This window comes from Nyctibius grandis, chromosome 3 (assembly GCF_013368605.1).
Source record: "Nyctibius grandis isolate bNycGra1 chromosome 3, bNycGra1.pri, whole genome shotgun sequence".
Taxonomy (NCBI): domain Eukaryota; kingdom Metazoa; phylum Chordata; class Aves; order Nyctibiiformes; family Nyctibiidae; genus Nyctibius; species Nyctibius grandis.
The window spans coordinates 50,064,283-50,136,371 of NC_090660.1; the positions used below are offsets into that span (position 1 = coordinate 50,064,283).

The 72,089-nt window shown below is 38.2% G+C and overlaps 1 protein-coding gene across 1 annotated transcript; it reads left to right on the forward strand.

The window, feature by feature from the left end:
* The first annotated feature begins 19,781 nt into the window (after positions 1–19,781).
* DSEL (dermatan sulfate epimerase like) lies at positions 19,782–23,432 on the forward strand. The gene has a single exon (XM_068396984.1). It carries the CDS (start codon positions 19,782–19,784, stop codon positions 23,430–23,432), a length of 3,651 nt encoding a protein of 1,216 aa, XP_068253085.1.
* Positions 23,433–72,089: the final 48,657 nt, after the last annotated feature.

Sequence of the window (72,089 nt, forward strand, 5' to 3'; positions counted from 1 at the left end):
GGAACACCACTTGTGACTGGCTGCCAAATGGATTTAACTCCATTCACCACAACTCTTTGGGCCTTGCCATCCAGCCAGTATTTTACCCACCAAAGCGTACGCCCATCCAAGCCATGAGCAGCCAGTTTCCCTAGGAGAATGCTGTGGGAAATGGTGTCAAAGGCTTTACTAAAGTCTAGGTAGAAAATATCCATAGCGTATCCCTCATCCAGTAAGTGGGTCATCATGTCATAGAAGGAGATCAGGTTAGTCACGCAGGACCTGCCTTTCATAAACCCATACTGGCTGGGCCTGATTGCCTGGTTGTCCTGTACGTGCCCCATGATAGCACTCACGATGATCTGCTCCATAATCTTCCCTGGCACCAAGGTCAGACTGACAGGCCTCTAGTTCCAAGGATCCCCCTTCCAGCCCTTTTCATAGATGGGCGTCACATTTGCTAATTTCCAGTCCCCTGGGACCTCCCCGGTTAGCCAGGACTGCTGATAAATGATGGAAAGTGGCTTGGCAAAATATGGATATGGATGACATCAAAGCAGAGTATCTGACAGCTTCCCTTATTTTGTCAGAGCATAATAGTAGCTTACAGAAACAAAGTTGTGCCTGCAAAGAGACTTGGAATCACAGCAGAGGAAGCTTGTGTGTAAAACAGAGATTAAGAAAACCTAGCAAAGGTGGAAGACTCCACAATATTTTAATATAGTGTTTGAATTTCAAGCTCCATTACTAGTACCTCTCTGAAACCAAAACAGTTCAGATCTAAGGAGATCTGAGCTCTGCTAACTCATTTTTTTAAACATTTTCAGATAGATATGAAGGAAGCTGATTTCATATTCTTGGAAAGCCTTTTGACAAACACAAAGGAAAACAAATAAAGAGAATAAGCATGTATTTGAGCACTGTCAAAGGCCCTAACACTGACCACAGTCAAGAGGCGTTGTCCACTTTCAGCTGTTGTTCACGTATTATTCTTTTAGCTGAGATTGTCTGCTAGCTGATCCATTATTGAATATGCATAAAGATAGAAAAAACATTAGTTAAACAAATATTAACTATCTGGACATTTTTGAGCCACTGTTATCAGCAGAATCTACACATAAATCTAAATATCATTGAATCTTCTTACCTCGCAGGAATGGTTATTGCTAAGTCTGCATTAGGGAACAGTACATGGTGCAGAGGTTCCCAGATTATGACCCTCACAGGGTCTGTGAAGACAGACAGCTCAGTTGTGAAAGCTGAGAAAGCTTTGTCTGCATAGTCCTATGCCTGAGCAACAAAATGCTGGCTTATAAATTCCATCATCTCGCTACTCAAAGCTTCTAGTTTTGCAGCTAGCACAGGAAGGCTCAGAAATCCCTGCTGTCATGGTATAGCCATAGCCTCAAAAACATGGCAGAAGGAGAAAAGACAGGTCCCAAGTCACATATAACTACAGAGGAAAACAATTGCATAGACTTACATCCAGAAATGAATGGGAAGTTATTACAGTCTCTGAAAAAGTGAGGTTATAAAGCTCCATGTAATTATTAGGACCATACAAGGTTAAAATTTAAAAAAAAATTAACAAGGCAGCAAAACATTATGAAATGGTGTTCCTAAGAGTCAATGTCATATTGGGTTCTATATCTGTGAAAAAATGTAGTCTCTGTACTATTATCAAAATGAAAAAAATAACCATATTGTTGTTTCCATTTATCAAGGAAACATCAAGTTTCTTGATCCTACTCACCATCAAGTAAGACCCAAAAGCTGTAAATAATTTCAATAAAAGATTGTGATGATTATAGGAATTAATGTTTATAAAAATGTTTATAAAAATTAATGTTTATAAATATGTAAAGGGCAAGTGTCATGAGGATGGAGCCAGGCTCTTCTCAGTGACATCCATTGACAGGACAAGGGGCAATGGGTGCAAGCTGGAACACAGAAGGTTACACATAAATATGAGGAAAAACTTCTTTACGGTGAGGGTAACCGAACACTGGAACAGGCTGCCCAGAGAGGTTGTGGAGTCTCCTTCTCTGGAGACATTCAAAACCCACCTGGACGCGTTCCTGTGTGATATGGTCTAGGTAATCCTGCTCCGGCAGGGGGATTGGACTAGATGATCTTTTGAGGTCCCTTCCAATCCCTAAAATTCTGTGATTCTGTGATTCTGTGAATTGAAATTTAACTTTTTACCTAAGAAAGGAGCTGAAATTGCAAACTGGCAAGATCACTAGGTGTAGGGAGTGGTCTCTTGGACATATGTTTATCAGATTGATAATTTTTAGATCATGTACACTGCTTTGCCTTCCTTTCCATTCGATATAACTTCCTGAGAGTGGACTTTGTGACCCCAGCAGCACAGAGGTCTGAGTAAAGGCTGCAGCTTGATATTCATTCATTCAATAAAGAAAACTATCATTGATTTTCATATCGCAGGATGAGTATGCAGGATAGGCAACTGGAAGAAAAAACAATTGGGAAAGATCTGTTGGTGGATTTTTGCTTGTTTGTTTTCACAGGTGACTTAATTTGTCAATCAGTCTGAATTTTAGCTTTTCAAATCATTACTATACATAAAAAGTCAAGATAGTTTATTGCAAAAAATGCAAGAGTAGATTCTGACTTTTTTCCCACTTTTTCTCAGAGTTAGCAGGAACGAGAAAGTCATGTAAACTTCTGTTTCTGACAATAAAAATGAGTGTAAAAATATATCCATGTAATCGCTTTTCTACCAGTTTAAATATTGGCTGTCACAAGAAGTAGCATGGCTTAAAGACAGAGTATATGCTCCACTTTGGAAAAATATTCCAGAATAATCAAAGCATAACAAGGTGGGGGTTGTTGTTATTACAATTTATTTTTATACAAGTGACCTATCAGTAATGACCTTGACTCAGAAACATTTCTTAGAAAATAAATAAATAGATGGAATAAATGACCTGTGGAAAAGTCTTGGGCCACCAACTCTCCCAGCTGGTCATTAATCCCCCAGAAGTGCTACAGACCCTGATCATTAAGGCTTAATTAACATGTTAATACAGTGTCTAAATGCTGAACCGAATTTTCTTTTTGTATAATTAGCCTTCTGGGAATATTTTATTAATGGAGAAAGGTAATATATATTTGCCAGGGAGATGCCATATTATTTCTTTTATTCACAGTAAACACAAATAAATTATGGGAAGCTCTTCATGTGTTTGTACATTTTACGTTTCTGAGAGCTGTTGACTATTGGAAATGAAGGGCAAGGGCACGATTAGAAAGACTCATTATGTACTGGTTCGATACTTTGGTGCTATTCTTCATGAATGTGTTTACCACTCAGATAGAGCGGTCTATGAATTCTCAGCAGGGCAGGAAAAATTGAATTTTGCTGCTTCTGCCACAGGGAAGTTAAAGGGCAGAGGATGAGGGCAGAGCTGAGATGACAGGTCTGGGAAAAGATCCTTGGAGACCCAGGCTTACTTTTCCTGTAGCTGCTTGAGAATGGATTTCTAGGGATGCTGAGTAGTGAATGCTGCTATTGATACGGTTGCCTGACTTCAGCAGATGCTCCTTATATGTTAGGACACTAGTTTCCTCAATGGCAACAGCAGGAGTGAGGCTGGATTTCCAGACCTCTTAAGGAAACTGAGATATAGAGTTAACAAGAACTGTCATAAACACTAATTTCCTGTCAGTGTTGCAAACATGATGCAGTGCCAGCGGTCATAATTTAAACTTGTCTGGAACATAAACCTGGTCTTGCAATTTCTAACAATGATTAGGGGTTGTAGACATTTGCCTTCAGTTAGGGGGTTTCTGATTCCCTTATTTGCTAGATTTTGAAGGTTTTATTTTTACATCTGACTCATAACTAATTAAGTTGTATTACTCAATGGATGGCCAAAGACACTTCATTTCTAGATGACTATTGAACCAATATTTATGTTCCATAAGGGATAAGGTAAAAGTTTGTTAGTATTTTAAAAGTATTTTTTCTATTTATGTCTAGATATTCTCATAAATTTTAGAGTAATAACTAGAATGTATTTTGAGCATCCATCTGCCTATCAAAGTATAAATATACATCTTTAAATACGAATATGATGCACTATTTCATATAGACTATTCCAACTTTAACCACTATTAAATATTAAGTAAAATCTTCCGCCTTCCTATTTAAAAATAAATAAATAAATAAATAAATCGCAGCTTGAGACATAAATTCTCAGCTATGAATTATTTTCTTCATATTCAGACAAGAACTTCCAAGCAGTTCCCAAATTATTAGAAAAAAATCTTTTTGCCATAAAAAGCACTGATTGTCAGTTTAATTTATGTTTACCATCATCTTCCTTTCATTTAGGAATACAAATTTAAACAAAAATTCTGAAATTGTTGCTTTGTCAGATATGTATTTACCTTGGAACAAGAGACAAAATATTCAGCAAGGTTAATGGAAGAGAAGAAAGCAAGCTAATTAAATGTTTACCTTTGCCTTGATCTGATATATTTGCAATTTTCTGCCTTATTATTTCTGTTTACTAAATAATATATTAAATACATTCCTGTTATTTGCACTCACAGGACAAAAATTACATAGGAACTTGATATTGCAAAACACATATACTAGAACATATGTTATTGTCACGAAGACCTATACCCTGCACAACAGGCTGAAATAATTTGCACTAATTCTTCCATTAGATGTTTAAAAGTAGAAGGAAATCACCTTAAAATGAGCAAAAGCTGATCTATAACTGGTTGGGCACAGCTTTCTGGTTTTTGTCTCTTGAAAGGAAATGGGTGTTTCTTGCAATGACTTTCCTGTAAATTTGTATTTTCCCTGTAGATGGTCAACCAGCTCTTATTGTCTTGCACACACATTTTGAAAAGCAAACAAAACCAAACAAAAATCAAACAGGTCCCAGCGTTATCCTTACAGCTATTGAAGCTGGAGGACCCTAAGCTAACATGTAATTTTATCTGTGGAGAAAGAGTAGTGGAGAAAAGTTGAAATTAATTTATTAAATTAACACAGTTACATTTCCGTTGTATTTAATTGTTATGAGGTTACGGTCTCTATAAAACTCTATCTGCAATTGTTTATAACCACCAAACTTAAACTGCAGCACTGAAAGGTGTCTGTGTCAGGTGTCTGCCTCAGGCTGAGTATTTTCGGTGAATTTTAAGATAAAATAGTATCTTTTCTTAAAAAAAACCCAAAAAGATGATGCTGAAAAAGTCCATTGCAAAACTGTAGCATTTCCTTTCTTTTGAGCAAAGAAAAGGAATTCATTGGGGCTGAGACAGTGCTATCTGTCTAGTATCAAGAAAGTGTCATTTCACATAGGAATTATAAGGTTGGACGAAGCCTACAGGGGGCAGGGGAAACACAAGAGCAAAAGAACCACTGTCAAAAAATGCATTTTTCACATATTGAGTCGAAACTGCATAGCACTTGGCTTCTGTAGTAAGCTTGTTGTAACTTGCTGTTATTGGAGAGAGAAGAGAAGGCAGAAGTTTGTAATGCCAAGTAAAAATCAGGACTATGAACAGAGAGTTTCAGTCTTCTACTTAACCTGCACTTCCCCCTGCCGATGGCCTGGTGAGGAGGCGGAAGTGGAATGGAAATAAGTAAATAGCCTGGAGAGAAAGAGGGAAAGTGCAAGGTCAAGAAACAAAAAGCAGATGTTATGATGTTGGAAAATAGGACCCTTGAGGAATAAGAGACAAGAAGGTTAGGCAAGAGCTATGAAATTGGAATAAAAACTACTTTATCTCCTCAGGAAGAGGGAAAAAAGGCGGGGGGAAAGGAAAAAAAAAGAACTTTCTATGCTAGAGGAAATCTTAAAATATGTTCTTTTTAAAATGGACATGACATTAGTTGTCAGCTTCTCATACCATTTTCCTTATGCTTGTTAATGCCATTGTTTTGCTCTTGTGTTTATTTTTGTGTGAATGCAGATCCTATCTCTTAGATTGGCAGCTCTGAGGTACCCTCTCTCAAGAGTACAGCATTATGGAGAACATTTCAGACACCTATTACCAAATATATAAACTGGATTAGGAAATTTCTAAGCAAGCACCTTAGAGTAATCCGTCTGACAGAGAAATCACAAGACAGAAAAAAAGTATGAAAATCTACCTGTGGTAGTTTAATATTTTTGTGAGGTAAGCATTGAAAAAAAAATATTGTGACCTCTTTTTTATTGTTGATGCTGTTTTCCTGGAAGAGATCATTATAGTCTCTTCATGTTGCTGTATGACTGTACCTTATCTGGGATACTTCAAATGTCAGTTTGGAACAGCAGGGCAGATTTCAGTCTAAAAGTAAAATGTAAGGGGAAAAATGCAACTTTGATTGAAAAAACAAAAGATAAACATAAAAAAATCCTAACCTTGATGTATATATTTAGACATATCCTGCAATATTCTGATTTGAATTACAGGAAAAAAGTGTGCACAAAAATAATTATAAAATTGCTGCAAATTACTTCAATATGCCTGTTGTTGGTTTTGCTGTGAAGGATAGAGAAAGACTGTCTCTCTCTCGACAGTGTCCATCTTCAGACAGAAAGAAACTTGGCTTTATGCCCTGATTTACACACAGTACAAGCCCTCTGGAAATCCACTTACATTTTCAATAACAGACTGAATTTGACTAATTTCTGTGTTAAAATAGTAAGCTTCAAAGTCCGCTATACAACTGCAGTATAGTTAGTAAGTACTGAGACAAAGTTCCTGTGATACCAAGGCCTCCACATAAGTGGAGATCGTAAGTGGAAACAAGCTCCTCTTCAGGAAAGCCGTTACAATTTAGCTTTGTAACATTACAGCAAACACTGTCTGCTTTTGCTTTTTGGTTAGAATTTCAGAATAAGAAATGGAAAAGTGAGCTGGTCTTCAGAGAGCTGATTGGAAAAGTCAATGTAATTAATAACTGTATTTTGTTGAGTATTTGAGGTTCATCTGCTTCCCACTTCAGAAGATTATGCTACCTCACTTTTCCTTCACTTGGTGGCACTCAACTTGAAAAGTAATCCTAACAGAAAAATACCTATTGAGAAGGGGTTTTTTTTGTGCTTATGCTGATAGAACTAGGATTTACCCTTGCTCCTCAATATGAGTCAAACAAAATCCACAGCTAATGCAGATTTGCCACCTACAAAATCATGAACAAAACAGTGTATTTAAAGCAATGAACTGATAAATTTAACTGCATACAGCTTTGTTGTATAAGTAATAACTGATCTTTAATGTATTCCCTCCTACAGTTCAGCATTTTTATTAATCAAAGAATCCTTTTCAACATTTTTCTCTTTCCCTCCTCTTCCTGCCTCTTCCTCATATATGTTTATAGAGTTGTCAATGAAAGGTATATAGCAAATTTCACAGTCCCAGATAAAGCTGCATTTGAAAATAATGATGGTGATAGTCATACATTACCTCATCACAATATCTACTCTCTAAATTGCAGTCTCATGTTATTGTTGAGATGAAAATAAACTACTTTTAGAGCAGGATATTTCTTTTAGTGTTCCATTTTTGTAATAAATTTGCTTCGGCATGTCAAGAAAACCTTTAAAATATTGCAGTGTATGACTGATGTACTGCATTATTTCACCAAATCTCTGATGTATCTTTTACACAGATTTTCTTAAAAGATATATTGTACATCTCAAACTGTAATATCACAAGATTGTAATAGACATTGATTTGCTTTACTGTTAATGACCAAGGGGTTAATTTAATGTGTGAGAAGTAATCAATATTCTTCTTGACTTCAGATAGTGCCGGACTGGATACTTGACATTGGATTTATCTCCATCTACACTGACATATCTAAACCAGTCACCTGTATCTCAGCTTGTTATCTGGACTTCTTTCATAGCTTGGAGGGAAAGAGGTGCTTATTGTACACTGTTTAACATATTCTAAGATACGTGACTTAGGACACATACCTAACTTTAGATGAGGAGGCCAGATGAGTGGCCTCTGAACATTCCTTGACAATGCTTGGCTTCCTATTTGCTTTTCTTTTTGCCTTTTTTTTTTTTTTTTTAGGACAGTTCCAATCTCCTTTGCAGGTCACCAGATCTGGAAGGAAATTTCAAAATATTAGGGTTTTGGTAAACTAGCCCAGTTTAAGACAAAAGCTGAATTGCTTTGAAATATTTAAATTGTTTAATGTGTAAAATACTTGAATTTGTAACTGCTGATACTTTAAACTTTCTTTTTTCTGACTGTGGTTCTATCCTTTATATTTGGAAGGCAAGTCTCTTGATTTTTAATATTCTTAAAAATAGGTGTTCTAATTATAAAGATAAAACATCTTTTTGTTTAATTTGTCCTGTTTGATGTTCTTAGGCAACCTAATGTGTTGAAGCTTTGCCTAAAGAAAAGTTTCACTCTGTGAAAGATAGAATAACTGCTTGAACAGGTTTATGTTATTTCCTACTAGATTCAAAACACCCCTGCTAATTTAGCAGCAGACTGGAAGTTCTTATTTTCTTATTCATTAGGTTGCTAAGGTCTCAGAGGTCAAGAGAAGGTTGAGCACCTTGGCCCTGACAAGTGAACTGCCAAGGGCATGAGGAATATAGAGATGTGAGTGGGTAAGACGACTAGAAATTGGCTCAGTTATTGTCATAATTTCAAGAGATTTCATGTGTTTGTCTATAATGTTTTGATCCCATCAATCAGCGATATCAATAAATAATTTACTTTTACAGAGAACTGTCGGGAGAATTCTGAATAATTCTCTGTAATTTCTTTGCAACTCTATGCAGCAGCAGTGCATGTCTGACACAATTGTAATGAGCTCTGGGCTAAAACAGCTGAAACTTGGGTATTCTTCTGGACATATTGCAAAACCGTGTGGATTTGGTAGGAAGAAGGAAGGGTACAGAGCTTATTAGGGATACTTTGCTGCCTTCCTGGCTGCCAGAGGTAATCCCACGTTTGTGGGAAAGGCATGATTCAGCACAGACAGTTGAACTCATCTTGGTTTTTGATGGGCTTTGTTTATGTATTTGTTTGCTTGCTGCTGTTGTGATTGTAAATATATTACAAAGGATCTGGAGACGGAGATAGATTTATTTTTTGTGTGTGAAAAAGCAAAGGGGAAAAATATTCAAGACCAAAAGCTCCATGTTTGTTGACAATTAGAAGAGAGATCTATCAATTGCCATGTTTTCTGGAAATGAAAAAATGTCAGAAATATGCTAACTGCTTAAGTGTTTTCTGAAGCATTTGTGATGGCAAGCATCTCATGTTAAATGGGTGAATATTTTTGTTCTTATATCTGTTGCCTTTCAGTAGTACTATCTAGAAAGCACACTTGGGTTAATTTATCTTTCTGTGAATACATCATTCCTATGAGTCAAAATAATACTGTTCACATGTGCCAAGGATATCTACTGCATATACGTGCATATGAAAAAAAATATTTATCAGTTGATATACAATACCTCTGTATAGATGTCTGTGACTTCTTAAATCCTCATAAACAAAACAACATCCTTTATACTATATATGACTTGTTGATTTAAATGTTGTACTGCAAACTATTATAGATGACCTTGCAATGGTTACTAAGGTGGGATTCTGAATGAGTCCACAATAGTTTAATGAATCACTAGTGCAATCAGGGCCAACTTCAGGCATTGGCAGAAGAGGCAGCTGCCTAGGCAGCTAACTGGAATGGATAGGAAAACATCTATAGCTTAATTATCTTCCCCTAGCTATGCTGCACGTCTGGAAAGTCACTCTGTTTGGCTAATACTGCCAGAAAGTTCAGGGTGTATGGGCTAGGAGCTACTGCTATGTGGAACCAGGGCAGCAGAAAAGAGGCAGTAAGTGTGACGTGAAATTCTGCCATCTCATTTTAGCTCTACTTCTTCTCCCTATGTCTTCTTTTACTGCTGAAGGACCAGTCTTACCTCCTCACAGTTAGAATGGCAAAATTCATTTTTGTCTATGTTGCTGAGAGGTCTTAATCTGGTTCCAAAAGCAGTTATGTTAGCAAAACAGAAAGCAATTCAATTGCCATTATAAGAAACTTATTTATATGACCTTTATAAGTGTCCATTGTATTTTTTCACTTTTCTAGATGAATGAATGCCATAAAAGAAGACTGACATGATGAAAAATTCATAGAGTTTAAGACCTTTGAATTTCTCCTGATAGTTCTTTTATTATCAAATCTGGCAATACCTTTTGAGAAGTACATCTGGTCTTAATTAAAGACTTCAAATTATAGAGAATCCATCATATTCTTTGAAAAGCTCTTCCAGTCTTAATTACAACCACTATTAATAATGTACAACTTATACATCATTAAAGTTTGAGCTTCAGGTTCCAGCTATCTGATCATTTCATACATCCTGCTGTTAATTTATGAACCCTCCAGTGTGACCTCTCCGTGCAATGACATATAGACCAGTCAACTTGCATCATAACTTTATCCTCAAAAATTTAAATAGAGTTTTCTCTTTAATATGGGTCAGCTAAGAACCATCCACTGCTCTGAAGTAATATTCAGGCTAATTTTTAATGTATCAGCTTAGATCCCAGAAGGAACAGCTTCATTAATAGAGCACATTTTCTATTCCAGTTAGCTGAGCTTGTTACAACTAGCTTGGGTACCTGTGTGCAGAGCTACACTGTGTTGTGTAGACATAACTGATCTCTCTGGCAGCATTTACAAGTTAAAAATAATGACAATAAAGGCACTTGGAATAACAGAGTACAGATGGAGAATATAATTCAAAAGAAATCTGCAGGCCAAAAATACATTAGCAGGAAAAACTGTAAAAGTAGAATCTTCCCAAAATTTAGCCTTCGAAAAAACCTGGTTAAACCCAGATTAACTGCAAGCAAACCCTGTATTCTAGGTTGTGAGAGAACACAGGTACTGTTCTGTCTATAATCCAGCCTAAATCAATCGCAAGTTACTGGTATACTGTTACGACCTTAATATTTCTGCACCACCTTCCTCACATGAATTAAAGGAGGCCAGTGGCAATCTACTTCACATTGAGCAAAGTAAATGTTAACATCGACCCATAAATGCTTGGGAATGTATTTTTTACAACACTGAAAAATATTTGCAACAATGAGCTCTTACTTGAAAAGGCTTGATAGTCTATACTTTCAACATTTTTAGATGCCTAACTCAAATTTTTACAGCTTATTTAGGTGAGTAAAAATAGTTGGCATTCTAGACCCCTTCTCCTGCAGAACAAAACATGAGAATTAGGTGTGGAAGGATTCAACCAGCTTTATAAAGGTGTTTACCTTAAAGTATTCTCCAAATAAGTGTTTTTTACTACTCCCCACCTCCAGATATATATTGTTGCCTTATGCCAGGTGAACTAAATTGAGGAAAATTATCTAGCTGGAAACTAATCTTTGTCAGGTGAGATTTTTGCAAAATCAGTCCCCTTACCTGGTTCATCACAGTTATATCACCCTTGAAAAAGAAGGAGATGGGAATAGGCAACCAGACATGACAAGAGTGGTAGATCACTCCTTTCCAAGGAGCCCTCATTAATGTTGAAGTACTTGCAGAACCACACCTTTTCATTAAGTAGTACTTCACAGTCATTTTATTAAATCTAATAGGACTGTGCAAAGTAAGATATCCCACTAAGCTGTATGAATGTGGCCTTTATTGACAGCAAATCACTTAGGATATTTAGGTAGAATGGGTTAAATATTTTGTAAATTCAGAGTACTGTGCTGCAAACTGAGATATTCCATTTTAACATGCGAACTTGCCTGTTTCCCTGTGATAATAAGTGAACTAACACATGTTACTCTGGCCTACAATCCTTTTAATGCTGTATTCTTTGTTCAAGTTAAGTACAGTGTTTGAATTCTTTGTGATGTAAATCATCTTAATAGCAGTCTTAAATAATGTTTGGTCTATAAAAAGCAAAACCAGTAGAAACTATTAATCACTGCTGCCAACCTGAGCATACCCATATGGGTTGTAATCTGTAGCTTTCCAGTTTTCTAATGCTTCTAAAGCTGCTAAATATAAATATAAAATATGCTTAGTTAAGATTTGTAGTTGTACTCTTTCACTATAATATCTAATTTAGTATCTCCTTAATCATATAATTTAGAGACAATGGTGTAGATCACAACATTTTTTATTTTCAGTCTTATGATTTAATTGCTACCTCTGTAGGTTCTACTTGTCTGGCAGGAACAATTTTCACATATATTCCTCATGGGCTGGACAATATATTTAAAAATCTCTTTAAGCTAATTCTAATTTATGGTTGGTAGCAAATAAGAATACTGTATTAATAACTGCTGGTGGAAGGTCACCAGTGATGTGGTACTGGGATTTAGGCCCAGATCCAAAGTTTACGAAGTCAATAGAAAGGCATGTACTTCATGGAAATCACAACAGTGAGCTTATATTAGGATTGAAAAGCTACAGCTGATACACCTCTCCTAAAATGAAAAACAATGGGATTTGTTATACCAAAGACAAAGGATAGGTAGGCCTCCACGCATTGATTCTTCATGTGTGATCTTTATTTGCAGTCCAAGGGTAAAACCCCATTTACAGCAATATTACATAAAGCTTATCTACCTCACAAGATTATGATGTTAAATTCTTCTCTGGACCAAAATGTAACTTATATTTGATCACTTATATGTCCAGTGAATGTATTGTATCCTGCTTTAAAACTTAACACCTGGTGAGCTTAATGTTTTCTGGGGGTGGTGGGTGAGGAGGAGTTTAATTTCAAGATTTTCTTAGACTGCCAAGATACTAGGGCAAGGAAAAGAAGACTCCAACCTCTTCCACTCTTTTGGATTTATGTTATGATTAATTTGCCAACTTACTGTATTTAATATGGCAACATCTATGGACAGGTCGCAAAATAGCCAAAATATAATCAGCAAACCTTGAATACTTACTTAAATACTCCCATAAATACAACTTTTGTAGCATTAATCTTCCTTCTACAGTTGGTATGAGTTACCATGGTGAAAAATGTGCACCGATGTAGATCTGCACAGACGTTATTCCAATGAATTTGATATCTTAAGAATTTGGTGCTGTGCTGTTCTAATCAACTGCTGAGAATCTTCCTGAGGTGCCACCGCTGTACACAGTGTCGTCCCTGATGTTTTTAAACCACTTCCACTGAAGATTGTTTGATACAAACATTACCAAAGTAAGTACAAAGAGTCCCATCTGCTTCAATTGCAGTGTCTGAGATAAGTCATGAATGGACTTAAAATTACCCCTGTATGCAGCTGGCATTTTTAAGGTGCAGTTTCATGATCTACTTATGCTGGCCTAGAACTGCACCGCCCTGTTGTGTCTGCACGAGCAATTATGTAGCAATGAGACTGCCAACTGCTCCGACACAAAGGGGCTGGCAGGAGCACGCAGCTGGGACAGAGAAAGAGAGCAGCACTGCTGCTTTTGGCAGCTGGTCCATCCTACGTCTCTCTGCTGACAGTAACACCAGTCACTTTTCAGCCTGTGAGCACTCCAGTCTTGCAGCGTTGGAGAACTCCACTAAAACGAAGAGCCTCTGTAATGTGGAAAAAAAAAATGTCACTTCTTTTCTGCTTTGCTTGTGCAGTGTGATAAATGCAATAATTTTAATTTTTAGTTTTAATTAAACCAGGATATTCTCGTGTATTTGTTTGTGTTTTGTTGTGGTTGCTTTTAATTAGTTATCATTCGTAAATAAAAAGAATCTTAAAATAAGTAAAATTAAAAATAAAAAAATAAAAATTAAAAATAAGATTAAGATTAAAATTAAGATCAGAATTAAAATTTTAAAAAGTAAGAATAGTAACACCACATGCTGTTTTGCTCTTTTCTGTGTACTCTACAATACAGTTCCCCTGTATTCTTTCAACCCCCAAAAGATAGGAATTTAGTTATCAATTGTTTATATACTTTATGTTTCACCCCCTTTATTTGTCAAATGTTTATCAGCAACATCATATTTCTCCCTCTGAAACTAGCTGACTAGCTAACAGTGTGGTTTTTGTTTGTGCTGCTGTTCCATGGGGTTACACAGAGAAGTAGTGGACTTGGATACGGCAAAAGTCAGTGTCACAGTCAGGAGCGGGAGACCTGATTTGGAGGAGTGATCCCTGCTCTGAGAATGCAGTATATGCTTCATTCCAATACCTATTTATTGTAAAGTGTGTAAACCATTTTTGGATGGCAGAGGGTCCTTCCTTCTAATACAATTCATATATGTGTGTATGTTTCTGTGTGTGATTATATTAATGAAAAGTAACATGATTTCCCAGGATGCCCCTATTTTGGAACAAAAAGATGTTGTATGCTGAAACAGACAAGAGGTTAGGTCATTTAAGAGTTGAGATATTTTGGCTAGCATCCTGTAAAGGAGAAAAGACCATTGCACCAATGTCTTCTTTGTGAAAGGTGGGTGCTTCTGACCAACAGATTATCGCATTAAAGAGGATCCTCATGACCACTGCATTGTCCTCCAATGTTTTCCTGTTGTAAAAGAAGGAGCATGAGGCATATTTCAAGAATTCACAATGAATTAGATCTACGAGTGGATTTAGATTAAGAAAAGTATATAACTGAGGCCACAGTTAGGTTTAGTCATGAAATACACACTGAGCCCTGACAATATGGAGAGATTCCTGAGTGGTCAGGAACTCTCCCCCAAACTTGTGATGCCTCTGAAATAAAACCTGTACTTTAAACTTAGGAGTTTATGTATTTTTGGTACTTGAGGAGTTAGGCAGAAGTTTCAAGGGTCCACCATTACTGGACACCTAGTTACCTCAGTCCAGATCCTACTTAAACACCTGGCTCTTTTTGTATATGTGGATCAATGTCTCATATTTGACAGCAGCACCTCATTCATTTATGAACTTTTGAATTATTATCCTCTTTGACACTGGCAAATATTTTGCTGCAGTTCAGCTGATTATCCTACTCTTCACTTCCATCTGTTAGCCCTTGGCCTGTACTCAAGCAGGATAACGCTGCTAGCATTTTCAAGATTGTTCAGATGGCTGACTTTGGTATCAATGCAGAATGCTATCCCTGAAGTGGTACACCAGAGCGTATCTCCAACAATGACCCATGACTTCTTATACTAAGAACTTGAAGTGACAGTGAGGTCACTTTCCCATGAGTCAAAACTCATTTTCTTGGTAGATATTTAGCCAGCATCTTTTTCCTGCTGATAGCTCATCAGCCTTACTTTTCAGCTATTCATAGTTATGAAGAATATTTGAAAACGTAACAATATAATTAAATTTGTTGCCAGATGGTCCGTGTTTCTACAAATAAAAATGCAAATCGTAACTTTTAATAGTCACTTTCACAATTAACAGTTGTTCTGAAAGTGACCTTGGTTTTACTGACCACAATGCATTCAAGTAAGGCAGAATGCCAATTCAGGCTCATTTTATGCAAAAGAGTTGGTTACAACCCAGGGTCCCTATTTCTAATTACCTTAATCCAACTCCTTTGAAGTTTGCTTCACTTAATTGTTTCTCCTGGATACCAGTTGAATCCATGAGCTTTTGTTTTTGTTTTTCAGTTGTAGTATAGTAACTATGGGTTTCTGATGAGTATTGAAAATTAGAGATAGAAAAACAACTGAATACTAGTTCTACCACTATTGTTATTTGGTGTTTTTTTTATGAAGCATAATGACTTGAAAATGGCAGAAAGTAAGTAGCTTATACTAGTTGAAATCATACATGGTTACGAATGTTCTTGCTTTGCAGTTGGCTTAGCAGAAAATCAGCCTTAAGTATTCTGCCAGTGCATCTTTGATAATGTGAAAAAGCTTCTGCAGAAAAAGTGAAATGCCTTACAAATGCCTTCACTGCCTTATAAATAAGACTTTGCAACCGAACACTGTATATGTAATGATCTCACCACAAGTCCCAGAGAGTGAGAAGGGCTCTTGGGAGAGCTTTACTCTTGCTTTTAACCTAACAAAAGTCCTCCACATACTCTACTCATTCAGAATTGCCTGACAATTTGTGGGAGAAGTTATTTTCTGAGACTTCACTATGTTCCAGAATGGGTCAGCCTTGGGAAAAACGTTATGGGTACAATGCAGGGTACAATGGGAGTAGAGGGAAAAAGATTTGGGAGGTTTTCATTTGTAGTATATTCCACTCAGTTTCTACCGACTTAGAGAAGAATGTGGCCTCTATTGTTACTTTACATTTCCCTTTGGTGTCCTCCTGGAATAACTTCCCCAGTAACATGAAACAGCAGAATTTTAACAGATTCAAGGTCAGGGAACTGTGTGCTGATCTTTGGTTATTATGCAAATTTCTTCTGGTGGGAAAATATGATCCAGGCAATAATCAGTATTTTTCCCTCTTAAGCCAAGTCCATAGGGCACATCTGAAAGATTAGGATGGTTCCAGATATAGTTCATCATTGATGGAAATGTGCATAATTTAATAATCTAATCCATCCAAGGTGCTCTCCATAGCACAAAGAAACAGAATCAGTATCCATAATGTATGGCCATTATGTATTCATATGTTCATTTCAAGATAGTAATACATTCAATAGCTTAAGAAACACTTAAATATGCAACTGTATTTTCTAAGATATTTGGCAAAAAAAAAAAAGAATATAGGCTACACCTGGGAAGAAGTGGTGACTTATGTTCTCAGGTTGATTAAAACCCACATCCTTTGAGGTACAGTTTATAAACATAGTAATTGGTAATACATATCAAAATTCTCACACCCTTTCTTTTCCTAGAGTTCACTTACTACCAAAGAATAGCTTGGTATCACATCAGACAGGTTACAAAATCAGGCTCGGAGATTCATCACTGGCAACCAAACTGCGATTCAAACCCGAGAATGGCGTTACACCTCCTGAATTTCGGGGCTGGACCACAGGCACCAGGCAGGCTAGCCGGCATTTTCTACTGGCCCTTCTCCGCATCGCTGACCATGAACACGTCGAGGGGCAGAAGTTTCTACACCTCATTACGGTTTTATATTTTACTTCACAAGCCTTCAGCTACAGCTGATACAGAACTATCTTAACGACCCGCATAAAACAAAGTGCCTGCGCAGGGAGGTAGTTGCAAAAAGCGGGACCGTCTCAACACGCAGGTGCTGCGCACCCCCGTGGTTTCAGAGATGTGGGCACTGTTATGTATTTATTCCGCGCTTACAAAGTTCCTACCCAGAGGAGCCTGCCCAGCCCTGCTCTCCGGCTCCTGGGCCGCCGCCGTCGTGCCGTGCCGTGCCGTGCTGTGCCGTGCTGTGCCGTGCCATTGCCGCGGCTTGCAGCCGCGGGAGCCGGCCCACGGCGGGGCGGCAGCTGGCGGCCGGCCGGCCGGCCACGGAGGCGACCCCCCGCGGCAGCTTTTCTTTCACAGAGCCCTCTCACATCTGCTTGCTGCTCCCCGCACCGAGACCTGCTCCACCCCCGCCTCCCCCGGACCCTCTTTCGCCGTCCCTCACCGCGGCCTCGCGGAGGCCGACGCGGGAGCCTCCCAGACGGCGCGGCCCCGCCTCCCCCCACCGCCTCCGCCGCTCCCAGGTGCGGCCCCCTCCGCTCCGGCTCCAGCCCCGGCCCCGGTCCCGGCCCTGCCCCCGGGCGCAGGCGCCGCGTTCCGCTCCGCGCCGCCGGCAGCCCGCTTCCGAGTCACAGGGGCGGCGGTGGCATCCCCTGCCGGGAGCAGGGCTGGGCTCGGCGCTGGGAGCGGCGCCAGCTCACGCAGTCGCAGCGAAGAGGAGCAGCCGGGAGCGCCGAAGGGCGCGAGAGCCCGCCCGCCGCCGCAGCACGGCGCGGAGGATCGGCACATCCCTGTTCCGCCGGGGGCGGCTCTGCTCAGTGCCCCGCCGCCTCCCCTCCCTCCCTCCCTCCCTCCCCGCCCCTCCGGAGCGACATCTCTGCGAGTTCGCTTCGCTGCCCGCGCCCGTGGCTGAGCGCACGCCGCGGCATCTCCCCCGCCATCAACTCTGGGAAGCCGCCGGCGGAGGGCAGGGACACGAAGTTGCGACCAGCCCGGGTGGAAAGTAGCGGCAACGCGGAAGGGGCCGGAGCCGAGCACAGCCCGGCCCAGCCGAGCGGGGCCGGCGCAGCGCGCTGCCACCCGTAGCCCCCCGGCCGCCTCCCCAGCCTCCGCCGGACCCGCTGCGGTAAGACAGGGTTACACTCGGGGACGCCGGGCCCTGAGGAGACGGAGGCTCCCGGCCGCGGCGGGGGAGCGTGCGGGGCGAAACTTGTTCAAGTTGTGTGGCCCCAGGGCGGCGGGGGCGGTGGCGGGGGGCGACGGAGGCGGAGGAGGCGGGCGCCCTCTGCTGGCCGCGAGCGGGGGCGCGGCGGGCGCTGTCAGGCTTCGTCCCGGGGCGGGGGTCGCCCCTCGGGCGGCGCGGCGGCAGCCGGCGTGTCAGCTTTCCCTCTTCACGCCTTCATTGCGCCGGCAGAACCGCGCGTGTGGTTTCTATACACATATAATTTTATTTTATTTTTAATTTGAGTTCCATTTAATTTTGGTGGCGTTTCAGATTTATTTTCTTGGGTAGCTCCTGATAGCGTAATGGAAAGATGGGCCCTGAGGCGACGTAGTCACGCAGGAAAAGGTGAAATAAAGCGAGTTTAAGTAGCCAATCTGAATTTCTGTTTTGCCAAAGAAAAATTCTGTGGAACTTTGATAATGCTCCTTTTTTAAAAAAAAATCCGTGAAAGAAAAGATGTTTTAACTCATCTTTCCTAGAAAGTTAGCAGTCCTTTGTTATCTTAAGTACTTTAAATATGTTCTGACACCTATACAGCTTCAGAGAACTTCTGTTTCTCTTTCCACAGAAGGAACCAGCATGCAAAGTGGAAGGAAACCCGAAACTGTTCTTTTAACAAAAAAATGTTGGCTTTCTGCCTCTTTCACATGTTTTCCTTTTGGTTCGTAATGGAAGGAGCAGGACTATCTGAATCACTGAGGCAAAATTTGGGCGTTGTTGGCTGAAGATAAGATGAAAGAAGATTTGGAAATATGTCGATGTTCTAGGACTATTAATTCAGATGCACCTTTCACAAGCAGAGGGGAATAGTGGTTAAAAGCACTGCAGTTTCATCAAAAGGAGCTAATGGAGGGTCCATGTTGATTTTTTTTTTTAATTAATTTTTTTCCTTCCCACTCTCCCATGAGTCCCAAAAGAGAAAGATGGAAAGAATGTGTATGGAGACTGAAATAAGGGGAAGGCTGAAGACAGTTAACTTCAGTTTTTGAGTCTGTTTCCAAGTGCTGTAAATTCCCTATTTCATCAAATATAATACAGTTTTGAATAAATTATATAATTTTGTGGTCAGTGGAATTTTTGTCAGCTCCAGAAGTGGAATTTGACCTGATTGAAAGCTTTTTAAAAAAGTAAATGTATGGCTCCGATTCCTTTTTTTCAAGTCACGTTTTTCAAGTTATCAAGAGAGTGTTTCAGTCTCTTGCTGTGTGTTGTCAATCTGTGTTTTATATGCGTATCTTAAGAGATTTTACTTTTTCCCTAATTTTGGTATTTGTGCTGTACTGCTGTGTTTGAGAAAAGTGTGAACAGACAAGGCACCTGAGATTTAAGTTTTTGAGAGCCTTGTTATTTCAGTGTTGTAGCTCAGGTTACAAGTAATCTGAGTATCTGTTAGAACACACAGTACACGCTAAGTCTTTTCTCCTAATAATATGCCTTACGATGTTCCGTTTTCTACTAACTGGATACGAGTTTGATATCTGAACGTTGTGTTTTGTTAGGAAATGCATGCCTGGGGAAGAGGAGCTGCCTAATGGATCATGGCTCTGATGTTCACGGGGCATACTTTATTTCTAGCATTAATGATGTTTGCTGTCTTCACTTTTGAAGAATCTGTAAGCAATTACTCTGATTGGGTGACTTTCATAGAAAATGTAGATCAATATGAAAAACAGCAACTTGAAGGTCTTAGTGCTGAGCAGAAGTTGAAAAAAACAGTTCTTCATCCAAGCTTGTATTTTGATGCTGAAGATGTCCAGGCACTGAGGCAGAAGGCTCATACAAGCCATTCCCATCTATTTAGAGCCATCAGGAGTGCGGTGACGGTTATGCTATCCAACCCATTATACTACCTACCTCCACCCAAGCACGTTGATTTTGCTGCAAAGTGGAATGAGATTTATGGTAACAATCTGCCACCTCTAGCATTTTATTGTTTGCTGTGCCCTGAAGATAAAGCTGCATTTGATTTTGCCCTAGAGTATATGGATAGAATGGCTGGCTACAAAAACTGGTTGGTTGAGAATGCACCTGGAGATGAAGTGCCACTCGGTCACTCCCTAACAGGATTTGCCACTGCTTTTGACTTCTTGTATAATTCACTGGAAAAAGAGAGACGGCAAAAATACCTGGAGAAGATATGGTCTGTAAGTGAGGAAATGTATGAGTACTCAAAGGTTCGTTCCTGGGGAAAGCAGCTTCTCCATAATCACCAAGCAACCAATATGCTTGCTTTGCTTATCGCGGCTTTAGTTGCAGGGGTGGACAAAGGATCTCAGGCAAATATTTGGAAACACACTGTTGTTGATGTGATGGAGAAAACAATGTTTCTGCTCGATCATATTGTAGATGGATCCCTGGATGAGGGAGTAGCTTATGGGAGTTACACAGCTAAGTCAGTAACCCAATATGTTTTCCTGGCCCAGCGCCATTTTGGTATTAACAACTTGGAGAATAACTGGCTCAAAATGCACTTTTGGTTTTACTATGCCACCCTATTACCAGGCTTTCAGAGGACTGTGGGCATAGCAGATTCTAATTACAACTGGTTTTATGGTCCTGAGAGCCAACTGGTTTTCTTGGATAAGTTTATCATGAAGAATGGAGCTGGCAACTGGCTGGCACAGCAGATTAGAAAACACAGACCCAAGGATGGGCCAATGGTGCCATCCACTGCACAGAGGTGGAGCACACTACACACTGAATTTATATGGTACGCTGCTGAAATCACTCCTCAGCCGCCTCCTGACTATGGTACTGCTAAAATGCATGTGTTTCCGAACTGGGGAGTTGTTACTTACGGGGCTGGATTGCCAAACAGTCAGACAAACACCTTTGTGTCCTTTAAGTCTGGAAAACTCGGTGGACGTGCTGTCTATGATATTGTTCACTTTCAACCGTATGCCTGGATTGATGGGTGGAGAAGTTTCAATCCGGGACATGAACATCCCGATCAGAACTCTTTCACTTTTGCTCCCAATGGACAGGTGTTTGTATCTGAGGCTCTTTACGGACCTAAACTCAGCCACCTGAACAATGTCTTGGTCTTTGCTCCATCTCCTACAAGCCAGTGCAACCAGCCTTGGGAGGGACAGCTTGGTGAATGTGCCCAGTGGCTGAAGTGGATTGGTGATGAAGTTGGAGATTCAACTGGAGAAATTATAACAGCCTCCCAGGCTGGAGACATGATGTTTGTGAGTGGTGAGGCGGTATCTGCTTACACATCAGCAATGAAATTGAGAAGTGTGTATCGTGTTTTGCTGCTCTTAAATTCTCAGACATTGTTAGTAGTAGACCATATTGAGAAGGAGGAAGACTCTCCTGTTAATTCTGTCAGTGCCTTTTTTCACAATCTCGACATTGATTTTAAATACATACCCTATAAATTTAAGAACAAATACAATGGAGCTATGATGGATGTGTGGGATGCCCACTACAAGATGTTTTGGTTTGATCATCATGGGAGTAGTCCTGTTGCTAGGATACAGGAGGCAGAACAAGCTGCTGAATTCAAAAAGCGATGGACTCAGTTTGTAAATGTTACCTTTCCAATGAAAAACACACTTAAAAGGATTGTTTACCTTTTCTATGGCCCATATGTCAATGTTTCTAACTGCAGACTCATAGATAATGCAAAATCTGGATTTCAGATTTCACTCAGCGTCAACAACACTGAAAATGCCATCTCTGTTGTGACAGAATATCAGAATTTAAAGACAAGGTTTGATTACTTGGGATTTGGTGGTTTTGCCAAAGTAGTTCATGAAAACAGAGTGACGAAGTTTGGTCTCGGTACTGAATTTGTGGAAAAACGGACAAAAAATAATAGGGTGGTTTTCCCCTTTGGATTCAAAGTGAACATAATTGCAGGGTTAATTTTGGGTGTTAGTTTGGTCATACTGGCTTTTCAGTGGCGGTTTTACATATCCTTCAGTAAAATGTTGCGTTGGATCCTGATACTGGTTGTCACACTGTGGCTTATTGAATTGGTGGATGTGTGGAGCATGTGTAGTCAGCCCATCTGTACAAAATGGAGCAGTGACATAACAAGGCTAGAACATGATAAAGGCAATAAAGCCAAACAGTTAGAAGGAGACCCTGTTGTTTTGCCAGATGTTATAATTACTTCACTTCCCGCTTCTGGGGCAGAAATTTTAAAACAGCTGTTTTACAACAGCAGTGACTTTTTATATATCAGGATACCGACACCCTATATTGAAATTCCTGAGACTGAATTTGAAATTGATTCCTTTGTAGATCCGTGTGAATGGAAGGTTTCTGATATCCAAAACGGTCATTTTCTTCTTATCCAAGGGTGGCTCCAGTCTCTAGTTCGAGGCACAAAGTTACATTTACAAAACATTCATTTATATGAAGCCAGCAGAAGTAAAATTGCTCAGCATTCTGCCATAAGCAAGGACAAAAAGAAAAGATCCAAAAAGAGAGAATCTCTGTCAGAGCAAAGAAGCAGAGCAAGAAGGAGTCAAGATAAAGATGCTGAATATATTAGGGAACTGAGAAGACAGCTTGTCTATTATCCTAATGCACGACCTGTGCTTAGTTTAAGCAGTGGGAGCTGGACATTAAAGCTTCCCTTCTTTCAGGAAATCCTAGGACCATCAATGAGAGCATTATATGTAGTAAGGGACCCACGGGCATGGATCTATTCAATGTTGTACAAAAATAAGCCAAGCCTTTACTCCTTGAAAAATATTCCACAACGCTTGGCTGCAATGTTTAAAGGGGAAAATGGTAAAGGAAAATGTAGTTTAAATGAAGGCTATGCCTTTGAATATGAGTCATTAAGAAAAGAACTTTCAAATTCTGATTCAAACGCTGTTTCCGTGTTGTCCTACTTATGGCTAGCAAACACAGCAGCAGCACTGAGAATAAACAGGGACTTGCAGCCAACCAATTATCAGTTGGTCAAGTTTGAAGATATTGTGAGCTTTCCTCAGAAGACGGCTGAAACAATTTTTGCCTTTCTTGGTATTCCTCTTCCTCCTGCTAGCTTAAACCAAATATTATTTGCCACCTCTACCAGTCTTTTCTATCTTCCTTATGAAGGGGAAATTTCACCAAGTAGCATTCAGGCCTGGAAACAAAACATGCCCAATGAAGAGATTAGACGGATTGAAGATATCTGTTGTTCTCTAATGGACCACTTAGGATACCCAAAGTTTATACAATAAATGCTGCAGGTCAGCAGAAATTTGCACTAATGATCTCTGACTCCCAATTTGTGGATAAATATTAGAGAAGTTTGTTTATTCTTGTAAAATGTGTACAGTCTACTACTTTCAGAGAGGTTATTTTAAGAAAAAGATAGTTGTTCTTGCAAGTGTGGGGTTTTGTTTTGTTTTGTTTTTAAAAAATGTTGTAACTACTTTTGCTGCCTTTCAAAAAAAGCTGTGTGAACCTTTGTAGAGCTACCAGCTGTGAACTCTGTAGCTCAGGGGATTAGTGATAGAATATGAAGCTTTTCACCTCCAGCTCACCAGTTTGACTCCAGCCCAAGTGGTTAGTTCCTGAAAGTACTTACCATCTGATGATTGTATGATGGCTTATGTGAAATTAAACTGGTTAAACTGGCCCAGTTCCCAATGGTGATAATTAGCCCCCTTGGGTAGGTTTACTGATGCATTCTGTCTGTGTCTCACTGGTCATTATAGTGGTGCAAAATAAACGTAATCTGAGATTTAAGGCTGTTCAGTGGGAGGAAACAGGACATAGTTTCTTGTTTACAGTCTCAGCAGACAGGGCCAGGACTGGAGTGGTCATGGATATTGAATATCATTATAGGATATGGTTCCTTCAGTTCAGAAATGTGGCACTTAATTTGCGTTTTGTGCTTTGGCAAAAGACAAGGCTTCACTCTTCGTGGCTGACAATGTGATCCCCTTCATGAGCCTGAAGTAGACTGTCTGGAGAAAAAGAAATGGAACAAAACCTTAAGAAACCAGTAAGATCTCCCAAAAGAGCGGTTAAATTTGGAGAAGATTGTGTGTAGTTTTGACCTGCCTCAACCTAACTTAATTTTGAAGTTTGTTAACAACTTGGCTCCTTGCACTGCTTTATCCTGTACCTCTTATCTAAGAGGTTCTGCAAGGATTTTCTCTTTTTGAGTGAGACTTTTCCATCCTTCTTTGTTGTAACACATTTCTCTGCTGATTCTTGTGCATAATTTCACTGAGACCAGTGCAAATATTTGATGTCATTGTCAATGGCTTATTGTTGATGTCTGCATAAAATGGTAATCTGAGATTTAGAAGATCTTAAATAAATCTCCAGGTCTGTGTTGCTGAGGGATGTTTTGGTTTTCTGTGTAATGAATTTCTGAAGGACAACCATTGCTAACCTCAGGTCTTATTTCAGAGAGGGGAGAAATCTGAAAATCAACTGTCCCTCAGCCACCTCACATTTGAGTGGTGTTTCCCTGCAGTAAACTATTTCCAAAGTTGCCTGATTTTTGTCATTATTGGTGTTTCTTTAACATGGTGCTGTAATATGATATTGGTTTGGAAATAGATAGGGTTGGTAGGATAGATGTGTCTCTGTCACAGCTTATTTTCTTCTTCAGTCACACTTTTGTTTGCACGTGCCCATTAAGAAAAAAATTATCCATTTCCCAGTTTAACTTGCTCAGCATTCTTTGGAAATGCATGCATATTGTAAATGTCTGCAGATGTGTAAATCAGATCACAGAGAGACATCTGTTTCCTTTACCATCTGGTTTTTATTACAAATGGAATTGTCTTGAAATACTCTTTAGTTGGTTTGTGGGAGCTGGGATCAGAGCTTTGGGTTATTATATTGAAATATGCATGTAATTACTGTTTATTTGGACGGTAAGCATTAGACAATGTCAAAAGTGCAGTGAGTTTCTTCGTACAGGTTACAGGTACCCTTGCTGAGTTTTAATATAAAGGAGTTCTTGCCTTTCCTTCCAATCTTACTGTTATGTCCCTATCTTACCCCGCTGTCTTGTCCCTCCCATGCATATATTTCACAACCTTTGGAGTACATTGTGATATCTCATTATGACCTAGATAAAAGTAGCTCTTTCTCAGCCATTCATTAATATGTCAAAATAGGCCTCTAGCATGATAAAGCTATTGATATTTTGCGGTCTCAGTAACCATAACTTAGCTGTCATTTACTAGCAGCAGTTGTTTTCTCCACCTTCAGTCCTAGGTCTCACCCCTGGCTAGGTGGAATGCCATGTTAAAGGAAATATTGTAGAAGTTAATATATACTGACATGTTAGTGAAACTTTGGTTTCCAAGTATCATTCTCTCAAATTGGTTTCTCTCTGAAGTAATTTTTGATTGTATGTTAAAAAAGTGTGATGTCTGTACAGTCTGTACTTGACAGAATAAGTTTCAGCATTCGTCTTCTGTTTCAAGGATTTACACTCTAGAATCGGAACAAATAAAAAGGCTTTTCTCTGTCAGATGTTTTAGGGCAACTGAAGGTAAGAATTAAGACTGACTGTATTTGTGGAAGTAGAAAGAGACCTTTAAACCCCTTTCTGAAAGTGCCATGTGGAATGCCACAATAGCCTATAAATCAACTTTTTGTTTGTTTTTGAGGAGTTAGGGTGGACAGAATTGTCTGTCGGGAGCATCATCTGTGCTGCTTTTGGAATACAGATTATCCCATGCACTTACATTCATAATAGTGTAGTTGCTCTCATGAATTATATGCCAGATTTAGGAGCTATTTCTTTTCTGTATTGTACTTTCCTGGTTCAAAGAATGCATAATCTGTTATTCAGATTTCGTTGCATTGTGTGTTCCTTATGCAGATGTAAAAAGGTAGAAGAGAACTCTGTTCTTTATTTTTAGATCTTGTTGTGAGGGCAAATGCATTATAATCATTATGCTAAAAATAGTAAAAGGAAAAACAGGGTCTTTGAAAACAACAGAGTAGGAATGCCTAAGGTATGGCAAGTCTCCAATTTTCAAACAAATAATTGTTTTGTTGAGTTTTAGATGATAAGTTACATAACCACTTGACCAAAGTTAGTACCAGACAGGAGGTATCCCAGCTATGGAGCTGAATGACTTTGTTTTGAGATTGTGGCCGCCTACCTGTGTCAATAGCAACCCAAGACACAGCAGAAAGCTGAAGAAACATGCATATGGTTGATGAGAATACCCACTAAAAGATGCAGATCTGGGACTTTGTAGAATAAATTTCAGTGTCACCATCCATAAAATGACAGTTGTGGTATGGAGAAGCAGGAATACTGCAGAGGCCTGGTGATAAAAAAAAAAATTAAAAAATAAACTTGCTTTTCTCTGTTAAAGGCTAAATTCCAATTTTATGTCTGTGCTGATCTTAAGTCAAATCAGTCATTAAATAGATCTTTTTTTCTTATGCAAAGTGTTCCCATTGAGACTAGTGTGGCTCCACGTATGAGTGCAATTTTATAATATGAAATGATTTTGTGGGTGTGTAGAGTTATCCTCAAAAATCTCTTCTGTCACTAGCATCCAGAGGAAGAATGGTCACTACATATACACAGAGATTAACCTGCCTTTTCTCCGTATAGTAATGTTTAAGACTGTCAGTAAAATTTGAGGATTGTTAGACCTTTTTGAAAAGCGTATCTTTTACATTGTATTGAAGAGTGTTCTGGCACTTCCAGTTACACTTTCATAAAGATGCTCATGAAAACTAGTCTCAGTACTTTATCTTAACTTTGCTTCCTTTTTCTCCCTGTGTTAAATGTTGATAATTATTTGTACTATATTGTAGTTTGAACTGTCCAATTAAGAGACAGCTAAGATTTTGACGTATTTTAAAAATTTATTTAAATGCTTATATCTCTGAATCGTATTTGGTAGCCTAAGAAAAATAAATACCAAGAAAAACATTTCAGTTATTTACTTACTTTGTAACTAAGTGACATTGGCCCTGGGGAGATGCACATGGGTCTTGGCATTCAGAATTCTATCAAATTGCATGAATTGCATACCTAAATGCTTCTATTGCTCCCAGTAGGCTTTTTCCAAGAGCGATGTCTGTGGAGAAGAGCTTCAGTATCATGGTCAGATTGGTTCCTTTCACCCTCTTAGCACCCAGTTGGTATGCAGTCCTCGTCGGATTTATGTTTGAACAGTTAATTTGCCAGATCCAGAGTTGAATTTCTGTACAAGATCCTCAATTATATATAAAATAAATTGCACAACTGATTTGACAGTGTAATACTATTCCGGTAGTGTTAGAATGCAAATCAAACAAAAAATGCACTTCAGGTTTTATAAAGTTACTGGTAACTGATTTGTAAAGCTGCAGTCATGGATCACTTTTTTTTTCAACTTGCTGTTGAAACTTAATGATGTGACTGCTAGGGGAATCCTGGCTCTTCCTGACAGTCAGTTATTTCTGTTATTAGTCTTAGAGACGCTATTTATTTGATGAACATGAATGTATATAATCTGGAATATAATACTGCATTTGCTGAGAACATTTGAAGTGCACAGGTCAAGATTGAGGATAAAAATATGTTACCTCAATATTTCTGTAAGTTATAAAAATTAGCCCCTTTGCGAGTGGCCCATATGTTGAGTTCCATATGTTGGAATATTTTATAACTATAAACTGTGATATTTATTTAGGTGACTTAGAAGTAATTTATCAAAATAATTTCTTTTTAATTACACATAAAATTATTTTCTTCAGGAGGATAAGTACTGGATCTTAACGCTTCTATGATCAGGGCGTGATAGGCTTTCCTTTGTTTCTCTGGAATCCCTTTTAGCTTTGGTTCAGATTAAAACCTTTGTTTAAATCTCGTAATGAATGGGCCGTTTTCCAAGTGAGGTGTCTGTCTGGAGACTATTACCGTCTCAAATTCCATTTCATTGCATTTCAGTGTAGAATATCATGGACTATGAGTCATGGATCACATCCCTAAATTGTGAGCTGTTCAGAATTGGGCCATAAGTGGAATGATGCCTTGCTGACCTCAATGAATGTTGTGCCATTGACTTCAACACGGCCAAAATACGATCATCTACTATCATCAAACTATTATCATCTACTTAGCCTGAATATTCCAAGACAGCAGAAATGACGGGAAATAAATACCTCAAATGATCATGAAAGATTACTGTTCTTGTTATTTGATGAAAAAAGGAATAATGTAAAAAATATAAATTGCTCTGTAATGCTAACCAAAGCTACCTGTAGGCTGTCTGATAAATTTATAAACTCCTAAAAGGAGGTATAGCAACAAACATATTCAAAGTAATGTACAAAGCACAGTTTCAAATGTCAGGACTTTGATTTTCCTTAGTGAGGAGAAATTTGCTGATAGGTGACCTACACTATTCTCATAAAGTATGTGAATGGGTAATCTTGTGCTGTCTCAGAAAATACTTAATAATGGGAAAGTGCTGTTTCACATTACCAAAATGATACTGTTTTAAATTAAACTATACCTCTTTTGAGCTGACAATATGCTGAGAGTTATATGTGATGTAGGAGAACAAAGACAGTATGATTTCCTTCACACCTGTCTAATACAGAATAATTTCTGAAAGGTTCTTCATTTATGCTGGTAGAAACTCAGGATTTAGTTTATCGTCTTTACTGAGAAAGATATTGGGGTGTTTAAGTACACCACCTGAATTCATCTCTCTCACATTAGGTAATTTAACTTTCACACCTAAATAAGGAGCCTTGTCACTCTAGAATCAATGGAAAGTGAGTATTGCCTTCAAAGGTAAATCAGACATTGCTTACCTCTTTGTAAATCCTCAAAAGCTAAGGATGACTAAACTCTTACTTTAGATGCCCACTGAAGGGCCTCAAATGAAGTGGGATCAATTTGGCTTTAAATGTGTATGGTCTTACTTCTAAGCAGATGTCTGTGTTTGAGCAGTTCTAGTGCATACATTGTCCAAACAAAATGTTACGGAACATCCTGCATAAAATAAAACTGTTGTTAGTAAAATAATACTTTTGTGTTATCACTTTTTTTTTTAACTTAAATTATTTCACCACTTACGATATCACAAAATTTTGTGATGTCGTCAAATGTTATGTTTTTACATTTTTAAAATATTGCTATTTTTGTCTGTTTTGAATATGGGAGCCACTGTTACCTTCCATAAAGTACTAATGGCAAGACCTGATTCTGTGTGCCCTCGCGTGCACAGTAAGTATGTTTGGTGTTATGTAAAAGACTACAAAATATCTATATTCCTAGAACAAAAAGGGTGTTTTCCCACTCAGTTCTCGGGAACTGGACAACTGGTGCAATCCATAATTTTTGATTCTCTTAGTCTATAAACACTATAGCTGTATGCAAACTGTATATTTAGAATAGCGCCTCTTTTAATTCCTGAACTCTACCCAGGAATTTTTCTGGAGGCTGATATTTGGCTCAGAGACCATGCTAACAATTTAACAGTATAGGTAAGCAAGTTGCAGCAGCCATGAATGTTCTTTTGCATGTTTAATTAAAAAAAAAAAAAAAAGACACATAATGAAGTTAACTGGAATAACTGCAGCCCTCTGGATCTCTTCCTGAATGCGGGCTGACACAGGCAGTATCTGTCAGATCCAGAGGCAGGGGTAGTTCAGCATCCTTATTGCTGCAAAGGTCTATAACCCGCTGCAGGTGCATCTGAGCTGCAACTAGTTCCCTGCAGCAGAATTTTTCAGGTTTAACTAACTGATTTTTTTGTTAATTTAATTTAACAAAAGGTGCTTGGGCTACGTCTTAAACATAGGAGCAAGAATAAGACCTGATTCTGTTGTGAACTTAAGCATGTTATAAAGCAAAGGTTTGCATGTTTTTAAGTCTCAATGAGGTTATATTTAGCTGTGAAATAGGTTTAATGTTGTTTTTCTTCTGGAGGGTGTTAGCCCTGTGCCTTCTCTGTTAGTGGCTGCTGAGTTATTTTGCAGTTGGTCGGCAGTATGTGCACATACTTTGTAGCTCATCCTAGGTCTTGTCACTGTATTCTCACAAGTAATTTTTGCTTTTTTTTTACCTTCTGCATCTTTAACCTAACTTTGGCGTTTGGGAGAGTTACATGGAAGATTTGTATTATGATAGAAGCAACAAGGTGTGGTGTAAACAAATGTTGCTGTCTGTTGCAAATTCTTAGACAATATTTGTCTCCAGCTATTTTCTGAAAGGTTGTTCAAAGTGAATAAATCCAACGTACAAAGCTCAGAGGAAACTAATACCAAGAACATAATAAAAGGCAGGCTGTCAGAGATAATAAATGCATGCTTGTGTTTGTGAAAGCCATTAATATTTTCACTCTTAATTGCTTTCCTGAGAGGAGTTGCTTACATTTTCTTTGGGGTTTTTTTAGACCTTTTTTTGTTTCCATCCTACAGCTTGCCTAGAAATGAGTTTTATCCTACGTTTTCTCAATCTTAGTTTGAAATGTTAATTTTGTTACATTTTCTTGAACCTTCTGTTGTGTTTCAGGATGTTCCAGTCTATTCTTTTCATAAATTACATCCTACAGATGCCAATTGATTTCAAGAAACATCATTTTAGACCTGGGAGGACTATGATAGGTACACAGAAATGAACTGAGAAACAGGAGAAACAAAATGTTATGCTGCTGAAGAGAATAGACTTGAAAGCATGTGTTGGAATATTTAGGTCTTGATGAGCTGCCATGTCACGCACTATGAATGCCTGAATAATAGACTGTTATTCACTTTAACTAATCAGCGGAACATTGTCTGTTTCAAATGGCCATAAGAGTACTGATGGAAAGGTAAGTTAAAAGGAACTTTTGTTTGGATGTATTCTGATTTTTTTTTTTTTCAGAGCAGTGCTATTCTTTTGTACTCCCAAGATGTGTTATTTTGTAACTAGATAGCTATTACTCAGTGTAGCTCTATAACAACATTGTTGGCATCAAAGGGTGCTTTTCAATGAGAGGGTGCAGCTTTACCTGCTGGATATAGATTCAATATTGATGGTTTCTCAACTGCCAGCGTCCTTTGGTGATGCATTTGAAAGAAAAGTTGACTTCTGTAATAAAAATTTTTTTCATGTTAAAGAACGGACTGCACTGTTGCTGAACAAAATAGAGGTTATGTGAAAACATGCGTATTATAGACAGTCAGAGTGCTATCAGTTAGTCATGATGAAGCCAGTCTCATAATCAGAACTTTAAAAATATGGGTGTAGCTCTCATCCATTCCTCAGCCTAATTACTAACCTTCATGACCCTCTTTAATTTCAGGCTAGGCTGAGATGAATGTCCTTCCATTTGCTGAAAGAAAAGAGCAAGCCTACATGAAGATACCCTGGCTTTGTTGATATGCTAGGATTTTTTTATGCTGCTGTCACTTGGATGTATGCCTGTACCTCTAAATTGCTCCAGGGTGCATTTGCAGATCTTCTTACATAATGAATGATCCTGTTGACTTCAGTTGTATAGGAATTTACCTACTTGTATTCCATCTTTCTCTGATAATAGCCATGCCTTAGTACCTTTAACACATGAAGTGAATAGAATGGTTAGTAAAGAGCCAGGCTAGACAATAAAGAGCGAGCTCTGATATTCATTGTTCGCAGATTGTTGAAAGTGTTTGCCAGCAATCTGCTTCATCTGCGTTTAGTTCAGTTTCATAGTAACACACTCATAGTATCCTTTGCAGAATCTCCCTTGAGGAGTTTATAACTTAAAGGTACATTTTTAAACAGCTAATATGTATGTCATTGCTTTACTGCCTCTTAAATTAATCTAGGTGCAATTTTCTTTTTGATTTAAAGGTACAAGGAAAGCAAAAAGAAAAAAAAGTTATTCAATTCCCCTTTAAAGTTAAATATAAATAAGTAAATACTTTATAAAATAAAGATGTTCAGATGCTACTAAAGTTTCAAAAAAAATCTCTAGGGTCAATTTAGCAGAACTGCCATTAAGTGTGTTATTTAATTATTACTGTTCGTGCTCTGTAATGTATCCTGCAAAGCAGGTACAAATATGACCAATTCACTTTTGTTGATACACAAACAACTTTTAACTGAAAGCAGATGTAATAACTTAATGAAAAGGTAGTCTTACCCATATTTAGATACCTTACGGTTGCTCTTGTACTTGTTTTCTTTTATTTCATGTTATCAGTGAAGATTTAGTAACTCAATTTTGGTTTTATTTTTTGTTACTATTACAGGTGTATTATTAGTAGTAAGTGTGAGAGCACTGGGAGGAATGGTCCATAACTTTAAAGATCTCATAGTCTAAATGGTAAATGACTATTAGCGTCTATATTTTAGAGATTAAAGGTCCAGTAACTTACATAAGGCTTATAGGTAATTCTATGGGTGTAATGGAAGTTGAATTTAAATAGCTCAAATCTCATTCTCCTTCTGTGAATCACATGCAACTTATCCTTAAACATAGTCATTTCCAGTATAGAATCATTTAGGTTGGAAAAGACCCCTAAGATCTTTGAGCCCAGCCGTTAACCTAGCACTGCCAAGTCCACCACTAAACCATGTACTTAAGCACCACATCTACACATCTTTTAAATACCTCCAGGGATGATGACTCAGCCAGTTCCCTGGGCAGCCTGTTCTAGTGCTTGATAACCCTTTCAGTGAAGAAATTTTTCCTAATATCCAACTAAACCTCCCCTGGCACAACTTGAGGCCGTTTCCTCTCGTCCTATCACTTGTTACTTGGAAAAAAGAGATTGACACCCACCTCACTACAACCTCCTTTCAGGTAGTTGTAGAGTGCGATAAGGTCTCCCCTCAGCTTCCTTTCCTCCAGACTAAACAACCCCAGTTCTTCCAGCCGATCCTCATAAGACCTATGCTATAGACCCTTCGCAACCTTCATTGCTCTTCTTTGGATGCACTCCAGCTCCTCAATGTCTTTCTTGTAGTGAAGGGCTTCTTGGCTTTTTGGCTAAGATCAAGTGTAGTATAGTGTAGTATATATGTTGTGTATGTGTATCATCAAATTTATAAAGTCCTGCTAAATTTAGGAGAGAGTTAAAGTGCTAGAAAGCAAGCAATGTCTGCAGTGTGGAACTAAGTCTTACACAGAAAATGTATGCAGTGAAGTGCAAAGAGATTTTAAAGTGATGAAGGCTCTTGGCAAATACACTGAATTTGCTCTGAATTTAGGACTTAAAACAGACTCTGATATATGAAGCTTACTGGGAAATGTTTAGATTGTGGCTTATGTTTTTCTTGTGATTGAAGCACTTCTTTTTTGCTAGTGTGGCTTTTTTAGCTGAAAGTGTCTGAAACTGACTATCCTTTGTTCCTCTTCTTTTTTTATGCTGTGTAGTTTCCCTATAAGACTTTTATTTATCTATTTTAGAAAGATATATTTGTTTATCAAGAGTGAATATGATGAACTGTTTCATTACTTTTTCCTTCTGTTGCTTTAAAAATAGAAATCATACTTTCAGGAGTATTGTGAAGGAATCTATCAGAATTTCTTAAAAGTCACAAATTAGAGAAAGTAGACTATAACTGTGGTTGCAAACTACAACAAACATTTCAGAATGTCTTCTTATAACAATAAAAAAAGCATAATAATTTAACTATATTTTCTTTACAGTAACTTTCTTGATATAATTTATCTTGAAATTACATCCCTATTTATTTAAAATAAAAAAACATTACCTTAATCAAAACAAATGCATATAGTTTACAATTATAATTATTATTATTATGAATAGCTCCTAACTGGAATTCTGTGGTAAACAAAATCTTCTGCAATATCTCTTGCACCCTTTGTGGTTTCAACTGACAAGAGTGGCCAACAACTAAATAGGTTTCTTGCTCTAATGCAAAATCTGTTCATAGCACTTAAAACGCTGCCAAACACATCAAGAAAACTTAATTTAACAATATTTTGTCATTTTTTCTTCTTGCAGGTCTTATTTATGAGTGCAGGTGCAATATTATGCTTTCATTTTGATAGAAAATTGCACTCATCTAAGTAAGTTCACCTGTAAATTAGCTTACATGTGCTCCTCCAAAATTTGAAGACAGATTTCTAATAAGGCTACTCCTTTCTTCTTTCAGTAAAGTTTAAATTTGGTTAATTGGCCAGAGAGTATGGAATTTAAATAAATGGGAATTAAAATATTTTAAATGTCTTTAGCACATGGCCTGTACTGGTTACATTTTTTTTTGACTTCAAGTTACAAGCGTACTTCTCCAAAAAGAAATCCTCAGTGATACCTCAAATCTATCTCATTGTAATCCTGTTAAATAGAAACATTTCCTGGGTGATGGACGTTCTAGAGATCCTGCAGAAAGTGCTAATGTATTTTACATTAGCACATCATATTAAACATTACTGATGGACTCAAGAGTACTCCTTATGTTTTGCATTGAGTACCAACAGAGAATATATGTTAGTTTAACAACAATGGATCATTCAATTCTTACTGCAAAATGATTATGATTGTAAAAGTGACCTAAGATCTTTAGCCAGGACATTAGTATATAAAAAATAGATACTTTTCTTATCAAAATGAGAACTCTGACTCTCAGACCATGAATATCAAGGCACAACATGACTTCTCATCCTGCTCTTACGTGGTCGTCTTGTTAGGATGACGTGATAGGACGTTCCTTGATGTCCTGACACCAACACAAAAGCTGTCTCAAGAAGAAAGAAATAGAATCAATACATAGTAATATATAGCAGGCTTTCCTAATAACTACCTTTCTTGCCCGAATGTATATAGAAACACATTTTACTGGAGTATATATTTCTAACTGAGGTCAGTGTCTGCTGGCACTAGGAAAACATGATGATATGCTAGCTCATATTATGCATTGACAGAAGAGGCAGTCAACACAAGGTAGACTATAGCCTAGAGTTTTTCACTGGTTGCATTTTAGTATTGCCAAAAAATACACTGTAAATAGACTATTTTTATTGTGCTCACAGGGCGTAGTGCAAACTGTGGAAAGACTGATCTCTTTCTTCATTGGAAGACTTATCAGATCTTTTTCGTGCTATATCTTTGCCTGCTGCCAGCACAGAAGAGCAAAAGGGACATAGCTGTAGGAGAAGATATATGCCAGAATGTCCATGCAATGTGATGACCCTCAGGAGTGTCACTTTTGCTGAGCAGCCACAAATACAAACTAGACCAAGCCTATTGCTTCTTCCTAGGACATGGATAAAATCTTGGAAATCTCTTACTTGTGAGCACCCTACAGACTCAGAAATGAGAAGGCATTTAAAAAATAAGCCTTAAAATTACTTTTAATTTCGTGACATATGAGGTAATTACACAATTTCCATGACCTTGACTGATGCTCTTAAAAGATTGAAAATGCCCAGGTTGGGATATAGTCATGTAACAGAAAAGGTAATTTTCTGGAATGTCAGAAACATAATGTTTCAGCTCATCAGGCCATAAATACATGACACAGCACAAGTCAAAAGTAGACAGAATGGACTTCCACACAGCTTCTAGTGCTGGTTCAGATTGATAGCTGTGACTAGAGTCAGCAAAAAGGCTAGACACTGATTAAGATACCGATCAAAACAAATGCTCTTATGTGGCCTTATTAAGGTCTCTTAAGGAGGGTATAGGCTTCACTCCCTTAACTTCCCATGTTGGTGAAAGATGCCATTGTAGGTCCTTAATGCATTGGTTCTGAACTAGTGAAATATAGCAATGTGCATACAAGGTATGGCATGTACAAGGCCAAGTTCAGGACTTATGCTGACAGTGAGGATGAGAGGTGGGAAGTACATAGTGTGAATGAAAAGGCAGGGACAGCTTGAGATGAAAAACACGAAGGAAAAGGGATGAGCTGTGAATAATTTGTAGATAACTGGACATACCAGCCATCTGCAAAGAAGCAGAAGTGTGGCATGTTAGCAGGCATCTGCTGTAATGCTTGTAATGATACCACTTCTGTAAGTTAGCTGCTCTGCAATGTAGCTGTCATTTCAGGTTTCTGTGAAGGAGAATAGCATGATTGGTTCTGTAAAGAAGCCTCATTTAATTTTATGATTAAGCACTTTTTACAAAAATGAAAATGGCTAACGTTTTTTATTTAATGACAAATTAGATCTCAGAATGTAATATCTTGAAATTTAGTTTTGGTTTTAATTTATTTTTTTTTAATCACAGATTTCCATTAGGAGTGGGTGAATAAAATATGCATCTCCATGAACTACTAAAAATAATACAGAAGAGTGAGGTAGATGAGAGCTTTGCTAATTCCAAACAATTCAAATGAAATACTTTAAAACTGGGATGTCATTTGCAAAATCTTTAGATCTCCTGCCTCAGTATTATGAAATTAGATTGTAGCAAAATGATTTTATGTAGCAAAATAATTTTGTCATCTAACTTCTATGGGTTGGGTTTTTTATTTATTTTCTATGAATAAACACTGAGCAGATATATATATATGTATCCTCAAAAAACAGAAGCACCTTCTCATTTTAGAAGGGGCTCCAAAAGCAAGCAGCATCTGATGCTCTACCACTGTACTTGGGTACTTTAATAGTGAAAAAACCTGTTGATAACAAAATAGATCACATAGGTTTAAAAGATTGAAAGATAGGCCAAGTGGTTGCTAAGCTTTAGATTTACAGCTCTTTTTGAAGACCTGACTGAAATCATAATGATAAAGGATTTTTGCTTAGTGTGCCTGCTATGGTTTTGTGACAAATCTTAGTCTATATGTCTGTATCTATGTGCTGAACCACCTGGTAGCATACTCCTGGGGCTGGTTTCCATTCAGGGCACTTTTGCATGAGCTTTGAATCTACAGGTCCAGGTTTATCTCATGGCTACAACCTGCACCCAAATTTTGAAACTTGGTATGTGTCCATGATCTCATAATGTAGTCATATCCTGAAGAGACTTGCCAACAGTGGAGGTATTTTGTTTTACAGAGAACAATAACGAAGGATGATACCCACACTGCTTTCAAATGGTGAAACCATAAAACCCCAGTCGTTTCAGCTCAGTTTCATTTAAAGATTCTGAATTTAAGCTCAGAATTACAATTAACATCCTTGAATTTGAAACCCATGCAAGTAAAATTGAAGTAAAGGATTAAATCAGACATGATTGAAATTGGTTGTCTCTCCATATATTAGAAAGTAAAGGCAAGGTAGTCTGACAAGTAGTAGCAGTTTGTTGTTTTTACTAACTGGTTAATTTCCTTCTTTCTTTTAAAGTACGTGGCAGTCCTTGGCAGTCTTTTCTGCTGCATGAATGCACGATGCTGCTTGTGTTTCAGTACAGGCCAGCTGAACAGAAGATATGATTATATAAGATCAGCAATAAGTTTAGAACTTATTTAGAAAACATCATATAAAGACCAGCCAAGTATATCAAACAGACAAAAATAGCGTGAATAAAAAAAATCCTGAAATGAATTTTCAATGATCTTTCAAGCCAGATAAAAGAAGGGAGTAATTAGCCTAACCTTTGGGTGGAACTGCAAAGTGTATACTTGCATAGAACAGCATGCCTCTTACCTACATGGAAAAAATTTACTTCTTAGAGAGGGCTGAGATGTCCTCCAAGAGGCACCCTTTCTATATTCTCTTGAATCTGTAGCCGTGTCAGCTGTAATGACAGAATCACAGAATCACAGAATGTTAGGGATTGGAAGGGACCTCGAAAGATCATCTAGTCCAATCCCCCTGCTGGAGTAGGATTGCCTAGACCATATCACACAGGAACGCGTCCAGGCGGGTTCTGAATGTCTCCAGAGAAGGAGACTCCACAACCTCTCTGGGCAGCCTGTTCCAGTGTTCAGTCACCCTCACCATAAAGAAGTTTTTCCTCATATTTATGTGGAACCTCCTGTGTTCCAGCTTGCACCCATTGCCCCTTGTCCTGTCAAGGGATGTCACTGAGAAGAGCCTGGCTCCATCCTCATGACACTTGCCCTTTACATATTTGTAAACATTAATGAGGTCACCCCTCAGTCTCCTCTTCTCTAAGCTAAAGAGACCCAGCTCCCTCCGCCTCTCCTCATAAGGGAGATGTTCCACTCCCTTAATCATCTTCGTGGCTCTGCGCTGGACTCTCTCTAGCAGTTCCCTGTCCTTCTTGAACTGAGGGGCCCAGAACTGGACACAATATTCCAGATGCGGCCTCACCAGGGCAGAGTAGAGGGAGAGGAGAACCTCTCTTGACCTGCTAACCACACCCCTTCTAATACAGCCCAGGATGCCATTGGCCTTCTTTGCCACAAGGGCACACTGCTGGCTCATGGTCATCCTGCTGTCCACTAGGACCCCCAGGTCCCTTTCCCCTACACTGGTCTCCAACAGGTCCGCCCCCAACTTGTACTGGTACATGGGGTTGTTCTTGCCCAGATGCAGGACTCTACACTTGCCCTTGTTATATTTCATTAAATTTCTCCCCGCCCAACTCTCCAGCCTGTCCAGGTCTCTCTGAATGGTTGCGCAGCCTTCCGTTGTGTCAGCCACTCCTCCCAGTTTTGTGTCATCAGCGAACTTGCTGACAGTGCACTCTATTCCCTCATCCAAGTCATTAATGAATATATTAACTAGTACTTTTCCCAGGACCGACCCTTGAGGGACTCCGCTAGACACAGACCTCCAACTGGACTCTGTCCCATTGACCACCACTCTCTGGCTTCTTTCCTTCAGCCAGTTCACAATCCACCTCACTACCCGATCATCCAGACCACACTTCCTCAGTTTAGCTGCGAGGATGCTGTGGGAGACCGTGTCAAACGCTTTACTGAAATCGAGATAGACCACATCCACAGCTTTACCATCATCTATCCACCGGGTTACGTCCTCATAAAAGGCTATCAAGTTGGTTAAGCATGACTTCCCCTTGGTGAAGCCATGCTGAGTGCCCCTAATGATCCCCCTATCCTTGATGTGCCTAGAGACAGCACGAAGAACAAGTTGTTCCATCACCTTTGCGGGGATGGAGGTGAGGCTGACCGGTCTATAGTTACCCGGGTCCTCCTTCTTGCCCTTTTTGAAGACTGGAGTGACATTCGCTTTCCTCCAGTCCTCAGGCACCTCTCCCGTTGCCCACGACTTAGCAAAGATGATGGAGAGTGGCCTAGCAATGACTTCCGCCAGCTCCCTCAGCACCTGCGGGTGCTTCCCATCAGGGCCCATGGATTTATGGACGTCCAGATTGCTTAATTGGTCCCTGACCCAGCCCTCATCTACCAAGACAGATTCCTCCTCTATCCTGACTTCTTCTGGGGCCTCAGGGGTCCGGGGCTCCTCAGGACAGCCTCCAGCAGTATAGACAGAGGCAAAGAAGGCATTCAGTAACTCCGCCTTCTTTTTATCCTCTGTCTCCAGGACCCCCACCTCATTCATCAGTGGGCCTACATTGCCTCTAGTGTTGGCTTTACCTGCAATGTATTTGAAGAAGCCCTTTCTGTTGTCCTTGACCTCTCTTGCAAGGTTTAATTCCAAGGAGGCCTTAGCTTTCCTAGTTGCCTCCCTACAACCTTTGACAACAAACTTCTATTCCTCCCAAGTGGCCAGCCCCTCCTTCCATGATCTGTACACCCTCTTCTTCCACTTGAGTTTGCCCAGCAGTTCCCTGTTTAACCATGCAGGTCTCCTGCTACCCTTCCTTGACTTCCTACTTGTTGGGATGCTCTGATCTTGAGCTCGGAAGAAGCAGTCCTTGAATGCTAACCAACTATCTTGGGCCCCCTTACCTTCTAGTACCCTGTCCCATGGGATTTCCCCTAGCAATTGCTTGAAAAGGCCAAAGTTGGCCCTCCTGAAGTCCAGGGTTGTGATTCTGCTAGCTATTCTGTTCCTGCCACATGAGATCCTGAACTCTACCATCTCATGGTCACTACAACCAAGGCTGCCCTCAACCTTCCCCTCTTCAACCAGACCCTCCTTGTTAGTGAGGATCAGATCCAGCAGCGCTCCTCTCCTAGTTGGCTCATCCACCATTTGCATCAGAAAGTTATCATCAATGCACTGGAGGAACCTCCTGGACTGGGGGTGGCTGGCTGAGTAGGCCTCCCAGCAAATATCAGGGTAGTTGAAATCCCCCACGACAACCAGACCCTGTAATTGAGAGACTGCTCTCAGCTGCCTGTAGAAGGCCTCATCACCCTCCTCATCCTGATCCGGTGGCCTGTAATAGACACCCACAACAGTATCACCCCTGCCAGCCTGCCCCTTAATTCGCACCCACAAACTCTCAACTCGCTCCTGATCCGCCCCTGGACAGAACTCAATACATTCTAGCTGCTCACTCACATAAAGAGCAACTCCACCACCTCTCCTTAGCGGCCTGTCTTTCCTGAACAAGACATAGCCATCCATGACCACATTCCAGTCATGCGAGGCGTCCCACCAAGTCTCTGTAATTGCCACTAAATCATAGCCCCCCGACCGAACACGGATTTCCAACTCCTCCTGTTTATTCCCCATGCTGCACGCATTAGTGTACAGGCATTTCAGGGAGCGAGCTGAGCACACCGATTTCACCCCATGGGGATGGGAGGCCTCCTGGTCTACCTCAACACTAGAGCATTGCCCCATTAGTGCAAGCCCAGCTACTACCCCATCCCCCTTCGAATCTCCATTTGTTTCCTGTCACAGGCTTTCTTTGTGGTAGGGACACCTGATAAAGAGGATTCTGAGTTGTATCATCCAAGGTAAAGGTCCTAAGGGAAATTTCCTTATTCTTAGCAAGTTTGCTGTAGCAGATGTTACAGAAATTACAATGCAACAGAATTACAGGTGTTCTACTGTTCTGCCCAAATTTGTTCTGACTTTTTAGAGCTCAGTCCCCAGAGGCTTAGAGAATATGTGATTTTTAAAGTCAGTAGAGTTTCACTTTGGCTCTTAAAGCTGATGTATGCCTGTTTTAATGTGTATGAGCCAGCTTATAGCTCTCTTGCCTCTAGCCTTCTGAAGCTGAAGCTGAATTTGGGCCACCAGCAAGAGGGGCAGGTATGAGAAAGGCACTCTTGAGATCCCCACAGCTATAAATTCTATTCCATGTGATAAACAGAGCAGAGATTACAGGTCTGAGGGACATGGTTATTAGCCCATTTTTCCTCAAGCATATTTCCTAACATAGATGAATTAGGGATGGACATTTTGGAGCCCCACAGCTACCACATTTCCACTGACATTTCTCCTCCAAATTTAACAGCTTGAAGAAGGGACAAAAGAAGAAAAAGAGGAGTTAAGGAGAAATGCCCAATTTTCCATCAGTGACTTCTCTTGCAGAAAGAAATTACCCCATCAGGACATGAGTTAGGAAGAGAAAAGATTTCAAGTATTATATGAGTTTGTTTAAGCCCCTAACATAACTCGGTGAAGACAAAATAAAGTTTTCCACTGACTACGAAAGAAGAGTCAGTTTGAGATTATAAGAAGATAAAAAGGGCTGTACTTGGTCAGAGCAAAGGACCATTCAACTCAGTGTGCTGTTTCCAGTAGGTGCCATGTGTGAACACTTGGGGAAGAGTAAGAACAGGGTAAAAATAGGATTCTTTCTCTGATCGCTTTCCCAGCCTCAGGACTGAGCTAGATGTATTTAGCAAATCTAAATAGATTTCTTTTCCATTAGTTTTTTTCAGTCTTCCCTTAAGCCCATGTAAAATTTAGAATCTATTCTGTCCTCTGGCAAGGAGTTCAACAAAGCTGTTATTCCTTATTTTAAGAGTCATCTTTTAGCATTTGTTTTCATTCTGGCTCCTGTCATCTCTTTTCAAGCTGAAAAGCCCTTGTTTACTTAGTCATTCTTAGCTTGAAAGCACTCCACTGCTGTAATCATCTTTGCTTCTCTTATCTGATTTTTTCTTCTTATCTTTCCCAGGGGAGCAAGAGCTGCACATAATGTTGAAGATGTGGGCAAACACAAATTTAGACAGTAACATTATGTCTCCAAGTTAGTTTGTCTTTGATGGTGGAGGTGGAAGTTGCCTAATCACATTTCAAAAATATTTGTCTTTTCCTGCAACTGTAACCAGTTCTGTTTTGTACTCTGATTCTCAGAGATTTTGAAGTTTGGATGTTAAGCACAGAAGTGTTATAAATAAATTATGACTATATTAAGTAAGTGTTTACAAGTCATAGCAAAAAAACTTCAGACACAAATTGAGGCCTCTATTTACAAAGAAGAGTGGCCAAATAAACACTCCAGTGAAATTTAAGCAACATAAAGTTTGTTTTTTTCTTAGAAACAAAACTTGCCACTAGTTTTCAACTTTGTCACAGAGAAGAATGGGTTAATTTTCAAGACAAAATAGCAAATGAATAGCTAATAAGCTGATACAAATACTAATGGAGCAGCCTGTCTTTGTTCTGAAAGTTAATGCAACTTGATCTTCAAAGTCAGTTGTGTACTGAAATTCTTACCCAGCTTGTTAATCTGCACAAGGTGTTGCTTGTTACATCTGAAAGTAGAATCACCCCTGGATTTTGCATGACATTGCACAAAAGAAGAAAAGGTATGAGAACATTTCATTAATTCATTAAATGTTCAAGAGCTGTTATCTTGCTTCAGGAATATGAGAAATGCGGTGTACTGCAGAGATTTGCGCACCCTGTCTCTCTTTTTCTCTCTATAGAAAAGTTTCTCACAAGTATATAGGTAAAATATATGTAATGTTAAGATACCTTGTCTATGCAAACATATCTTTCTCTGAGTGCTCTTTGTGAAGGAACATTTTCTGCTTAGAATACAGTGCTGGAACTCTCAGTGCTGTTTGCTGCATGACCATCTGGTGTAATCTTCCTATATCAAGAAGTAAAGAAATCAGTCTAGTATCTGAACACATAGCTGTATGTCTGTCCGTAGGAAGGAAAAGATTATACAAAGGAGAGGATATGCTCCCTGAAAGTTACTTTGTGACTAGATAGACTTTGGTGGAGACCTGACAAGGTTAACTTTTTAAAGTCATCTAAGTACAGCTTTTCTCAGTGTTACTAAGATATTTGGCTTAGATGTTTAAGTCCAATTTCCAAAGAAAGTGGTTCAATGGATGCACTTGATTCTATTATATAGTTAGATTAGACATCCAGTCCTCATTGCCTGGCTGTGTACAGTCTAGTAACGTGTACTCTTTGTGTGTCATGAGAGACTTCTGGTTAGGAGAGGGATCCAGAAATCTCTGGCCTGTATGGTGCCATGAAAGACAGATCCTTGAGTAATCTGAGTTATTCACATTGGCTTGAAGCTCTTTGGCCCTCTGCTACATATCTGATATGGCAGCACAAAATGGGCCCCTCTGTTTTTCCTTCCCATCAAACTACTGTAACCCAAACAAACCAAACACTCTAGAGCACAAGCAGGATGTACACTTGCCCAATTTACAAATCATCTGGGTGATTACAGCAGTCTATGTGTATTTGGCAACCTTCAACCTTCAATTAAGGTACTGAACTCAAAAAAGCCATAGGATTCATCTGTGAAATGGCTATCAAAATGGTGTAGTGGCTAGGGTCATGCTTTGACTGACAGTCATATCAGCATTCTCACTCCATGTTGTTAACATAGCAAACTCTCATGTCACGTTTACTGTTGCTGCACCTATGGTTTTGACCACAGTGACAAATCACATCTGCTGCTTATGTGTGAAAATACAGCTGAGTGCCTGCTCAACAGAGAATGATAGACTTTGTTCAAGTGTCTACACAGCATTTTTCAGATTGCAGACAGTGATAGAGTACCCTAACATCTTCAATGTAATTAACAAAGCAGCAAAGAACTTGCTGTTTCTAGAAGACAGAAGTTCTTGGCTGGTACCAAGAGGATTTAGGAAGTCTTCAGGCAAGGCAAAGGGGAAATACTGAAAAAGCCAGAAGAAAGTGTGGGACTGGAAGAAACAGAAGAGGTGGGAAAAGGTACTATGTGGGCAGCATTCTCTTGGCAAACTCTGTGACTCTTCTTTATGTCTGGCCCTGACCAGCTTTTCCACCCACTCAGGTTGGGAGCTAAAGATGCCAGATTTTTACTGTGAAATTGCAACAAATGGAGGACATATGCTTATATCAGAAAGGGGTATATCATTCTCAATATGGACCTTCCAGCATGGAAGTCCAGGATACGATTCATTACCATAAGTTTCTCTTCCACAATATATTAGAAAGTATATTTTCAGAGTACAAAACAGCAGTAAGACAGCCATCTCCCAGGGTGTAATGAGTTTTCCCTGTGTTTTAGAGAGAGTGGGAATGCAGGGATTGGTTTATTTTGGATATTGAAGGAAGAGCTGGTGTCTCCAGAGGTGATTGAAGCAGTGGAATTGATTTTGGAGAAATGAACTTGGAAGAAATGGATAGAGAGAGTGAGAGATCTCATAGTTGAAGGTCTTAAAGAAGGAGGGGAGGATGCTGAGAGGTGACGGCGAAGTGAAGCTGCCAGTGAAGGCAAAGGCAGCATCCCATCTGACCTTCCCTTCATAAGCACTGTGACATCTTCTCAGAGTGATGTATTGTCCTCTCTATTTTGTAGAGCTCCCTCCACCCTCCAGTTCCCTTTTGCCCTGCTCCAGCCTTCTGTGCTGTGCTCTGTAGCAGTTTGCCATCCCAGTGAGAAAACCAAAGACCAGCAAGGAGACAGCGTTTGGTACATTGTGGGATTCAGTGTCATTCACACTGAAATAAGTGTGAAGAGTATGGTGGGTGCTTCTGGATGTGTCATATAGATTGTGATCTCTGTACTTCCCAGCATCCTATTTAGAAAGGTGCTGGTTTTCCCCCCAGATTAGGCTTGTTATACTTTAATTGCAAGCTCTTTAAAAATGGAGGCTACAGTCAATGCTTAATTTTCGTTGGCAATTCTAGATGGTACTATAACAATTTGAGGTGACGTACCAATGTCGAATTACAGTAATTTGTTTAGTGAACTGGAATGCAACATTAGGAAAAAAGTATAATAATTTTTACTTTATGCTAGTGCTTGTGAAATATTAACAATGATCTTAAAGTTGAGAACGGCTTTTGTATTGCCTTATGCTTCATTTTGTGACTGTCCCTATTTTGTTAATTTCAGAAAATTAAAATTCCTAAGAAGTTCCATGCATAATTTTTAGGTCTCAAATGGTTGCCATCTTAAATTGGGTAGAAAAAAATGAAATGTAATGTCTTGCTCAGAGCCAATTTACTATGTTTTTTTTTTAACTTCTACGGATCCAGAACAGGATAGACATTAACATTTCCTTGCTGAAAAGTAGCCACTGATTTTTAGCATAGATTATTTACCACAGTATTCAAGCATGTCCCCTTTTCTGGTGATTTGAGAGTGCTGATTTGAACAAGAAATAGTGCGTCCCTCCTTTATGGACTGACTGGTGGGTGGAAACAAGCTTTAACAAAAACAGCAGAAAAATGTGCTCTTGCAAAATGTATAAATATACTTGTATATGCAAGTGCATGATAAGTTCCTAACTTACTAATATTGCAACGATAGTGTTAAATTTTGGAGACTCTGTTAAAAATCCTTCTGGAAAATATGGTCCTAAGTATTTAAATAAAACACAAATGATTTAGGTAGCGTTCTTCATTTCTGAACTGAAGCACTTTAAGGAAAGTCTGTGTTACAGCACACACTAGTACAGAGAATCACCGCACTAGTATGATTTGAATAACTGAATACCTAAATCAGTGTTTCTCAACTGGCAATGCTTTTTGATTTAAATGGACCTCTTCTCCCATTTACAAGCACAAAAGAGATCAAATGGTCACTACCCTGTGATATATTTGTGTGAAAGGCATTCATTTCCAGTGTTGGAGGATCATGCCTCCTTGACTGGGCCCGGAGACCTAGTGTTAAAAGATTTTTATCTGTTCTTCCTAAGAGCATGAATTCAGATACTGGAGGAGTTCAGATCTGTCTGATTTTTATATGCAACATGAGGGTGATTTGGGTAGGAAGTGAAAAACACTGCTGGGAAAGCTTTTGTGTATATCCTTAATGGGGAAAATAAGTGTTCGCTTATCTGCTTTGTTTGATTGAGTTGGGATTATAATTGTTCAAGTTTTCATTCCTGACTGCTTTTGTAATGGGAACAGTGTTAGCAGCGTGTTTAGTCTTCCTGGGCTTTGCTGGGTGCATTAGTCTAGCTTTATGAAGGATTTACATTTTGTATTTGCTCATCATATTATTTTCATAAGAAACAAAAAGGTCCCAAAATAAGCCCATCAGGCAAGGCTATAAACAGTTAAAAGGAAAAGATATTTGTTACATTAAAGATTTGTGAATTGAGTGTAGCAAAGTTGGCAAGGGAAGTCAGAAGATTATTTATACTCTCAAAGGGTAACTACTATGGTTTAATAGTAGATGGCATGCAGAAAACAACTGATATAAAAGTTTGTGGGATGCTTTTATTCCCCACTGGAAAACGCAGAAGGAGAAAAAATAAAATAAAAGAGAGCAAAAGTATGAAAAGAGCTTTAAAGGTAGCAAAATATATGGCAGGGAAAATGGGAATGGTTCAATTTAAACCACAATTTAATAGATCTAAAGGATTTCACTCAGCTTGTGACCTTCCAACACAAGCCAAGTTTGTTGCATAGGCTTTCTATTTTGGATAATAAACATATGTGGGACAAGTAAGTGCATGTGATATTTAGAAATAAAAGTAAATTTGAATAAATGTAAAATGAATAAAGGTAGTGGCTAAGGTACAAGTAGTGGTGGTTGATATCACTGCATAAAAATAAATGGATTAATTCTGAAAATCATAATGAATGCTGTTATGGCAATATATTGGGAAACCATGAACTGAGGGGAGTGAAATGGATCTACATGTGGAACAAAATGAAATCTGACATTTTAAATTATTTAGCTGTATTTCTACCTCTATCTGTCTATCTCCTTTCCTGTCTATCTATCTATACAAATGTACATACAGTATTGAAGGGAGAGTCCAGAGTTAAAAGAAAATCTCCTCTGGTCACAAACTAACCTGTAGCATCAGGAAAATAGGAGGTAATGTTACTTGAGGAATAATTATCCTATAAATAACTAATACATAGCGTTCTGTCTTCTGCTGAAACTGTTACTGGCTGTAACTGGCTACAGACGCTGCACTATGTGGGCAGAACACTTATGGGTTTCAGAGTGTTTGTTGCAGTGTTTCTTTACTTTATATTTTTCAAGACATTTGGTATTTCTCTTTCATGTGTTTGATATTTCCCACATTTGCGGATTTTTCAAGGATTCTGAAAATAAAATTATACTGGGCCAGCTATGTACTTCAAGCATGCCTTATTCTGCTTCTTGGGGACAGAAGGGAGGGAAAGAATACTGTCTTTGATACATTTTGGCCTGGAGCTTAGGAAATTCACCTAGAAAAAACCTAATATAACCTCAAAGGAAAAGGAACAAGTTTGACACTGATGTAATATTTGGGTTTTCACAAAATGTGGGTAGTGAGACAATGTTAAAGGTTCTTTTAATGAATCAGAAAGTAGGAAATAAGGAGAGCATTTGAGGAGTAGAACCAGATTTTGATGGCAGAATAATTAATTTTAAAAAATTGGTCAAAATACAGATTTGAATTGACCACATTTCACAAATTCATATTGAATTTGTCAAGTTGTTTCAGTCAGCTCCCCTTCATTTCTCCTCTCATCTAAAAAATAGTCACGAGAAAATAATTTTTACTTTATGCAAAGTATTTCAAAAATAGTTCAATCTCATAATACAGAAAGAGTTAAAAGAAATTTAAGTGACTTCTTTAGTAAAATAAAACAAAACTGTACATCTCAGTAAGTTTCTAGGAACAAATTAACTGCAGCTACATCACAGTAAAGGAAGCTCTTATTACCTTAAATTATTCTCCAGCTAGGTATTAACGATATAGTGGTGCGAAGTAAATAAGCATATAATGAATTAAATTTGATGGAAAGCCAATATATTGCCATAGTTTAAAATTTTTGTTATTTAAATTCATTAGGCAACTATGATGGGAAATGACAAGTGCATTGTGTTTTTTAGTGAGCACTAGAATTAAAAGCTTTAAAAGCTTCAAAATCTATTTGTAAGTTAACTAATTTTTAAAAGATATTTTTTTATTTTCTTAATTTTTTATTTACCATTTTGACAAAGGAAGTACTAGATTTGTATTTTCTTATGCCTGAAAACAGTGTTACATGGAATAATTTGCATCTAACTGAAGCATGAGGCCTGCAAGTTGCAGTTGGTAAGGTATTGTTATTTCCTTTTAAAAAAAAATTAGAATACATCATCTGTCACTGACTTTCACAGATCATTAACTAAGTTTTAGTTTATCTAAATTTCCCCTGAGGTGAAAGTAATTTTTAAACCTTGCATTAGTCAATCAAGTTCACCTTAATATTCAGGTCATCCATTTTACAGGTTTCCCTTGGAGCTGTTTGTCAGAAGTTTTAAAGTAACTCAAAAAGCTTTGTACACCATCGTGAGCTTCAGATATCAATTGCCGTTTATTCTTTTTCTCTGTCTTTTTTCCTTCTACAGTCTTTCCTGTTCTTATATATGCTTCCTTGTTCTTTTTGATGTGATTCATGAAGACTATTTTTAAAACGTATGGTGATCATTGTGCATCATGAAGATGAGATCCTTTACCTATGTTTTGTGAGTATGAGATTGTGAAATGTTGTGAGAAAATGCTATCCTGTCCTATTCTTCCCCTGTAGCAGTAAATCTCATGTATCACTTCCACAAACACAAGTATCTCCTCAGATCCCAGATCCTCTAGGACCTTTGGAGCCAACAGTGTTATGCAAACTTACAGCAACTGTAAGGGTAAAACAATACTATTTTTAATCAATTGATAAGAAGATCCAAAGAATGGATCTTGCCCATTTTTTCTCCTAAAATCAAATCGAGTAAATCTTACATTATATGTTAATCCCAACTTAGTTTGAACCTATGTATGCTTTCAAAAAATTATTATTTACAAACTGTTTTCTTACTGTGCTACTGTTTGTAATGGATCAGGGTGTGGAAACATTGACATATGGGAACTGGGACTACTTGCTGGCTTGGGAACAATTTGCATTAGTTACTGTCTACTTCATCTCCTCATTGTTTGGTGTGGAAATTAACTCTCCTATACCCATGGTGCTGTGGAAAACATAATCTACTTTTTTAATAGCTTCTAGATCAAATAGCTCAACTCTGGGAAACAGGTTCCAATAAAAGCTCTATTTTGTTATGCTGGGCAGCAAATCCTTATTATAAGAGCCATCTTCATTATTCATTGGCATTTTCCTAACTTAAAGTTTCCTCCAAGTAGGGTGTCACGGTTTAAAGCTGGGCCAGCTATTAAATCAGCAGCAGATGCTCTCTGTTAACCCTCCCCCCTCAACCCGAAGGGAAAGGGAAAGGGAAAAGGGAGAGAGACTTCCGGGTTGGAAAGTTAAAACAGTTTTAATAAACCTATAATAATGAAAAAGAGTATAATAATAATATTGGAATAATCAAATATATACAAATATATATACAAAACCAAGATCGAGCTCCCCCGATGTCGGCCACGTCACCACTGGCACTGCAGGGCAGGCTCCGGGAAGGCCCATCCTGGGCCTAGCGATGGTCGAGAGCTGGATTCAGGGATGCACGGATCGGGATCGGGGGCAGCAGGAAAACAGTCGGAGTCCTCCTTGGACACCGGCCATAGCAGAAAGAGACCGAGACCCTCGTGATCCCCCCGCTTTATACCGAGAATGACGTGTATGGGATGGAATACCCTCGTTGGTCAATTTTGGGTCACCTGCCCTGTCTGCTCCCCCCTGCAGCTGCGACCCCCCTTCGGCTCTTCACTCATAAGTAGTGAGGAATTCAGCAGTGACCTTGGTTTCTCTAAGACTAAGTACAGCAAGAGCCTTTCTGCATAACATCCCTACCGGTGCCTCAGCGATAACTACAAACTTCGAGCGTTATCAGTCCTGGAAGCAGACACTGTCTGCAAAACATGTAGTTAGTTTCAGAAAGTACAGTTACTTAGAGGAGACTTAGCTGAAAGTAAAAATCACTGAAAGGAAAATCGGCCTGGTTTAGGCCAAACCAGGACATAGGGTTAACATTTGATGATGGAAAATGAAGGCCAATAAGCTATACAGTGTATGTGCTTTGTAAAATGAATTGGCCTTTTGGGAACAGAATAACTGCAACTTCAGTGATAACAATTATGTTTTTATGGCCCAAGACAGAAATAAAATGTTGAAATGGGAAATTAATGCAAAACCTTAGTAGGAAAATTATGAAATGCTTAGAATCTGAGCATGTAAAAATCACTGTAATATATCAGAGTGTCTGTTTACGAATGATCATTTACACAGGAGCTAAGAGTAATAAGGTTATAGTATCCTGTTTTCCTAACATCAAATGCTGTCTGAAAATCTTTTTATTAAAAATGTGCATTATGTGTGTTCCACTTCCTTTTTGCTCAGGTTCCACTTTCCTCATTGCTTAAGGTAGTAATTAAACACAGAACAATTCATGAATCAAAGATCACTCCAGTTGCTAGCTTAATGATGGACGGATAATGATAGATGATGTGGATATGAAGAAATATTAGTCGGATACTGTAAGCTTCAGAGTAATATATGATGTTAAATTAGATTTGATACTTTTGTTGTCAGTCTGCAGAAGTTGTCAAAGCAAGAAAACAAAAATCAGCCGTAAGATGAGAGTGGATTCCTAAAAGAAATACCTTACTGCAAATCCATAATATGATAATGCTTGAAAATTCATATATCGAAATCTCTGGTGGTCAGTGCTGGCTAGTGTCATCTTGCTTATTTTTCAGTTTGTTATGCTGTTGTTCATTTGAGTTAGAGTGTCTACGATGGCTGGCAGGAGTTAGCCATAGTGTAGACAGGGATGTAATATGCTGCATATCCTTTGTTAATAAAGGCTTCCATAAAATCCAAAAATGTATTAAAAATTCCCAGCCAACTCACTACCCATAGGAATTAAATTCATCCTTTTTTGGGTTTATTTCATCTGATTAAACTTTTCATGCTCTGCATGCATATTTCCATGTGTGGTGTGCACATATGCCATGTGCAGGCTAGAAGCCCCATTTTTAAGCAGTTTTAATCTTCCAGTTGTTGAGAAGCAAACCTTTGGTTTGCAGGAGTGCATAGCAGATGCCATTCACTTGTGCACTTCTGACTTTATATTAGTGTTTGTTACGGTTAAAGCTGGGCCGGCTATTAAACCAGCAGCAGATGCTCTCTGTTAACCCTCCCCCCGCCCAGAAGGGAAAGGGAAAAGGGAGAGAGACTTCCGGGTTGGAAAGTTAAAACAGTTTTAATAAACTATAATAATGAAAAAGAGTATAATAATAATAATAGAAATGATTAAATATATACAAATATATACAAAACCAAGATCGAGCTCCCCCGATGTCGGTCACGTCACCGCCGGCACTGCAGGGCAGGCTCTGGGAAGGCCCAGGCTGGGCCTAGCGACGGTCGAGAGCTGGATTCAGGGATGCACGGATCGGGATCGGGGGCAGAAGGAAAACAGTCGGAGTCCTCTTTGGACACTGGCCATACCAGAAGGGGTGAGAAGGTGAGAAGAGGGGCCAAGAAGAAGGGCGAGACCCTCGTGATCCCCCCGCTTTATACTGAGAATGACGTGTATGGGATGGAATACCTTGTTGGTCAATTTTGGGTCACCTGCCCTGTCCGCTCCTCCCTGCAGGTGCAACCCACCTGATGCTCTTCACTCGTAAGCAGTGAGGAATTTAGCAGTGACCTTGGTTTCTCTAGGAGTAAGTACAGCAAGAGCCTTTCTGCATAACATCCCTACTGATGCCTCAGTGATAAATACGAACTTTGAGTGTTATCAGTCCTAGAAGCAGACACTGTCTGCAAAACATGCAGTTATTTTCAGAAAGTGCAGTTACTTAAAAGAGGCTTAGCTGAAAGTAAAAATCACTGAAAGGAAAATTGGCCTAGTTTAGGCCAAACCAGGACAGTGTTGGCAGGACTCAAGTGTGTATCAGAATGGACAGAAAATTATTCATTTCTGTGTCAGGGAGACCCCATCCCAACACAGAGTGAAGCTATTGTACTCAGAGTTTTGCACAATCACATTAAAACAAGGAAATAAATAAAGGATCTCTTATCTTAAAATATTTAGAAGTATGAATAATAGGATTAAAAGATGATGTGTTTTCCCAAGGTCTGGCAGAAAGTTTGTGTTAGAGTGAAAAACTGAAGACAGAGAACATATTGATAGCTCCTTACACTTCAGCATCACAACAGCATATGAATAGCAAAGAAACATTTTCAGGGAAGGCAAGATAAGTCCCTACAAAATTTTAGGGCCGTAAAAAAAAAAAAAAACAAACAAAGAGATTTTAGGCTTTCTGGACAGTGCATGGGGAAAGATAAGCACTTTCAAACGGGGTCCATGTCAGAATGAGCAGGGAGCTGCCAGAAGCTAACGTTTGCTCATTGTCCAGTTAGACATGGTGATAGGAAGTGCTGAGATGAGGAGCTGGTTTTGAAACTCAAATCTCAGAACTTCACAGTCATTCCCTTGAAATCTCCAGCCTGAGATAGTCTCACTAATAGGTATCTACTTAGGCTGTCTGAAAAGCAATTTTTTCAGTTTTCAAAAAATTGGAGGCGGTTGCTTTGTTTTTGGTTCAGTGTGTGGCTGCTGTCCCTAATTACCACTTTCAGACTGAGAGTGATTCTGTTCACAGCCTACAGGTGACTAAATTCTGCTTAAATCCCTTCAGACACACAAACTGGGATGGGGGCAGGGAAATTAGGAGTGGAGGTTTACCTTTAATGCTTGAAGTGCCCCCTCTCTCTTTTCAAAGGAAAGCCATAACAGTATGTCAAAGTCACATATCCCTGTCTTTTTCTATTTCTTCTGCAGTCCTAAGCAAAATAAAGCACTGATTGCTAAAGCATTTTCTGCCAGTAGGGATGCTATGGGCAGTTTAGGGAGTCTGTATAAGTGATTTATCTTTAATTTTGTGAGCTGACAATTCTGTTGATTTGAAAGACTAAAGAAACACGGTGTTAATTTTGCAGTAAACTGGGAACTGCTGCTGAAAATTGCCAGCTGAGCAGTGGTCAGCCAGTAATTCAGAAGGTAGTTGTTCTGGGTTTTGCAACAGACAGATTGGTGTTAGTTTTGTGGGCAATTATCCATCCAAATCAATTCTTATTTTGCATATAGTTCACAAGAAAAGAGAGATATAAATGGAGGCAGTAAAATACCTGACCAGTAGGTGGAAAATAGTAAAAACACCCAGAACATCAATATATTCAGCATTATGTGTTTAATAGGAAGCTGTTACTATTGATTTATTTTTTTTATTCACCATCACTTAAAGGTTTGCATTTTTATAATGCTTTTTTTATCAATATGTTTCAGCAAACTGCTTCTGTATGATCTGTGTAATAGAGTTTCAGTGCTAACACAAATCAAAGTGTATCAGATGTTTCACAGTGCACAGCTTAACGAAATGTGACTTACATAATTTTTAGCAAATTAAGCATCCAGCGAAGTGTCATCCAGGGGTGCTGGTGGCAGACGGTGCAGGTGAAAAACTGAGCACACCTGACTGAGCTCTTTGAAAGGAGGGCTGGGGCCTCCCTCCCTCATGGAGCATGAAATGCTGTCTCAAGCAGGCGTGAGTGCGCTAGGCCACTTAAGTGGAACCAAAATATCTGATTTTGAGATGTATGGTCTTTTTAGGTTCTATTTCCTAACTAAAGGCTAAGTGATAGAAATCTGTTACATTTCATGGGCCCAGCTCTGCCTCCATCTCTCGTTCAGAATAGTGCGCATCATCATAGTCGCTCTCATTATTTCCTGTGGCTTTGGGAAGAAAGCTTGAGAGCTGATTTTTTTGTTCTTTTTGTGTTGTGTTAAACCGTGAGGTGAAGTCTTCAGTACCAGTTTTTTGTTTCACTGGAAGTTATGTTGGCCTTGTACTAATGCTGTCTGCCAACCTTCCCTCAGAACAGCAGTGGAGGGTTTAGTTTATTATTTAAGGCAGGAGAGGAGATGCATTGCTTCTTGTCTTGCTTTATTGTGTCTTGGGTGATTTTATTTTGCTGTGGCTTGCTAGAGGAGTTCAGGAGTCCTCAAGAAACAATACTGCTCTTCACTTCAAATCGCTCCTTAAACACTGAAGAAATTGTCCTCCTTGTGACTGGATGGGTTTGCATTATCACGTGAGTTGACTGGTAATGGACAGGCTGTTCATTTCTATTGGCTTTACAACCAGCCTAATCAGTTCATTACTGAGCTTAACTAAAGTGCTTCTCTTCCACTCTGTCTGCAGGAAAAATACTTCTGAAGCAAGCAGATGGGCACTTGACTGCCTTTGCTGTCAATGTGTACTGTGTGCTGCACTTTAGATGGCTGGCTGGCAGTGACCCCAGCCTCTTCCCTTCCTGAGATCCTATGCTGCTACAGTACAGGTTCATGGCTGATGAGATTTTACATGTTCATTAAGTAATGCAAGACTAAGCAAGACACATAGATGCACGCAGACACAAAACCTTAAAAAAAAGTTGTCCCTCATCCAATAGAATTTCATTGTTTTTTTCTCATTAAAAAAAAAAAAAGCTGGATGAATCTCTACACACACAGACACCCTTGCAGGAAAATTCTAAACAACACCACATTATCCATTATTTTACATAAAATATATGCAGGTCAAAAGACCAGTAGTCACCACCTGTGGATTCAAGTCCAGAATTCTTACATTGTTACTCCGCTTTCATTCATTAATGGGGAGTAGCTGTTGTAAAGGTTAGTTGTATTTCAGTATCAGCAAGATACCTTTTAGACAAATAGTATTAAAAATGCTTTAACAGTAACACAGTTTTTGTTCATCAAGAAAATTCAAAGGCTCCGAGTTTGCATTTTTATGTACATAAGCAAGCAGTACAAACAAAAGAAAAAGAGATTATGTTCTCTGTCTCCTGGTTCAGAATGTTTGCCATTGAAAGCTGGTTCATATCTAGCATAGGGAAGAACTTGTAGATAAATACATTATGAAATAAGAAGGAAGAAAGGAGTTTGATAGCATAAGGTGTATCAATTAAGACAGCAATTCTTTCATTTCCACAGTAACGATTTAGGTAAAAGAGTAAAAATAATTAAAAAATAGGACTGTTAGCAGAGCTGTCTTGTCATACCTTGTGTAAGGTATACAAGGTCACTATGCCTTGTCTGTTTAGAAAGGCTATACTACTTGGCCTATGCCATTGAACAGGTCAAGGATGGCATTGTGTGCCATTTGTATATGAGGAAATCCCATTTTGACAAAAGCAAAATAGTTTGGGGCACATGTCAATTTTATAACATTTAATAGAAGGAAAGGATATCCTGCTAAAGTCAAAATGGAACTATTGAAACATTTCAGAATGGAATGTTTTATTTTTCAGCAGAGAAATTCTTGGAATTATTTAAATGTTATGCAGTATAAAATGGTTTTATAACCTCATGCTTCTGTCAAATTTTGAGTGTTCCCTCCGTAGTTTTTTTAAAAGGAAAACTTTTTTTCTTCATTCTGTTTCCATCAGAATGAAAAACCTGTTTTCAAGCTAGTTATTGAATGTTATAGTTACAGTGATACAATGTCCCTAGTGGATATACTTTCATGGGTTTAAAGTGCCTTATATTGGTACAATTAATGTTACATTTTAACATGTGTAAAAAAAATTATCTTTTTGGGGAGTTGTTGAGGAATTTCTGATATTAGTTATTTATTACCATGCATGCAGAATATCATATGAATCATTGTTGATGAGATTCTTTATTATAATGATCTAGTGAGGCAGTGGTGAATCTACCACTCACAACTTAATTTATTACAAGATTTTTATTATATTTACAAAATGTTGCCATTTTGTTTTGATTGCTACAAGTAAGTAGGAAATACAGCAGCTGCAGGCAAATTGTTTCAGTCAAACACAGATTTGCCATCTTTTTGTAGTCCATCATCCTGGCCTGGAAAAACAGAGCTTGATCTTATGGATTCTTTTTCAGAGAAACACTAATGATTGCTCTTTAGAGCAACTTTATCATGTTTCATCATTTGAGACCCAATCCAAAGCTCCTAGAATTCAACAGGAGTGTTTATGTGGACTTCCATGGGCTTTGGATCAGAAGTCTTCCAGTCTTATTATCCAGTAAGAACTAGTGGAGTTTGTTTCAAAAGACAAAGCAGATATTGATCTGCTGTGTGAAACTCTATTATATGGTCTTCTAAACACTTGGACTAAGCCCTGGAATTTTTGTACAGGGTTCTGGCTCAACATGCAAGTCACGTTGGCTGACCAAGTGTGAACCTAACAATCTCCTGAAATTTTATAGCCTACAAGTTCTGGCTAACCTCCTTAACATTATTTCATGCCTAGCTACTCAATAAATATTGTGGTGGTGTGTGTTTGGCAACGGATTCTACTAGGTGTTAATGTGAAAGGTTTGTATGCATTAACCCAGAGAAAGCATAATTTCATAATCAGTCTGAAGTGGCTCCAGTATAACCACCTTGCCCCCTTGATTCAAAGCTTCTCCACAGTATATGTGAGAATCTAATTTTGCTAGCATGAAGGTGAGAAGTGGAAGCTAGGCTGGACCTAGGGTTCTCTTGGCATAGGAAGGGGAGAGGAATGACTGAGCTGCCTAGAGAACAAGGGGGAAAATGGAGAACACTGGCTTTGCTGCTCCTGCTACCCTGGGAAAGATACAAGGGGATAAGAGTGCTGACTTAGCAGCTGGGTGTGCTGGCTTGAAGGCAGCTGGGAATAGTTGCCCTGGTATATAGACTAACCCTCACCCCAGCCTCAACAAGGGCAGCAGCAGCAGACCTATTTTTCAAAGGTTTGCTGCAAATACAGATGATGTTTGCACCATGGCTATTGCTGTTTTCTCATCTGTTGTCTGAAGCAGCCACCCGCTTTGTCTGTGCCTCAAGTTCACTCTGTTCTTCCAGTACTAATTCCTTTTTTTTTGTTTTGTTTTGCTTTAAGAGACATATTCAACACTCATTTATATCCTTGCAAAATCAGTTGCAAAATCAGTTGCAAAGGCAAATGGCTTTTTAAAGGCTTTAAAAATACATTCTGGGGATTGATTGTGACAATTCAACCTCTCCTCCTGTGCTAACTTTGTAGTTACACTGCTGGATGTAGGAAAAAGAATTTTTTTAAAAAAATCGGTCTGATTCAGAGACCTTAAAGTGCATCGAAGATTTCAGAGGGCTTTAGGTCACGAAAGCTGTGAAGGTCACTGTGGAGATTGGCAGGAAGTATTCACAAAACAAACATTTTAAGAAGAATCAGTGTCAATTTAATCCACAATAATTAGGGCAGTAACTGTAAGCACAATTAAGTAGTAGTGTTATGTGTGAAATCTTCTTAACACTTTGCTCAGATTGTGTTGAATAATAATGTACTTAAATAATGTTTATTTTGATTCAGTAGCCATTTCCGTATTATACAGGCTAACATCTAAAAAGCATGGAAGGTAAAAAGTAGTTAACATTAAAATTCTAAGACAAAATCTTAGTTTGCAAAAGGCTGGGTTTTCCTTATACTTTTCTTGTTAGAATAATTCCTAAATAACTTTGAAATTCATATATCCTTGAAGTCGTTGGCTTTATGTTCACATTAGTGTCCATGAAAAAGTTCCAGCACAATAAAATATTTCCTAGGACTTTCATTTCTTTCAGTGATATATGGTCAATTTCTAGAGCAGTCTTTTTTCTTTTCTATAGAGAGAAAATGCCTGAAGTCACCATGGGGGATCTTCCTTTATAAAAAATTAAAAAAAAAAAAAGTATTCTGTGTAGCCAGTATATTTTGGCAATTCTGATTGTTTCAATCAGATGTCCAAAGTTATTATTGTAAGCAGGTGTCAGGCAGGTATAAGAAAATTATTTTTTCCCCCCACGCATTGTATATGAAAAAATTAGAACAATAAAACCTACCAAGATTGATTTTTGCAGTCTGTGATGCAGTAATTCAGTAAAATTGAGATCTGACGTTTGTTGACTTAAGATTAGCAGTAGTCAGCCACAAGGAGAAAACAATGCATTATATGCTTGCTTTCTGATTTATGTTCCTGATCCCTATAAAATGTCAAACTGAAGGTGACAAAGAGCAGACCTCCTGTGCAAGAATGTAACAAGAGAAACCTCTGCCGTGTGACCTGCAAATACTTCCAGAACATCATTTTTGCTGACAGCGGAGCAGTGATGTTGTTTTTGTGCCGGTAAATCAGAACGTACCAAATGAATTTTGGTGACATTTACTGCTCAGATCCCAGCTTTTCTTCTTTCAGTCACGTGTGTAACACTCTTTTACCGATTCCCTGTTCCAAGGCAACACACAGTGCAGATGCACTGAAGTGTGCTATTTGGGCAACTTCTTTCAGACTGACTCCCACAAGAATAGCTGCCATACAGCTTGTGTTTCATTGCTTAGTTATAAAATAAAGTACGCACTGTAAATGGCCAGAAGAAGAAAGAAATTAAATAAATCAAACACAACTGGCTTACAACCTTTCACACACACCCCACCTTTTTTAATCGTTTAAGGCAAACACCTTAATGACAGCTAAATTGCCTCTGAAATACAAACCTACTCTGACATCAGCTAAGTGCTGTCACAAAATTGATGCAGGTTATACAGTTCTTACGATCTGCTGGATATTAATATGTTTTGAAGGCAGGATAGAGCACTTCACTCAGCAAGTCTATTCTTTACTTAGTCCTGCCTTTCTGTTTGCTCAACGTGAAAAAATTTCCTTTTTTATATTTTCTTCTTTTCAAAAAAATACCAGTGTGCTTTTGAATTCCTCTAGCTTGTTTGCTTTGTCCTTTTTGCACTTAGTATGTTTTGGATAGACAACATATTTTCAGCAACATTATGTATTTGCATGTTAGTGGGCGTTTGTGAAATGGCTGGCTTGATAAATGCTGCTCAAAGTGACTTTTCTCCTTTGTGTTGTAAGAGCTCTTAATTTTTGCCAGAAGAGAAGGGGAGAAACAGCATTTTTCTTCAAGTTAGATCCTAGGTTTCTGCTGAGAAATCTATTTCAAGAAAGGCAAACTGTTTCCACAGAAAATCACCTTATCAAAACCACAGTTATTCATCAGAAAAGGTTTGGATGGAAACACTTCATCCAGTCTCATTTCTTTCTGCACTAATAGCTATCTTAAATGCACAAATCTTTGAATGCCTTCCAGTTAGATCCCTGGGCCTCAAAGATTAGATGTGTACCCTTCCCTAACAGTTACCTCATTTACAATTTTCTGATCAACACTCAGCCCCCAAGCACAAGTTCAGTCTCTCATAACATTAATTTGTGATAGCCAATTTAAAATTTGGGACAATTGAAGACATTCTCTTGAAGCAGCAGTGATATAGCATCCTTTACTGGTATTTTTTTAGGTTCTTCAGTATCCTATTGGGTTACTAAAAAAAAAAAAGAAAAAAGATGGAGAGATGGAGGAACAAACCTAATGGTGCTTGCCTTTTTTTCTCTTCACAATAACAACATTACTTTCAAAGTTTTATTTATAGTCTTTTAATACACGAATTTTATTTAACGTAAATTTAATGTATTATTTTACTTTATTTCTTGATATTATAGGTACCAGAAACTAATCAATAACTCCAATTCTTTGTTGCAACAGTCCATTGTGCAATTTTATGCACTCTTAGTTGTGCACACTTCAATAGTGAGATAGTACAATATTATAATATATGCATGACTTTTAACGACTTTTTTACATGTCTAACATCGTGTTCATTACTGTCATGGAATAATTTCTAAATACTATGTGCTTTTTACAAGGTTGTTACTGGAATATAAGAATGAGATCAATAGGGAGTAAAATGACAAGTAGGACTTAGTCTTCATCAAGAAATTGATGTGTGTTTGAGCGTAATGCTTGTCTTAAATGTAGAGATTTTACCTACTTCCTGGGTGATTCATAGAAAACCCTATTGTGTCCAAGATATTAAAAAATTCAGTGCAAAAATATCTATGGCAGGCACTGTAAAGGGGTGTGAATGTTTCAGAGGAAATACGCTGAAATAAAACATCTAGGGAGTTATCTGAAGAAGACAGTCTAGGAATGGTTGGTAAGACTTTTTGTAAGAGATCTGTATGTGGATTTGTTGCTGGTTTTCAAATAACCAGTCTTATGGTTCCTCTTAGCATGAGCCAAACCCATCTGGAACTTACTGAACATGCACATTTAACCCCAAAAATCTAGTAGAAGTTTAAAGCATGAGACTGAGACTTGAAAAGGAATGGGTGAATAAGCAATCTGTAACCATGACAAGTAACAATGCCAAGAAACCTCATTCAGCTAATTACTTTCCCAGTATCTGTGTTCTACTGAATATCTACATTTTTGGTTCTTCTTCCCAGCATGCATTGGGAAATGTATCCTAAAGCAAGAGTAGTAGTTCAGTGTCAGTTTAGCAAACCACTTCAGCATAAATTAGAATGCTCTCTTTGCACTGTCCTTGATACCCTTTTTAAGTCTGTAAACCTGAAAAGTCAGGAGAATTTGTGAACTAAATGGCTGTTCAGAAATGTGAGAAAAATATATTGGAGATTATTGTATAAACTCAATGAGCAAAATCTACTTTTGTTTCTTCATTTTTAACACTTCAGTCTGATGGTTAGAAGTAAAAAAGAAAATCCGTATGTTCTAATGACACCTATAAGAAATACAGCAAAAAGGGAGAGCAGAAACTACTGCTGCTAAAGCCAAAGGCAGTAAGTCAGATCTGTAGCACATTTATCAGTACTGGAATCTTCCACCAATATCCCAGGAAATTACAGGTACTGCCTAGTATCCTAAACTTTGTCTCATTCATCTGGACCGGTACGTTAAGGCATGAATGATTAGACTTTTCTACTCCTGAGTAGTTTTACTCTTTTTGAAATATACATTTCTGCCTTTTTCCACAGGTTGCTATGCACTCACCAAAGGTCAGCCCTCATGTGGAAGGGTAGTTTCTTGATAAAGGTCCCTGGTGAATTTCATGACATTTCTTGTGAGTGGATGAGTCAATGAGACTGTACTCCCCTGATGAACAGAGGACAGGACCACACAGTGAGATATAGTTGTTCGGGCACATTCTTCATGCACACAAAGCTGGGAAGAAACAGTTACACTGAGCATAATTTTGAACCTAGATGAACATGCTCTACTGAATAGTATGATGTACTAATTTGAGTGTTGTAGTGCTTTAATGTGCTACGTGACTGTCATCTCGTCTCAAGGTGGAGCAGAAAAGGTGAGTGACCATGCGCGCATCTTCTGAGGTTTCTCTGCAGTGTTAACAGGCCTTCTACAAATAGATACATGTGCTCTAGTGGTAAGGAGAGTGATAAATCTTTGTGCTGAATTGCTATGGCATGCCTCTACCTTTAATTTGCACACACTTTGAGAGTCAGTCTTTCTAAAGAATAGTGTTAGTCAGTGATCATTCAGGGCTTGCTAGATTGGGCGTAAAAGTTGTACCAAGAGTTAAGGAATTTTGCTGAGTCTGGGCCTCAAGAGATATGAGATTGACAGGAGAAGTAACTACTGCTGTATGAAATTCCCTAGCTTGTGCAGCCAGCAAAAATCAAAAACCTGTCTTATGACTGACAGAGAAGAAATACCAAGTCTTGTACAGGATGAGAAAGGGTAGGCACCATCTGCTACTCTGTGGAGTAGGATTATAAAATATGTCAGTCATGCCATTGCTGAGAAAAGCAGAGAAAATGGTACATGTCGCTGCATCTGTTATCACAGGTACAACTTCCAGGGTAGAAAAAAATGCCTGATACAGTGCAGAGAAGCTGCTGCTTGTGGTTATGTGAGCCTCAGCACTCCAACAGCTTCAAGATCTAGATTCCAGGAGTAGTTTCCATTCTGATGGAGGAAGAAGCATACACAAGGGAGATCTAACATTTACTTTAGTTCTTGTCAATAGATAAAAGATAAAATATTTCTAGTCTAAGGGGGTTTTTTCCCATTTGGTGTCATATCCATCCTATTACTAAACTAATGGCTTCATGTACAAAGAATTTGAAAACTCCCTGACTTAAAATTTTTACAGATGTTGAAAAACAGTTGTTCATTCTGCACCTAATCAGAGAGGCAGATGTTCAAAATCCATGACATTCAGGTTCTCAAGAGACCTGCGTTCAGCACAGACATCAGCGTTGTTGGAGGCACGCTCTTGGCCAAAGACAGTCTGGCCAAGGTCAGAGGCTAGAAGCTCAGATTTGCCAATGGGCAACTGTCACATGTGCAGAGAATAAGCCAGATCAAAGGGGCTGCGGTGTTCAGTACAAAGGTGCAAGGGATGCCTAGGTAAGTCCTCATGGTGCTCTAGGAAAGGAGCTCTGTTTTATTCTTTGGGTAAGGCCTGGACCAGTGAAGCCGTACTGTTGAGATAATATTGGAATAACTGAAAGGTGGAGATAATAACAAATGAGGCTGAATCTGGTTTCCTACTGAAGTTGAGAGTCCTTTGAGGGATGCAATTTGGAGTACTGATGAAGAATGTTTTGTGCATATCTGGTTATCTTGTGTTCCAGCCTCCTTCTTTAAACAGGAGTTGATGATTAAATTTTCAAGATTCCAGAAATATCATTTTACTAATCACTCTGAAGAATGTGGGTTCTTTTCTTCTCTCAGCTCTTAGTGAATGACAAAAATCCATGAGAAGTCAAAGGAATGATATTATCCTCATATTTGACTGTGGCAGAGAAGCTGGTTGATGCTGTAGAGTTTGTAAGTTTTGGAATACTAAAAGGAGAAAAGGAAAAAAATGTAACTGTGTTTTTCCTGTTCAACATTTTAATTTTATCTTCTTCCACAAGTATAGCATAGCCAAACCAGAGAGCATTTCCGTGAGAAATCTGATTACTGATGGTGTTTACAGAACATCTATAATTTTTTTAAGATTTATTTACATGTGAACCCATGGCAAGAGCACTGCTGATCAGATTCTGGCTCTGCATTGACATTTACACTGATGCAATGTATCTGAGCTTAGAAATGTTGCAGTCCATTTTTCACTAATATAAGTCACAAACAGACCCACAATCATCTGATTTTTTGAACAATGGGTAACAAAGATGTATTTGGAAATGATGTAAGGGATTTGATTGTCCTTCTCCTGGCCCTGCCTTTGCCCTTTAAGTACTTGGCCTTATTTTATTTCAAAACTAGTTATACCATTCTGTACATTTCTGATTCTGTATGCTCTTTCTAGAAAAGCAGTTTCTATAGAAAACCACACACAGAATCTTAACAGATAGATTCATGTTAACTAACTTGAGACAAAATTATCATTTCCATATCTATATAGATTTTGGTATTGATTTTAGAAAAAGAATACATAAGACCTAAAAGACATTTTGAGGTATGAATAAGAAAGAAACTCCTGTTCTCACTCCTAAGGAGGCAAAAGGTGAAAACTGTTTGGGGAAAAAAAAAAAACACAAAAACCCCTCCAAAATGAAAGCCCTTTTGGAATTTTTTAAATATTATGTATATGCATATATATTACGCATATCTCTGTTATATGTATTATACATTACATATACTCTTTAAAAAAAAAAAAAAAAGAAGCTGTAAAAACTGCTAGGAGAATTCAGCAAATTTGTAGTTATTCATTCACAAATTGCCAGGAAATTTCTGATTCTGGCATCTGTGTTTTTTGAAAAAGAAAGGAGTCTGCCTTTCAGAAACCCAAAAGCACAGCTGGTCAAAGAAAGCTTTCCTTTCACTACAAAATGAACCATAATTTGTATGACATTCACTGAAAGGACATAAATATGGAAAGCTAAGTTATCACTTCTTTGACAATCCATATTTTGAAAAGCATAATTTTTTTTGGTGACTAGTATCTCAATATGAAAGAATATCGTATTGAATAAAAGTATCTGAAAATACTCTTAACACATTTAATTGGACTTTATTAGATTTCAAAGAGTATTTCCTTAATTTTATTCATTTGCAGGGATATCTTTAGATCATATTGCTTAGATATATAGATATTTAGAGAAAGAATACAAAAATTGTTTATATTAGAAGTCAGCTTTTAAGAAATAAGTTTAGAGAGCTGCTGCAAAAAGAAAAGCTAGGGGAACAGGAATTCTGCGATAAAAACTGACGTTCATTTTAAAGAATGTAAGTGTTGGAGGATTTGGTGTCATTCTCCAGTGAATTGCAAATAATAAATAATATTAATATCCTCCCTGAGAGGGAGAAAATACAACTGACAGTGGAAAATTAATGAAAAAAAAAAGAGTAGAAACAACAAAACAAATAATTTATTGCCTTTGTTTTATATTTTATTAAAGATTTGCCAACTAATAATGCTGATGTTGATGATCATGCGATAAACATCATGATCCCTCAGCTGCATTTTCTAATTCTTTGAACAAATATCAGGACCTGGTTGACAGAACACAGTTATTCTAAGTAATTGTTTACTCGCACAAAGGGCAAATTTTGACATGACATTTGGAGTTTGAACAGCATTTATTTTAACTTGACCATGATTGGAAAAGGACCTCCACACTTCTGGTATGTATGTAGAGAATATATGGGACTCATGAATCCTAGTCTGTATATTAAATCTTCATAAATGTTCTTTTTAAAACCTGAAGAGAAAAAGAAAATACAAAAATTATTCACATTTGGACGGAAGTTGAGAGCAGTTATACTCTGTATAACAACAGAGAGCTCTGACACAACTACTAAAACTACTTAATGAAGGCTAAAACTATAATTCTTTAATCCTATAACCCTTATAGGTTTTGTAATAGTAGTAGTCATTTCATGTAAAACAGACACTACTACATACATATAACAAAATATCTGTCCGTGGGGCTATGGTTCTACCTACAAATTTGTCCAGATTGTTTGGAAAGTCAAACTCTACATCTTCCATCACTTGTTGAGAAAGAATAGAAAGAAAAAGTGAGTGACATACTTCTAAGATTAATTTATATAGATCAAAAATGTGACTCTAGTGGTCTGACCCTTAAATTAACACTTGCAAGGTATAATTTGATCATGAGGCCTTCTTTTTTTGCAACATAGTAAGGACTCATTTAGCTTATCTTTCTCGCTAAATCTGGCTATTTCTATCCTTATGATACAATGAGATTCTAACTGCATTTTACCTTGTTTTGCTTTGAAAATTTAAGGGAAAGTTTTTTATGAAAAATGTTTTTCAAAGAAGTCACTGTATGTTTTCAGGTTTTTAAATGTTTCTCATAATGATTAAAGATATTAATCTTCCCTCCTTTAATTATTCTACAAGATTTCAATTTTAGTGACTGTTTTTCAAAGAGGAAACAAACATTTCCCACTCCTTTACCCAACTAAGTGAAAAGAAGAATGATTTTTACAAAAGAGATATAGAAGACAGCTGGTAACAGTACCAGAGAAAGTATGCTGGCTGGTTGCTTGGCATCAAAAGCCTAAGTCTCTCAAAAATCAAGGATAAAAGGCTTTGGCAAGATAAAATACTGATACCAAGATGCAGGTATAGTATTTATCACATCAGTATTATGAAAATAGGAATCATAGAATCATAGAATGGTTTGGGTTGGAAGGGACCTTAAAGATCATCTAGTTCCAACCCCCCTGCCATGGGCAGGGACACCTTTCCACAAGACCAGGTTGCTCAAAGCCTCATCCAACCTGGACTTAAACACTGCCGGGGAGGGGGCAGCCACAACTTCCCTGGGCAACCTAGTCCAGTGTCTTACCACCCTCACAGGAAAGAACTTTCTTCCTAATATCTAATCTAAATCTACCTTCTTTCAGTTTAAAACCATTCCCCCTCGTCCTATCACTACCTGCCCTTGTAAAAAGTGCCTCTTCCGCTTTCCTGTAGGCCCCCTTCAGGTACTGGAAGGCTGCTAGAAGGTCTCGTCGTAGCCTTCTCTTCTCCAGGCTGAAGAGCCCCAACTCTCTCAGACTGTCTTCACAGGAGAGGTGCTCAAGCCCTCTGATCATCTTTGTGGCCCTCCTCTGGACTCGTTCCAACAGCTCCATGTCCTTCATATGTTGGGGGCCCCAGAGCTGGGTGCAGTACTCCAGGTGGGATCTCACGAAAGTGGAGTAAAGGGTCAGAATCACCTCCCTCGACCTGCTGGCCACGCTTCTTTTGATGCAGCCCAGGATATGATTGGCAAGCCATCAGCTCATACATTGCTTTGTGACAATGTTGCATATTTATTATATTAATATTATATTATGATATTAAGATAAAATACATTTATATTATTGCATTAAATTTCTATATGTAGAAATGCAACATAACGTAAGTTTGATATTGTTAGGCACTGAATTATGCAGAATGGTTCTCTATTTTCTAATCTGCAATTACATTATATAGGCTTGCTGACTGTCTAAATTGCTGTACTTGATGGGAAGCTCCAGCACTGCTCCTGTGTAAGCAAATTCACTACTGCAGTTCTCTGGGTTCAGCACTGTCCTTGTGATGTGTGCTAATTCTCAAAAGCATCCTTCATAAGCACTTGCAGAATTAATTATTTTCTTCATATTGTCAATTGTTTATTGTATCTTCTGTACCTCTGTGGCAGTACAAAATAAAGAGAACTGAAAGCCCAGACATAATCTATCCTCTGCTGTGATAGCTGGGGCAAGGCTTAATACTCAGTTACTTGTACTAGATTAACAATTTATACTATAATATTATGCCACTATAAGAATATATTTATATATATCATCTAACATACATATAAATACAGGGAGAGAGATCATAGAGTATTTGGAGAGTGTATATATATATAAAGAAACTGTGTGAATATGTGCATACACACACACGCACACTCACACATGTATTTATAATATGTAGCTGCACAAGTGAAGTTTGGGGCTCATTGTTCTCAGCACTAACTATATATCTGATAAAAACCGATTGCTCCCACAAGTTTGTTTCCTATATGAAACGATTAGACATACAGTCAAAGGAAAGGAAACAGGCACTGCAGCAAATTGCCATGCTCAGGGTCACACAGTAAGTGGGTGATTAGTGTTCCATTTCATAGCCAGACAGTTGATATGTCCATTAGACATCAAGGCTTCCATCCCAGGGATGGTAAGAAGGAAAATATCCAAGGTTGTGAAGGGCAGCGTTTAAAAACTGAATTCTTTCTTTAGGATTTTTATGAATGAATACTACCTATTTCCATTATTATTATTTATGAAGGAGAAGGTGGAAGTTGAATAAAGAAGTGCCAAGCCATAAGCTGAGAAACTAAATAGAGATATCAGTCCACTGGAAGAAGGGATTTAAAGTTCAGGTAAGCAGCAAAGGAGAATAATGGCAGTTAGTATCATGGTGATCCTTTAGCCCTCATTTGGAAACTTCATTGTTCTATAAGGAACACTTTACCTTCCCAGAAAATATAAAGAATTGTTTATATTTTCCATGCTTTTACTATCAGTATACTCTCTTGTTTGAATATCCTTGCTAGGTGTTACTAAATTGCCTTTCTTATGCTTAGATATTATTTATAATAGACAAGAAACCCTTTAACACTGTTGTAATTTATTCTAGAAAATCATTACGAAGTGTTAAAATGGATTTTTTTCTACTCTTTTTCTAGAAATGAGATTTGTTGAGTTACCAGGAATATTTATAATAGTGGTATGATATGGTTTTCTCTGTTGATTTACTGATAAATTTTATGTCACTGTGACACTGGTGCTCTAATCACCTGTTGAGTTACAGCCTTTTTGGCGAATGACTGCAGGTTAAATATGAGAAGGAATCTACTGTTACTCCAGTGTGGATCACTGGAGTCCTGTAAGTGTATTGAAATACTTTTCTAATGCAGAGCTGTTAGTGTAATCAGATTTACTTTATTACTACATTGCCCAAAAGTTTGGTGTTCTTTCTGCTTTAAAGTCTTCTTTTCAGGAATGTTAATAGTATATATTAAAATAATACTTTAGACAAATTTAGATACAGCATGCCAAACCAAATGTTAAAACAACACCCTCTACCTCAAAATAAGTTCAATACAGTTTGATATCTTACTGCATATTAGAGGATCAAAAATACATTAGTGGTTTCAAAGGCACCTTTGCTTTTGTAAGATAGAAATGGCTTAAATTTATGGTGAAAATATTATGGATTTTGTTTTCCATAAACTGAACTAATTGCATAGAATATTTAGTAAAATAAGACACACCACAGAATATATATCACTCTGCTGTTCCTCAATAGAAGTTGTGGAAAGATTTGAAGTAGACAGTTAAGCTCTGTAGGGCACCATAACTGGAGCTCTCAAATATAAAGTATTATTTTCTCCCTGTTTTTCACAGCTTATGTTTCCAGAAATGAGCTGAAACTCTCAAAACTGCCATTTTCAACTCTCTACCTTTGTAGACCATTTCATTTACAGATACAAAACAGTACTAGTAACATTTTTATTTAATTTTTTTAAGAAACAATAAAGTCATTAAGCAAATTAAAGGACTGTATTCATTTTACTGGGTAGATTCTTGTGCCAGAAATAGCCTAAATACACAACTGGGACTTATTAAGAAATAGCTAACTACTTAGCATCAGCAAAGGTATCACAGACTAGTCCTTCATATCAAAGTCAGAAGCTTTGCTGGATCATGGATGGTCACATTTAGATGTATCTATTCACAGATATGAGTCTTCACAAGTGGCTCCAAAGGCAGGAAGTGAGGAATTCCTGGGACACGGCTTTATACACTGTGCACAAGTTGTCATCTGATGCACACAAAACTGCCTGATGCTGATAAATTGACAGATTCTAAGCCACTGATATTACTTATGAAAGTCCAAATCAGTGCTCGAATGCTTGGAAGTTGTCCCATTTCTCATGATGCAGAGTTTAGTTGTTCCCTGAGCATACTTCAGGGGTTAAAGAAGCTGCTTAGAGTTTCTTTTAATGTTTATTATAAATACAATGTCCGCCATGAATCATGAACATATGCTCTGAGGAGAATGAAGAGCTACTGTCAACAAGACTTGGAACTGTAAAATGGCATTGGCAATTGACTCCCTTCAAACACCTACCATTCCTGTGAGGTTGTACACCTTTCTCCTCTCTGGCCCAGATTAAACATTTTTTTCATTTTTTATTTGAGATAAGCAAGAAAATTGAGATTTTCTATAAGCAGGAAGAGTTAGTGGGGGGATTGTGCATTTCAGCTGAGGTACTCTCTGCAGCTTTGGAAATTAAGGCTAAGGCACCAAGTCAACAGCAAGATCACAGCAGTACTGAAGTACTCAGTTTTATGTAGTCTGTCTTAAAATGTAATTATACCAAAAATTCCATTTTTGTGGAAGCCCCAAGCCAGACACATGCCTCAAGTAGATGACTGAAATCAACAGCATTATCCCAAAACTAGATATTGATTTTATCCCATTGACTTATGCAACCTCCAGTTGAAGATGTAGCAATCTTCTTGCAGATGGAGGCTATTGATAGTCAATAACAAGGCTCCAGAGGAAATGAATACATGTTTTTTTGTCTTTCAGTAATTGTCTACGGTATGGAGATGATTGTTCAGAACCGCCTCTGATTGCCAATAAACTAAATAAAGTCTGCAAATGGAAATAGCTTATGCCCTGAAATAAATGAATTGTTTGTGATGGGCAGTATCAGCAAGCTGACTGTGATTTTTGTATTGATTCACTTAAAGCTTTTTATGGTTAATAAGCTGAGAATGACAAGTATAAGGATTATTATTCATATAACTAATAATGATTTAGAGAGTCTTCATCCGTAATTGCATTTGTGTTAAGCCCTCCCAAGCACTATTGAATAAAGTTCTGAAGGCTGTGTTTGAGCAGAATTGTGTTGATTTAAACGACAATTACATCTCTGTCCAAGGTCAGTTTTAGTTCTTCAGTGTTTTATACTTGTGTTACTGATTTCTGTTGCTTTCTGCATAACGTTGCACTGTTACTATGTTTATATAAAACAAAAACCAGCTGGAACCAGAAAGCCCTGACTAAAGCTGTATATGGCTAAAGCTGTATAAATCAGGATATGTTCTGAAGCAAAAAGTCCATAAAAAAGACTTATGTCTTCTGCGTGTCTGAGAATATGGTGTGAAGTGATCTCTCCACTCTCTAAAGGAGTATATCTAAAGCACAAGTAAATTTAAATAGAATAAAATAATTTCCAAGCTAACTAAATACCCAAAATAGGTGAATGCTTAAAACAGGGAATTATCCTGGTATCTGAGAAGCAATTACTCACATTGAGTACGGTCTCTCTCTTTTCAATACTCTTTTGGTGACATGGAGGAGGATATAGCTTCCTACATAACAAGGCTGATAAATAGTATTACAAAATATGTCATTCTCAAATATTAAGATAAGAAAAGCTGTGGGTTTTTAGGACTAGAGCCTTGTGCTAAATCTACCTTGTACAGTCTCTAAAATATACTAGGAAAATGATCAATATATTTTGCGATCTTCAAAAGAATAAGACCATCCTGAAGGTCTTCACTACTCACATACAGTGACCGTTTTACATTTTATACTGCACATTTAAAAGGACTATACATATGAATATTTCCAGTATACTGTCTTGAATGCTCTCATTGTAGTGAATGGGGAAGAATCACTTAATGTATTTATTTACTTGAATGTTATCTTAACCTATTGTAAATATGCTGAATAAGATTTTTTTTTTTCCTAAAGGCTTTTCTGTAGATGATCAATTACTTCCATATGTAATATTTGTGTTACTAGTAAGGCTTCTCTTTCAACTGTTTAACCAAAGAGTTTACATTTATGACCCAAATTGAAGCATTCACAAATCTTTCTGTTTTGCTCAAAGTCACTGAGATAATAATCAGCTTGTATCTAAGAGTATCTGTCTTCCTTCATAACTGGTGATTGGAATTTCATCTTCCATACTGGATTTTATCATAGAATGTGCCTCTTTTATAGCTCTAAGGGTATCTTGAGTTTCAGTGAGTAACACATTCCTCTTTACAAGAAATTATACTTTTCTTTGAAAGAAGATAAATTTAATATTTCTTTACCACTTTCGTGACATGAATATTCATCACAATGAGATATTTTCCCTTAGTTATTGTTGTCATGTATGCCATTCAATTTCTGTTATTGATTTGATGATTAATCCCAGAATTTTGTCTAGGTATAGATTGAATTCTTATCACAGGAAATTCTATTACAAAAACTTTACAGATTTCATTTAGAATGGTCTCATAGTATGACTTTTTTTTTTTTTTGTTATCAGTGATGTCCACAAATTGCAGTGTAATAAGCAAGTGTGGAACTCCCAAGAAGATGGCCTTTCTTTACAGAAGATGCTCTTTCATCAGCAATAAAAACTGTGCTTACTAGCAAAAGGTGACTACTCTCTGTCTTTTCTACCATTAAGGCTGAAGCCTTAAGGCTGAAGGGGAAGCAATTAAGCAAAATCCAAGTACTACTATTTAAAAATTGAAGAATAACATGAAAACTTGTTAACTGCAGCCTGAAGAATAAAAGTTCTGTTATGCACTGTTCTTCAGTGATACTGGAACTTACTTGCACTGTCTGTTTCACTTAGACTAGTTAAAATGTCTAAAACAAAACGAAACAAACAAACAAAAAAATAAAGAATTAAACATATTTTCAATATCTTCTGTGAATATGAGGATTAAATAGGGATATGTAGTAGCTATGTGTAAGGGCATTTTACAGAGATGTAGAGTAATCAAACCTCTTGTAAAAAGTCCTATCACATTTATAAAAATAGCTGGTTAGTGAAAAATGTTACCTTTGTGCTACTTCCAAAAGAAGGCCAGAGATCTTCATGGAACAGAACTGTTTGATTATACTACAGGTGACTACTCTAAC

Bases quoted from the DNA above. Each gene is read 5' to 3' on its own strand.
- DSEL (XM_068396984.1), top strand. From the start codon at position 19,782: ATGGCTCTGATGTTCACGGGGCATACTTTATTTCTAGCATTAATGATG.